Source organism: Candoia aspera, chromosome 2 (genome assembly GCF_035149785.1).
Source record: "Candoia aspera isolate rCanAsp1 chromosome 2, rCanAsp1.hap2, whole genome shotgun sequence".
NCBI lineage: Eukaryota > Metazoa > Chordata > Lepidosauria > Squamata > Boidae > Candoia > Candoia aspera.
In genome coordinates, this window is record NC_086154.1 from 5823749 (window position 1) to 5890038 (window position 66290).

The 66290-nt window shown below is 45.4% G+C and overlaps 2 protein-coding genes and 2 pseudogenes across 2 annotated transcripts; 1 reads left to right on the forward strand and 3 right to left on the reverse strand.

The window, feature by feature from the left end:
* Nucleotides 1-1262: 1262 nt before the first annotated feature.
* Nucleotides 1263-1818, forward strand: LOC134489766 (vomeronasal type-2 receptor 26-like; annotated as a pseudogene).
* A 21071-nt stretch (nt 1819-22889) lies between these two features.
* Nucleotides 22890-23685, reverse strand: LOC134489767 (zinc finger protein 239-like; annotated as a pseudogene).
* Nucleotides 23686-34437: 10752 nt separating this feature from the next.
* On the reverse strand, nt 34438-57460 carry LOC134489768 (zinc finger protein 420-like). Its single transcript, XM_063292632.1, has 8 exons — nt 56930-57460; nt 55240-55366; nt 52366-53540; nt 46659-46907; nt 46034-46160; nt 45789-45871; nt 44877-45003; nt 34438-35921 (listed from the first exon to the last, which is right to left on the reverse strand). Exons 1-8 carry the CDS (start codon nt 57407-57409, stop codon nt 34438-34440), a joined length of 3852 nt encoding a protein of 1283 aa, XP_063148702.1. The 5' UTR covers nt 57410-57460.
* Nucleotides 45827-47103, reverse strand: LOC134492016 (zinc finger and SCAN domain-containing protein 16-like). The gene is made up of 2 exons (XM_063296143.1): nt 46659-47103; nt 45827-45871 (listed from the first exon to the last, which is right to left on the reverse strand). The coding sequence occupies exons 1-2, from the start codon at nt 47091-47093 to the stop codon at nt 45845-45847; spliced, it is 462 nt and encodes a 153-aa protein (XP_063152213.1). The 5' UTR covers nt 47094-47103; the 3' UTR covers nt 45827-45844.
* Nucleotides 57461-66290: the final 8830 nt, after the last annotated feature.

Genomic DNA, 66290 nt, shown 5'->3' on the forward strand with positions numbered 1-66290 from the left:
TGTTTTTGCTATAGAGAATTGAGCCCTGACACACTTTCCTTGATGTTCTCTCTTTCTGTGTATAGACTTTCCCTCCTTCCCGGTGTGTGGAAAGTTGCCGGCCTGGATCCATCAAGGTGGCCCGTGAAAGCGAACCCATTTGTTGCTACAGTTGTGTTCCTTGTGCGGAAGGGACCATCTCTACTCAAGAAGGTGAGAAGGGGACTTGAGGGAAAAATGGACTTAATCAGACAGTTTTCAGTGAACAGGCTTTTGTAAAAGTCTTGGCCCCTTATTGGTTGATTCCATAGTGAATAATAAGAAATGACTTGAGAGGGTGGACAGGAGTGAGACAATAAGAAGCAAGGCATTGCCTGAAGTCTGTAGCATTTCTCCCCTCCTTTACTTTTACTTTCCAGAAAACTAAGGAGGTTACCTTCTGAGATGCTTCCCATGTTCCCTAGCCTTTTGTGGGCTGAGTTATCTTTTGCATTATGGTTGTCTAGACTCTGGCTCTTCTCCTGTCTCCCAAGGTCGATCCCAGATACCATTACAGCTATAAAGGCCCTTGCCCAATGATTTGCAGTCTTCTTTGCCCATCCCTGAGCCAGCAGAAAACAGCGAAATACGCCTTTTCCTTTACCAATCCCGCCCCTGCCTCTGTGTTTATTTCCAGTCACTGCAGTCCGCTGGTTCCCTCATGGAAATGAAAAAACTCCATAGAAATGAAAATACATGGGGGGAAAAAACTCTAAGTCCAACAGCTTGAGGCTGCTTCTCCACAGTGTTGGAATAAGAGGGGAAATATCACTTTAATTCCAACACAGTGTGGATGTTTCATTCATGAGCTGGGGAATGAAAGGAAGGCAATGCTATGCAGAAAAGGGGGGAAATTGCATAATCAAGGAATGATTATGCCCTGGTTAGGGGAAGTTTCCCAGTCCCCATCCATATTGCTGACTGCCACAGTCTTACATACACAAAAATATTTAGGATATTGGTTATGGCTTTTCTGGCTCTTGAAAATCATCTTCAGCCAAACAATCATGAATGAATTTAAAAGAATAGGCTGTAAGAGGGATATTATGTTTCCTCCTTTCAGATGCAGAAAAATGTACCAAGTGTCCAGAAGATAAGCATCCAAATGAAGACCGAGATCAATGTGTCCCTAAAGTTATAAACTTCCTGTGCTATCAAGAACATTTGGGGATCATCTTAGCTTCTGTTTCCCTCTTCTTGTCCTTAACCACAGGCTTTGTGTTAGGAATCTTCATTAAATTCCTAGAAACTCCCATAGTCAAAGCCAACAACCGGGACCTCTCCTACATCCTCCTTGTCTCCCTCCTGCTTTCCTTCTTGACCCCCTTCCTGTTCATTGGCCAGCCCAGCAAAGCCACCTGCCTTCTTCGACAAGCAGCTTTCAGCATCATCTTCTCGGTTGCTGTCTCTTCTGTCTTGGCCAAAACAATCACGGTGGTGCTGGCCTTCCTGGCCACAAAGCCAGGGAACCGGGTGAAGAGATGGCTGGGGAAGAGTTTCACCAACACTCTGATTCTAGTCTGCTCTAGTGTCCAAATTGTTCTGTGCTCCACTTGGTTAGGACGATTTCCCCCATTTCCTGACTCTGATAAGAACTCTCAGCCAGGAGAAATCCTCCTGCAGTGCAATGAAGGCTCTGTCACCATCTTTTATGGCGCTCTCGGCTACATGGGCTTCCTGGCTGCCATCTGCTTTATGGTGGCTTTCCTGGCCAGGAAGCTTCCTGGATCCTTCAATGAAGCCAAGTTGATTACCTTCAGCATGCTGGTCTTCTGCAGTGTTTGGGTGTCCTTTGTGCCTACCTACCTGAGCACCAAGGGAAAATACATGGTGGCTGTGCAGGTCTTTTCCATCTTGGCCTCCAGTGCTGGGCTGCTGGGCTGCATCTTCCTTCCCAAGTGTTATGTTATTCTGCTAAGGCCTGACCTGAATACAAAGGAGCATTTAATGATAAAAATAAAATAGAAAAGTGATCCTTAGATAAGAATATTTCAGGAGTGTTATTTAAAATCAGTCATTCATATTTAATAATTGATCATTTATTATCAATCAGTGTCTCACCATCACCACCCCACCCACATGTGTTTAGATCCTATTTAAGTAATCCTTCATGGGATATAATTTTATTTTAGTGTTTTACATTTCTAAAATATACACACTGCTTCTTATACATGTTAGTTTTCCATAATAAATAGAATGAATTAACATATTAAACAAATGAGTCATATTCATTAATTAGCATAAAGAAGAATTGGAGCCCTGAGGGCTATCACAGACCCAGAGCCTTCATAGCAAATCAAATTTTTCTAGCACCTTCTTCTATATCAATTTACTGATAAAGGACCACATCAAATCTCATCCCAACTATTGGCTGACGGCATTGAAAGTTACCAAATAATCTAGAAGAACCAGCAGGGATACATTATCCCCATACCCCACCTAATTCATGGTGTAGATTGTCTAACAGGATAAACAATGTGATCTTCATCTCATTGCCAGTTTTGAAGCCAGATTGATATGGATTTAGACAATCTGCATTTTTCCTTCATGGCCACCTACCTGAGCACCAAAGGGAAGTCCATGGTGGCTGTGCAGGTCTTCTCCATCTCGGCCTCCAGTGCTGGGCTGGTGGGCTGCATCTTCCTCCCCAAGTGCTATATTATTCTCTTAAGACCTGATTTGAATACAAAAGAGGAACTAACATGAAAATAGGAAGTATGCTGTTTGATTTGTGAAGTTTTCTTTTAAACTCTGATGTCCAATAGAACAGTAATAAACAGAAAAGGGAACACTGTTTCTTATTCACATGAATGAAAGCATTCCTGAATGATGAGAGTGAATGCCTAAAGAATGTGTTATAGCAACAGGCCTTTTCAGCATAAATATACTGTATATAAAATACTATATTTTTTTCTCATCTTGCTTTATCTCTTTCACACATGCACAGATACATCTTGCTTGCTTGCTTTCTCTTTATCTCTTTATCTATGCTTGAGTTTCGCTTGATAAAATTAGCTGTGATCTAGAGTGATTCTAACTGATTTCGCGCCAAATACCATGTAGTTGAGGGACATCTGAGAAAAGTATTCAACACATATTTTTGGAAAAATCCATTTTAGTCTTTCACATTTCTGCTTTTCCTCCACTTTTTTTAGTTCCTTTGTAATGGAATTGGGTTCAGATCTTTATGAGAACTGATGCTAAATTCAGCTGTGAATAGCATTATATAGGGAATTTGGTCACCACACTATTCTGAAGACTAGTAACTGAAAATGAAGAGACCAGGATCAAGCAACCATTTTGCCCCTGAAAGCCCCACTTTGCTGAGTGTGGTGGCCAGGGCTCTGATGCATTGACATATGCAGGCATGCAGATTCATGGAGGCAAATATGCGAACGCTCACACATCCCTGCATTTGCATTTCCTTCCTCTGCCCCCTTTTAAAACTTCTCACACCTCCCTCCACCAGCTAGTGGGTGGGCACAGTTTGAATGGAGAAGACAGCAAGGTCTCCTCTTTCACACTTAGACCGCATTCTCTCCCTGCTTGCTAAAGGTTTGATTGGCAGGTGATTGGCAGGCAGGCCTTTTCTTCACCAACCCACAACTGATAGCCCACCAAATGGCGGGCTTGTGCCCTGTTGTGAGCTTGATTGTGGTAGAGAAACAAGGCACATAAGGAGAGACTTTTCTGGGACTTCTCAGCCATTTTTTATCAGGCAGTAGAAGCAGTAGAAGCAGCCTCGTGTGGCTAGAGTGGTAGGTGGCAGAATTGCAACCGAAACTCTCCCCACGACCCGAGTTTGATCCCAGAAGAAGCTGGATTCTCGGGTAGCTGGCTCAGGTCGACTCAGCCTTCCATCCTTCCAAGGTCGATAAAATGAGTACCCAGCTTGCTGGGGAAGATGATGATGGGGGAAGGCAATGGCAAACCACCCTGCTATAGTTTGCCAAGAAAACGTCGCGAAAGTGGCATCCCCCCAAAGGGTCAGACATGACTCGGTGCTTGCACAGGGGACCTTTCACCTTTCATCACAGAAGCAATGTAGGTAATTCCGAGGACAGCAAGGGCCTGATTATCTCTGGCAGGCCACACAGATTTCCAAGGGTTATCTATGGCCTACAAGCCACTACAAATATGAAGCAGGTTGCATGGATCTGTTTTCATAAATAAATAAAATTGTAAATGCTCTATCACTGGAGGATTTCATGCAAAAGTTGGACAACCCTTTTTATGGGGATTCCTGTCCTGGGAAGAAGACCTCCAAGGTCCCTATGATATGATTCTAATGATTGATCAGACAATTATAACACACAAGATATTTTTCTCAACGAGGTGATTTTCCCGGTCTTTAGTCATAGTGTACCATGGATGGAAATATGGTAATTTCTGATTGAGACTGACTCTTTTAGCTAGATAATTATGCAAGCAGCATTCAGCTAATGCATACAGAGACTCCATTCTCCCTCCTTTCTGGCATTTGCCTTCCAAGGAGAATTCTGTGATTAACAATCTCTTTACCTGGACTGTACTTCTTTGGCTAATATGACAGTGTGCCTATCCTAAACTGTAGCTAGGTGTGTAGCTGTGAGTAAATTCCCTGAAGAGATAATCAAAGGCTTCAGGTAAAATTTGACTGGCAACCATTCATGGCTAGCACAAACCTTGATCTTCTCTTCAGTGACTTCAGATCCTCTTTTCCCCCTTGATATCTGCACCAGGTACGCAGAACCCATACTATGTTATTCTCCTTCTTGCATAGCCAACTTCTCTTTGATGATCTTGAATCACCCCGGAACCTACTTCTGTTCCGCAATTTGAGAATGCCTAAATCCTTTTCCTTGTTCTTCTCCTCCCTGTGACAGACTCTGTGTAATGATTGCCCCAGCCCAAATACTCAGACTCACAAGAGGCTGCTATATGAAATCTGATTTATTAAGGAACTAAAGGCAAATACAGAGAAAGCTGAGAATGAGCAAAAAGCGCGCCAAATACAAACTTAAAGCCTTGGTGCAAACGTATCCCGCCTCCCTCGTAACAGCCCCGCCCGTCACAGGTGCTAGCAATCGTCAGAGCTGCTAGCCTGGGAAAGTAACCTTGAACGCAGTAGATAATGCAAATACATTCCAGAGCAAAGCCAAAAGATAAATACTCCCATCCTCCCGAGAAAGATGAAACACGCATCCAGCTAATGACATGCGAAACGTTACGATGTATCAAAGACATTGAAACGGCGAACATGACATACCGCCCCCCTAAAAATACCCTTAGGGACCCGGCTTAGTGGGATAAGCAGAGTGGAAACGGGCAACTAGGACAGGGGAAGCCACATCTGGTGCAGCTACCCACTCTGGATGAGGGAAATGTTTCCAACGAACTAAGTATTGCAGAGAATTGCGAAGGCGTCTAGAGTCCAAAATTTCTTTAACTTCAAAGTGTTGCTGACCGTCAATCATGATGGGGGTTGGAGGTGGAGGTTGGCGATGCCAGTGGTCAGAACGAATAGTCGGTTTGAGCAAACTGCAATGAAAAACAGGGTGTAAGCGTTTGAGGTTATGAGGCAAGTCAAGTTTAAAAGTCACAGGGTTAATTTGAGCGGTAATTGGGAAAGGACCCACAAATTTAGGAGCCAGTTTCTTGGAAGGTTGTGAGGACTTTATGAACTTAGTGGAAAGGTAAACCGAGTCCCCCACTTGAAATGCCGGCTGAGGGGCATGCTTCCGATCAGCATACTGTTTATAATCCAATTGTGCATCAGCTAGTGCCTTTTGAATCATCAGCCAGGAGTCTGCCAGGACCCTTTTGCTGAAGTGGCTTACAACAATGCGGTTCATCAAAGCACCGGCCAAACCCCATTTCGTGTGGCCCAAGGCAAAGACTTTGTACCTATCCCGGATCTACCGCAACCTCCAGGCGGATCAGCCACTCCAGGTGATTGGGCAATGCAACTGGCAGACTCCTGGTCTACCCAGTTGTCCTGCTGGTAATTCACAAAAGCTCGAAGGTACTGCTCCAGAGTAGAATTTAAAGCCTCTGTGGCCCCGTCCGTCTGGGGATGCCACGCTGTGGACAGGGCTTGCTTCGTTCCTAACAATTTGAGGAACGCCCGCCAAAATTGTGAGGTAAATTGTGTGCCCCTGTCCGAAATCAAGCGGGAGGGACATCCGTGTAGCCTGTACATGTGTACCAGAAATAGGCGGGCCAATTGACGTGCCGACGGAATGGACACGCAAGGGATGAAGTGGGCTTGTTTTGAGAAATAGTCTTTGACCACCCAAATGACAGTTTTGCGTTGACTGGGTGGTAATTCAACAATAAAGTCCATGGAAATTTCATCCCAGGGGCAAGAAGGGGCAGCCACCGGCTGCAGCAGCCCCTGAGGCTTCCCCACCTTGCGCTTAGACATCGCACAAACAGTGCAGGAGGCAATATAGTCTTTGACATCTTTGCGTAATGTGGGCCACCAGAACTGCCTCCTAACAAGGTGCAAGGTTTTAACAAACCCGAAGTGACCCGCCAGTTTGTCATCGTGTGAACGTAGTAACACCTCTTTTCTTAGGCTTTCAGGGACGTAGAGGCGGTTAGATTTCCAAGCGAAGCCTTGGGCAAAAGTAACATTGTCTTTATTTGCAAGCAACCAAGTATCAGTTTTCAGCTCTTTTAGAAACTTTTGTTGCAACTGGGAAGGAATTGACAAAGCGCTCGGCTGGGCTGCGTCTGCAGCGGGTGGCTGCTGCGCGCGCGTTTGGCTACGCGTCACAGCCTGCATACCCAATTGGGGCGCCGTCCACAGGGTGCTAACCACTTCTGGCACTGCCCCAGAGTCCTGAGGTTGCCTTGACAACGCATCAGCCAGGAAATTCCTTTTCCCCGGAATAAACTTCAATTGAAAATTGAACCGATTAAAAAATTGAGCCCAACGGACTTGTTTTGGGCTCGGTTTTCAGGGGGTGCTAAGAGCCTCCAAGTTTTTATGGTCGGTCCACACCTCAAAGGGATGATTCGCCCCCTCTAACAGATGCCACCAGGCTTCTAACGCGGCTTTTACTGCGAATGCCTCTTTCTCCCATACATGCCAACGTCGCTCAGTCTCGGAGAACTTGCGGGACAGGTAGGCACATGGCTTGAGGCATCCTGTCCCGTCTTGTTGCATCAACAATGCCCCAATGGAGTAATCGGAGGCATCAGCCTGCACCACAAAAGGTTTTGAGGGATCAGGATGTTGCAAAATGGGCTCTTTGATAAAAGCTGCCTTAAGCCACTCAAACGCCGTTTGACACGCAGGCGTCCAGCGCAACAGCGCCCCTGGATTCTTTACTCTCCGAGTATCGACCAAACCCTTGGTTCGGAGCAAGTCGGTTAGTGGCAAGGCCATTTCAGCGAATCCCCTTATGAATAATCTGTAGTAGTTACTGAACCCCAGGAAACTTTGAAGTTGCCTGCGGGTGCGGGGACTTTCCCAGTCCATGATAGCCTGCACCTTGGCAGGGTCCATTTCAATGCCTTTATCTGAAATTCTATACCCCAAATAGTCAATTTGTGTCTGGTGAAATGCACATTTAGACAGTTTGGCATACAATTCTGCTGATCTGAGTTTACTCAGCATCCTTTTTACCAGAGACACATGCTCTTCCATGGTTTCAGTATAAATCAATACATCATCCAAATACACCAATACCCCCTTAAACAGATGCTCATGCAGTACTTCATTGATCAATTGCATAAATACCCCAGGGGCCCCGGCCAAACCAAAAGGTAACACCTTATACTGGAATGCTCCCAACGGGCAATTGAAGGCAGTTTTCCACTCATCGCCTTCCTTGATTCGTACACGATAGTAGGCTTCTCTTAAATCGAGTTTAGAGAAGATCTTTCCCTTAGCCAGATGTGACAACATGTCCTTGATCAATGGCAGGGGATATTTATTGGAAATTGAGATGGCATTTAATCTGCGGAAATCGGTACAAAGTCTCAATGTCCCATCCTTTTTTGGGCGAAAGAGAACCGGCGCCCCCACCGGTGAATTCGCTGGCTCAATGAATCCGCGCGCCAAATTTTTGTCCACAAAGTCTCTCAACAGAGTCAGTTCCTTTTGTGTCATGGAATAAATCTTTGGCTTGGGCAATTGGGTGTTGGGCACCAGTTCAATGGCACAGTCCGTTTTTCGATGAGGGGGCAATTGGTCGGCTTCCTTTTCGCCAAACACATCAGCAAACATCCGGTACTCCGACGGCAAGCCTTCCAGAGGAAGGGCCGGGAGATGTGGAGTCGCAGCTGCCGCAACCCCCACCATCTCCTCTGGGGTACCCTTCCCCTCTGTCGCTTGGTAGAACCCATCCCTAAACGTGATAGTCCAGTAAACCCAGTTTATTTGGGGATTTTGCTGAACCAACCAGGGCACCCCCAACACCACCAAGGGACCCCCTACTGGAGCCACGACAAAAGACAAACCTTCCCGGTGGCTGCCCAGCTGCAAGGCTACCCGCCCTGTGAAATGGGTGACCGGTTTGCCCCCTGCCATGGACCCATCCAGCTGTGTAAAGGCGATGGGTCGCTGTAAAGGGAAAGTAGGTAGCTCCAGAGCCGCTACCACATCGGGGTGCATTAGACACCGGGAACACCCCGAATCAATCATGGCCCATACTTCTACAGTCTTGGATCGGGAGCCCAACTTCAACTTCACCGTGAGAATGCGGTAACTGCCACTCACCGATGAAGGCTCGCGCCCTTCTTCCACCACCTGCCCTGCGGCGCCCTTTAAAGCAGGTGGCTGGCGTTTCCCGCCGGCTGCAGTAGTTCGGGCTCACCCTCATCCTCGTAGAACATCACATCGTCTCCCTCGGTTTCAGCCACCGCGGCTTTCTGCTTCCTCGGCAGGGCAGGGGACTTCGTCGGCGGCTTGCTGAGCCGTTCCTCTCCCTTTGCCTTCGGGCACGCTGCCACTCGATGCCCCTCCTTACCACATCTCAGACACAGGCCTTTTGCATACCGCTTCTCTCGCTCCTCATCCCAGGGTTGTTGTCCTGGTCACCCCCCGGTGTTCGGTGGGCGGCTGGGCTTCACCTCCCGCCCCGATTTGGCAGTCTTTCGATGGGCGAAGATCTCATGGGCATGCTCAGCCCTCCCTGCCAGCTGGATCCATTCGTACAGCGTATACGAGTCGTCCCTCCCCAAGGACCAGCACAGCACCTCTGTGTTCAGGCCATCCTTGAATAACTCGATGATGGTGGCTTGGGACCAGTCATCCACCTTCCCAGCAAGCGCTTTAAACTCTAGCGCATAATCAGCCATGGATCTTGACCCCTGCTTAAGTTCTTTCAGAGCTCGCTTTGCCCTCTCTTTCGCCAGGGGATCCTCAAAGTGTTGTCTCAATGCCCAGAGAAACTCGTTGAATTTCTCCAGTTCAGGCGCTTCCGACTGGCACATCTGGACATACCAGTCTGCTGCCCTCCCTTTCAGTTTGGTGGCAATGGTGATGATCTTTGCCTTTTCCGATTGAAAAAGCGACCCCCATTCTTCCATGTAGGCTTTAGCATTCGTCAGGAAAAATGAGAGTTTGGTCGGGTCCCCATCAAACTTGACAGGGAAGTCTCTCATCCCGCCCCCCCGCCGGGCTGCGCCCCGCCACCGGGGCTACAGGGGTTTGTGCTTCCCGGGCTCGCGGCGGCGCGGGGCCCTGGGGCGGCCGCACCGGCGATGCTGCCATTTCCATCTAGACCGTCTGGTCCCCCTCGCGCATCCGCGCCGGCCGTCGCCGCTCCGGGGACTGCCCATGGGACGAAGGGGTTGAATGCCGTTGGCTTGATCCTTCCCGGGTTTCTCTCAACGAGGTCACATCTAGACTCAGCTGCTTCAGTATAGTTTCTAACGAGTCCATTTTTGACTCCAGCACTCGGATACGATCCGGGGTGGGGGAGCCCTCCGTTGGCTGCACCTGAACCACGGTGGGGGATAATGGGTATCTCTGCCTCCAGGATGGGCCCCCCGCCACCGTGACATCCCCTTGGGTCTCATCCCAGGTGACCAGCTCACCCGGAGAAGTTACGGTAGTCTCCGGGGCAGTTTTCATGCCCCCGGCTTCACCCTCCGACTCGGAGCTCGCCTCTTCTAGGATGGCTGACAGCTCCCCCCCTTGGGACGGTCGGTCGGGTTGCCTCACGGTCGAGTCCGGTTCCCCTTCTTCCATCATCACGATGTCGGGTTCGGTCATCGCTGGCGCTCTCCCTCACAGGGTTAGACAACTTGTCTTTTTCTGGACAGGGGCCAGCGGAATTGGGATCTTAGATTCTCAGCTTTATGTAATGATTGCCCCAGCCCAAATACTCAGACTCACAAGAGGCTGCTATATGAAATCTGATTTATTAAGGAACTAAAGGCAAATACAGAGAAAGCTGAGAATGAGCAAAAAGCGCGCCAAATACAAACTTAAAGCCTTGGTGCAAATGTATCCCGCCTCCCTCGTAACAGCCCCGCCCGTCACAGGTGCTAGCAATCGTCAGAGCTGCTAGCCTGGGAAAGTAACCTTGAACGCAGTAGATAATGCAAATACATTCCAGAGCAAAGCCAAAAGATAAATACTCCCATCCTCCCGAGAAAGATGAAACACGCATCCAGCTAATGACATGCGAAACGTTACGATGTATCAAAGACATTGAAACGGCGAACATGACACTCTGTGCATTGAAAAACCTCATCTAGTTTTCCTCCCAGTTCTTGCTCAGCCACAGACACCACTGCAAGTACGTGGCAGGAGGTAGACAATTTTTACCTTCTCCATTCTGTCAGATGCATCCTACCATGAGCAGAGTTAGAGAGCATATGCTCTGTGCATGTGTCTGGGAATAAAGGCAGAAGAAAGTGACTTCAGATCAGCAATCTCTTAAACAAAGTGTAGGCAGAGTGGTAGACAAAGAGGAGACACTGATTCAATCCTTAACATTCTATCTACATCCTACTTTCCTCTTGGTCAAGAAGTCAAGAGGTGTTGAAGAGTCAGTGCCATTGATATCCTATCTCTAAAGCACAGAAACTGAATCTATTATCATGTGCAGTGAGACTTTGGAATGATTCTGATTATACATTTCTTATCAGAACTAAGAAAATTTGGTTGAATTATGCATGGGGTTGTGTTTCTGGTTGTGTTTCTGCACTAATGAAGGGGATAGTTTTCCTCTGATTCATCCTTTTTGCTCCTATACACCCCCCCCCAAATCTTCTCCAGAAGGTTTGGAGACCCCTACTTTGTAGGATTGAAACCATCTAAATGTTCATGGACAAGAAATTCCATAGCCTGGGGATCCACTTCTGAGACAGATGCCTCTCCTTATAAACTGATCTTGAAGATAGGCCTAGGAACCCAGTTCTGGCAGTTTCATTTGGATGCTAAAAATCAGGACAGTCTGGTAGCACCTTTTCCAAATAACACATTTTATTAAAAGGAATAAGCTTTTGTGAGCTGTAATTCACTTCATCAGATGCACAGAGTAGCCAGACTTAAATTGGGATGAAGTGGTGGTGATGGGGGAGTTGGGAGGGAGAGGGAGGGGAAGATAGGTTAGTTAAGTAGATGTAAATTAGATGTGAGACAGATTACCTCGTCAATTAGCAACTCTAATGTCATGAGTAAGGATGGCGAGCAGAATTTCTTGGTTTTCTGAAGACATTTCCAAATGTCTCTCCTTAAATTCTTGTTCCTCCCTCTTTCGATGGGAGTAAGAGTTTGTTAGGATTGATGTCCTAACAGCCAGGAACCATGCTGAGACAAGGAACAGGTCTCTGGTGTTTTATTACTGCTACATAACAGAGAATCCTAACAAACTGAAGAAGCGTGGGAAAAACCCAGACATATAAACCCCAAAGGCTAAGGCGGGCCCGATCTGTGTCTCTTTGAATGGCCACCTAATTCCTCAGTGCTACCCATGCGCTTGACAGCCTGGATGGGAGCCCCTTCCTGCTCGCCATCCTTACTCATGACATCTAATGTGTCAAAAACCAATTTGGATGCTAGCGCTTCTTCTAATAATATGATCCCAAACAATTTTAGGGCTTTATGGATCAAAATCAGAACTTCCCCCAGGCGGATCCTTGCTGCCTATAGAAGCCTCTTTGCATTATCAGGAACCAGCTGGTCCTTAACAGGAAACTGCATTGCTAGACAGATTTTGCACATTCCTGCTATTAAGGATTACACGGCGTGGCCTGTTTTTATCATGAGTTGTTCTTTTGTATTTAGGCCAGACCTCAGTACAATAATGTAGCATTTAGGAAGAAGGATACAGGCCAACAACCCAGCACTGGAGGCCAAGATGGAGAAGATCTGCATGGCCACCATGTATTTCCCTTTGGTGCTCAGGTAGGTGGGCACAAAGGACACCCGAACGCTGCAAAAGACCAGCATGCTGAAGGTGATCAACTTGGCTTCATTGAAGGACCCAGGCAGCTTTCTAGCTAGGAAAGCCACTGCAAAGCAGATGGCAGCCAGAATGCCCATGTACCCAAGGGCACCATAAAACATGACAATAGATCCTTCATTACATTGCAGGATGATCTCTCCAGGTTGAGAGTTCATATCAGAGTCCGGAAAGGGGGGGCGAAGAGCCCAGCCAGATTGTACAGATGACTACTTGGACAGTGGAGCAAGAAAGGACAATGGTGTCCTCTTCCCCAGACATCTTCCCCAGCCATCTCCTCACCCAGTTCCCTGGCTTTGTGGCCAGGAAGGCCAGCAGCACTGTGATAGTTTTGGCCAAGACAGAAGAGACAGCAACCGAGAAGTCAAAACCTGCACAACTGATTGTTGTCCTCTTGTATGCAGTGTGTTTTGCATAGTATTCCTGTTCCTACCTGTGGGATTTTGTAGATGCCCAGAAGGGTGGCAATCTGGTTGGAGATTTCAGAGTTGGCCTGTTCCAAAACAGCGAGCAGGGGATTTGGTCTCCCGCAACTGTAGTTGGGAAAACTGCTTTTTCCACCAGCAAGCAGATCTATCACGCTGTCAGAAGTGATTCTTTTATCACAGTAGTTCTCATAGAGATTGTAGCCCAGGGTCACGTTTGGTGAGAACCCAGAATTATGACCACTCTCCTGAATGGCAAACCAGAAGGACAGGACATGCCAGTATCTCATTTGTGACTCACTGCCAAAAATATAGGTATACAGAGAGAGCGGTATATTAGGATAGGTAGATGTTCACATTGTCATTCCAGTCCTAGTAAACTTCAGAGCTTGTTCCATGCTCTAGAGCAATGTTTTGCAACCTTGACAGATAAGAGTCTTCTGGAGAAAATCTATCTATTGTGGTCACTAAGAGTCAACAGTGACTTGATGGCACATCAATCAATCAATCAATCCATCAATCAATCAATCCATCAATCAATCAATCAAGTTGATTCCTTAAAGCAACAGTACTTTGTTTTCAGGCTTCCTCAGAAAAAGATCTGAAAAAAGTCAGGTTCCCTTAATAAAAGGAAATCCAAAGTTATTATTTGGAATCATTTTTAATGACTCTGTAACCCTGTTGCTGATTCATTTTGTTATAATTCAGTTATCTCTGCAAGGGCACCTGGGCAGCCAGTGGACAGAAATTTCTTCCATGGCTGGGGTGGGAGGTGGGGGATAGTCACAAACAGAAAAAGAGGCAGAGATCTGGAACTATAGCTAATATAAATTCTTGCCTGTTGTTCTCTCTCTCTCTCTCTCTCCCTTGTTAACTCCCTTTTGTCTCCTTTTGCCAGTTAACAATTTTTGATGTGTGCCGTTGTTTAATTTTAAAAAATCAAGTAATATATATTTATTCTAGCTGAACCTAGTGGTATGTCTTCTTGCTCTGATCACTGCGTCCGAACTAAACTGGAAATTGCCCGCAATAATTTCCCAACAGTAATTAACAGAGCAATCAGAGAGTGGCAGGGACTCACATATCCCCTTCAGCATTTCCCTTTTCTTTTTCAAACACCATATCACGTGGCAGCCTGTTCCACTGGCTAGATCAAACATTTGGCTTCTTCAGGATCCACCAAGGTGATTTCTCCTTCACTCGAGGTCTTCAGAGAGATGCCAGATGGACATCTGGAAGAGATGATCATGCATTGAGCAGTGGGTAGGACTGAATGACTTCCCTGGTTCCTTCCAGAGCTACAATTGTAGGAATATTTGGATGGAAGGCCACCAGGAACTCCTTTGACTGGGAAGTCAAAACGACCTTCTAGAAGAAAGTGGATATCGCTCCTGTAGTATTGCCAAGAAAACATGAGAGGCCCGTGTTGTCACCTGGAGTCAGGCCAAACTTGAAGGCATCCTTATCTTTAGTGTTACAGTGGAGAGACCTGGTGTAATGTAGTCATTAAAACGCTGGATTAGGACCGGAGAACCCAGAGGCAAGTTCATTCTTAGCAATGGACGTAGCAGGGATACTCCTGAGCAATCAAGCAGTTACAAGTGGAGGAAGGTAAATGCAGCCCCCCTCTCCCCATAGAGTAGGAAGGAGGGTGAATTTACTCCCAGCAATTCCTTGACACTCTCAGGGACGGGGCTCTGAAACTAAGGCAGCCACCCTTTGGAACCCTAAACCAAACCACATTTGCAACCAAAACAGACAAGCCAACTCTAGCAGGGCATTTTGACCCCTAGCAGGTGTGTTTTGAATGCCATCCTCAAGGAAGTTTGGGCAGACTTTTGCCCTTCCAGCTGGCGTTTCTTTTGAGGGGCTAGAAGGAGCCCAGGTGAGATCTTTCACAGCCAGCCTGCTCTGATGGGTTGGCGCAGTTTTATAGGTCTGAACAAAAAGTCTTATAGAGGAGTTTTATTCCCTCTCTTCAGCTTCTCTCTCTCTCTCTCTCTCTCCACTGTACTTGTGAATGCTTACATCTAAGGAGGCTGCTGGTTTGGAGACGTCATCACCATCCACCAAATTGCTCCCTTCGTGGTGCAGAATAGAGGAGGGATCACCTGGGGTCCTACTTTAAATCTCTGTTCTGCTGCTGCCATTATGTACATAGAAGGATTAAAGCTAGAAAACCAAAGGTTGCCCCCTTTGCGACTGTCCATGCTAATTCCCCACAGGATAGTTTCCAGCAGCTCTAAAAAGTCTTGGGCCTTTAATACATACACACAAATATAGAGATAATATAAATGCATGCTTGTTGTTCATGTTTCTCTCTCCCTCCCTGCCTTTTTGCTTACCTTTTATCCCATTTTCCCAGGTGAATATTTGTGATGTTTGCTGATCATTAGTAAATAAGCAAGCTGCATTTTTTTTCTCGCTGAATTGAGTGGTGTTTGTGCTTGTTCTGATCTAGATGTAGGGGTAAACTGGAAGTGTGCAGGAACAAACGAAACTGGAAATTACCCACCGTAATTTTCCAACAGTTGGTTCCTCTCACCACAGCTGAAATTCACCGGGTGACTTTGGACCAGTCCCCGTCTTTCAGCCCAGCCTACTCTGCAGGGCTGTCATTGTATAGAAAAATGGGAGGAAACCATGCTATAAACATCACCTTAAGCTCCAGTGGAAAGGAGGAGAGAAATCAACAATCAAATGAATAATATAAGTCAGCGTGTGTTTAATACCTTTATGTTGCTTTTTAAAGCAGTTCTTCCTTAGCATTCAGTCTAATGATTTTAATAGTCATAACTTGGTTCCCTGAAATGGATGGAATCTAAATTAATGGTACAATTGTCTTGCTGATTTTAGTGGGCTTCTCATCAGTCACATAATCTGCAGCTGCCCTGTGATAAAGAACAGAAGCACTTTTGAAATGCAGCATTAAAAGAAAAACAGTGCTGGGTAAGAATCAAATCTCATGGTGGCTGAAGCTGAAGTTGCTGAAGTTTGCACTGCTGGTGCATCTCTGTTCAGGGAATATTTCTAGTGAATTTCCACCCAGTAGTGGGACAAGGCTTGTCATGCATGAATTCTTGATATATTACGACTTACTAAAACAATCAACCTAGTCTTATACTGCCTTCCACTTGCAAAGAGTCCTGAAGCAGCTTGGAAATGAAGAGCAGAACTAAACCAGCAGATCGAAATGCCTGTTCCCACCAAGCTCCCTCTTGATTGCTTGTACAGAACATTTATGATAAGGCTCTCATTCTGTTCAGCTCCAACCTGGGAAATATTTTCACATCCTTCCAATAATTTTACATTTAGCTCCTGCCCTTTTTCTTTTTGGCAGTGGGAGCTGAAGGCCCAGTGGAAGAAGAAGTGGCGAAGATGACAAAGTAGGGAGGCAAAAAGTTTTACCCTTGATCCTACTAGAGAGGATGGCAACTTTAAGATGGGTGGATGTCAACTCCCAGAATACCAATGCTGGCTAGGGAATTCTGGGAGTTGACGCCCACCCATCTTAAAATTGCCAAGGTTAAAAACATTATACTGGTGGCAAATGTTTGGGCTCCAAAAATAAGCTGTATGGGGATTGTAGTACCAGTCTCAAGGTAGCCTGTAATCTGGCCCAGGAAGTTAAGGACTATTTGCTAAAGCTTGTATTGTTGAGTAAGACTCTTTCTGCTGAGTACTATGCCAAGTAAGAAGCCCCCCGCCAAAAAAACCCACACAGCCTTGGAAAGTAGCACAAGGTTTCGATCCAGCTGAAAGGCAGTTTCTTGAAATACTGAATGGACAGCAAGCTTACTTCACACACTCATACAGATGCAACCCCTGCCTTAAACTCTTCCCACAGGTTCCCAGGGCCTGGGAAGAAGAGATAGAGATTTCTGCCAACATTTTCAAGCAAACTCCAATTATTCCCTTGTGCTCCATTCTGGTATTTTTAAATGGCTGGAAGTCCAAGGCAATGTTGGAAAGGAGGCTAAACCCACAACAACACAACAGCCCTTGGGTTTTGGCAAGAATAAGAAAACTCTCTGATTGTGATAATTACAGGAGGAGGGAATTCTCTTAGCAACTTGAAGGTCGTATGGTTCGATGTGCAGGTGCACCATTGGAGAAAAACATGTTTGTGCAAATGCTTAGAGCTCCTTGGTGCAAAAAAAAAAAGAGAACAAGCCATACTACTTGAAACACACAAAAGGACACACACACACATTTTCCAGATTCCAGAGTTTCCCTGCAATCACAGCTGTCAAAACTCAGTGGCCTGGATTCCCCCCATTCTAGGTGCAAAATTCACTGCGGGGCAGTTTCAGGCCTCAGGTCAGCTTCATGTAAACTCCCCCAAAGCCAGGCCATAAAGAAACCAGAAAATCTAGGTGTGCCAGAGAGGGGCAAAATGACTGGATTTGGAAGGTCCCACAACACAGTGGTCAGGGTGAGGAATGCTGGGTGTCATGGGGAGTTTTTCTTCACTTGTGTCTTAGTTTGGTAACCATGTTACCAAGCTCCGCCCTTTTTAACGTGTGCCAGCAATCCATGCTTTGATCATGCCACTGGGGCCCCATCTTGACTTTTTTGTCACCGCCTGTGGAAGCTCCTGCCTTCAACCATGTTTAATTGTACCAGTGTTGTGTTTTCCCATCAGCCACCTGCCATCAGTGGGAGTTGCAGGTCTGTGCAAACTGCTCTACTCTCCCTTTCAGTGGCCTGTGGAGGATGGGGTTAACTCTGGGCCTGCTGGTCACTCCAGGCAGGGAGGGCACAACCCCTTCCCTCAGGCCCCTGGCCACCCTGCCTTGTCATCCTTCCTTCCATTTTCATCTGGGAAGGCCGGCTTGCATGACTTCAGAGTTTCAAAAGAGGGGGCTTCTCCTAGGAGGGTGTGGCAAAGCAGGAGAACATGGCTCCGTCTTGCAACATTAGTCCCCGGCAGGGCCCCAATCCTGTGGCTGGGTCCTCAGGCTGGGCCCAGGGCTACCTGGCTGTTCGGCAGGCCTGCAGAAGTGTAGCTGTGTTTGGAGGCCACACAAGAACTGCCCTCTTCCCTTCCTCCCATTCCTGATGCTCGTGCAGGATTGCACAGCCATTTGTGCATCTGCTGCATGGAATTTAGCAGGGGCTGGTGCAAAGGCTTCTAGAGCTCCTAATGCTAATTTTCCAGGGGTTGTAAATCTACCTTGGGAGGTGCAGATCTGAAATACGTTCTGCATGTGCCCACGCAAGACTGCTAGAACCACTTCTCCTTGGGTGACATGTTCCCATGACTGGCACCAGAAACAGGTTGGCTGAAGTCTATCCAGCGTCTTTTCTAGTCACTTGACAGGACGTGACCTTGCCAGCTGTTCTGGGTATCTTGCTAGTTGGAAATGTGAAATAGCACTACTCCACTCTGGCTGGCACAACTCAATAGAAGAGAACATTTGTAGCTCAGGGTTGAACTGTGGAGTCCTTGGTGCCCTCTGAGCTTGGTTGTTGGCTTGTAGACTTTTCATTACCCAGGGTTAGGATGGAGACTGAGAATGAAGACCCAGTGTTAGGATGGAGTTGGAGAATGAAGAGGACAGCCTGGCAAAACGGTTAAGCAAAGCCCTGGATGAACCGCTAAGCCAAGCTGAAGAAAAAATGGAGGCAGACTTACAAGTGAAGAAAAGCCTGGAGTGGAAAGAAGCTGAACAGCTGATGCGGCCAGACAGTGAACCAGGTTCACCACCGCCAATCAGCGCGAGAGAGAGATGTGCAGCAAGGAGGGCCGAGCAACGTGAAGCCCGATTGGCTCCCAATCGGCAACAGGGCGATCTTGCAGCCTATAAAAGGCACAGCGAGAGACTGAAGGGCACCGGAGACAACAGCTCCTATATTCAGTTTCAAGAATTCACCTCAGCACTTCCTGAGCAGTCACTGGATTCAGACAAAGCCCTTAAAATTGACAGGCCTGATCTTCCTGCAACAACAATCAATCTCATGCCTGCTTCTTACAGCGAATCAACGACTATCCCCGCAATTACTTAAAATAGCTCCCTCAGTCTCGCTGCCACTTCTCTACCCTCAGAATCCTTATCTGAGGCGGAACTTCAGCGCTGTCAGTCTCTGCCATAACAGATCAACTGTCAACTCCTGAAATCCTATACCATTATAATCAGAACGTTGACCTCAGTTTCTGTTATTTTATTTCGTTTCCTCAGAATATCCATTGCTACCGTCTTTCAGTTATCTGCCTCAACTCTTCCGTCACCATCGCTCCCTAACGTTCTTTGTTGGTTTAAACAGATTCCTCCACCTCAGATTCCTACAGTGTTTCAACTCATTCAGATCTGCCTGTTTGCCTCAGAATTAATGACTTCTACCAACTTCAATTAATTGGTAATTCAGTATTGCACAATCAGATTGTTTTGTTTCTTAAATTGTATTTTACCTGTTTGCCTACAACTATCTCTCTGTTTTTATTTAATTATTTTAAATTAATTTACCTCAGAATTAATTACCTGATTCTTATTAATCCATTCTTGTTCTATTTTTAATTCATAACGATCTTCAGCTTACTAAAATTAAATAATAATTTTCAGATTAATCATTACAGACCTTCCAGATATTGTAAATTCTGTTTAATAAAGAACTATTATATTTATATTCTGTGTCAGTCGCTTAAACAGGACGGGGTGACAAGGTAACATCATCAGCGCTAGTGAGATATAAACAGGGAGCAAACCCCACACTCACTCGCACTGATGATGTTACCTTGTCAGGTAATGAAAAGTCTGCAAGCAAACAACCAAGCTCAGAGGGCACCAAGTTTCAGAATGCTGGAAAGTGGTTGGCCCGAGAGATCAGAAAAATCACACAACAGGCATTTCTATAAAAATAAATTTATTTACAGAAAGCACAAAATCATATTTTACAAGCTGTGCATTCACATGCGCTCAGAGAGGACTGGGAAGAGAGGCTGTGTGTAGAAAGGAAACAAACTAACAAGCCCAGGCAAGCTGCCCTCCAGGCAATTTCCTTATTTGGTCATGCCTCTTCACACCCAAAACTGAGGACAATTAAGTTCGACCTCTTCACCCTGCCGATACTTAAGGAAGTACTCAATTACCATGGTAACCTTAATGACTTTACAGCCAAAAGCAGAAAAAAACAAGTACCAACACCAAGGACTCCATAGTACAACTCAGCCTGGGCCTTCTGCTTTATGGTCTTCTTTCACTTTCTTGCAGTGATGCAGACCATAAATTCAGCAGTGAAGCCAGAATCACAGACACTACTCTTTTACTTGGCAGCCAGCAGCAATGGTGTATTCCTTTCTATTATCACTGACACATAGCACCCAGAGAATGAATAATATTGTCTGAACAAATGGCTAGTAAATATACAACTATCTTCCAATGCTTTTGATAAAGGTACCATTCCAGTTCATTTAATCCCATCCTATTTCATTCCACCCTTCACTCCATCCCACAACCAATCTTCCCTTTCTGGAAAAAAGGAGATGGAAATCTTCACAAATAAAAACACCACTGTTTGGAGGAGTCTCAGGCAACCCTTTCACGTGCATAACACACTCCCCACTCCACACTCTGTATCAGATTCTTTTGCATGGCCTGAATATAAATCACAGAATTAGTGGATTTAAAATGGTCCTTTCTGATCTGATTTCTAAAACTTCTAGTTTAATGTGCTTCATTTCTGCTTTGACAATTTCGTATTTTCCTGGGCTCAAGCTCACATTTCATCTTCCACTTTCAAGTATCTTTTTTTAAGTGAGAAAAAAGTACTGCTAATTTGAAGCAATTTGTCTCAATTTAGAGATGCAAGATCAAGAAGAGTTTCATGTACACTTGGAGTCACAAAGGAGTAAGAGAATAAAAGAATAAGTATAAAAGAATAAGCACAAAATAATGAGTGCTCCTAACAAAAAGAAATAAACTCTCAGAGATTTTACTCCTCATTTTAAACAAGGAGAAAATATTCATGTCACTTTTAAGAGCAGCAGCAAAGTGGAAATATTAAGAGGACTTAATAAAATATATTCCCACCTTTGGTAAAAAGGTGTTTGGCTAAGATTGCTACAGCATTGACATTCTGACATATCTGGTGAGGCAGCAGTAATTTATGCTGAAGTTAAAGATTCAGTACATCAAAGAGTTAGGCTCAGCCCAGATGATTATAGAGACTTTTAAATTATTATATCCAGAACTTGAAAGATCATAAAAATATCTGAAAGAAGCTGTTAGCTTCTACATTGAGAAAATGGCTAAAGGCAGCTAAAAATGGGAAAAGTTGATAATATTACGTTTATTTTCAGTTACCTAGGAAAAGAAAGATGAAGATGAAAATGAAAATGAAAATGAAAATGAAAACTGCAAAATCCATAGACCCATTCATATTAAACCAGGAATAATCTTCTGTAAGGGAGCTCTATATATACAAGACAAACATTCTAGAGAATCATAAAGGGGCCATAAAGGGACCACCAACTCCAAGTCCAGCTTTAGGCAGGAATCCACATTCGTTATGCTTCAAAATATGGATGTCTTGCTTCTGTTTGAACATACACATTTTCCTTGGTAAATAAACTCACTTTTTTCCCCCTAACAGCTGCATTCTGCCATTATTCTGTGTCTTTTGTTCTAGAACAGCAAAGAGTGCATCTTGACTTTCCATGTGACTCTTCTACAAAAACTTGAAAAATATTATATCCCTCCTCATTCATCTTTTCACAGGGCTAAACACACACCTTTGCTTCAATCTCCCTTCATGGGATCTAGTTTTTAGGTCCTTGATTATCTTATCTCCTCCAGTTTGTTTGAATCATTCTAAAAATATAGCCCTTAGATCTGGGCACAATACTCAAGTTAAGATCTAACTAATATAGTGGACCAATTATTTCTTCTTGATTCAGAAATAATATTTCTTTGATGTAGAATAAAAGTGCAATTTCCTTTTGCGCAGCCTCATCCAATAGCAGATTCGTAGTCAGTTACAATCAATGGCTACTTTTAGATCTTTTCTTAAATGTTATTATTGAGCTCGCTTCTCAACCACCCTACCAATTTAATATGGAATATGTTTCTATTTTCTAGAGTGGCTAGCCCATGCACTTTTGGGTCATCTGCAAATGTTGCTAAGCATTCCAGCTTCATCCAAGCCTTTGATGAAAAGGTTGATGTCTCCTAGGCCCAGAATCAAACCCACTGGCAAACTCATTGGATGGTGAGCATTCTTTCAAGCCACGTAATCCAGCTCACGCTTGATAGCTTGCTCAGCAGAATGTCAGGAGGTATTTTGTCAAATGCTTTGCAGAAATTCCACCATCCACAGCATTCCACCATCTACTAAGGATAGATAAACATAAAATGTAAAATAATGCTTGTCTAACAGGAGTTGTTCTTGACAAATCCAGGTTGATTTTTTTTAAACTAATCACTGAGTTGTTGTCGATTAACCACTTTCTGATTTGCTCCAAAATTTACCAAGGCATCAATGTCAAAGTAGTCAACACTTCCCTGGCCCCTTCTCTTTTCAAGGTAGAGACATTGCCTCCTTTCCAGTAACCTGACACTATTTTTTCTCCAGCATTTCTCAGACATGAAGAGTAAGTACCGACATCGTTCTAGAGAAAAACTGCACAACACCAATTCATTTGGATACCATTGTGTAAGTTCAGTGACATGAAAAAGATGCCTGCTCATGCTGACGCTCTTTCCATGCTTCTTAGATTTTCTCTTGTGAGATAGATTTTCTTATGCACGTTGGGACCGAGCATTTAAACAGACTATCCCTTATCCAGATCCCTTTTATGTGAGTAAGGCCACTGCTCTAACTGAGCTATTTCCACAGACTGTGCATTTATACAGTTCCTCCCCTGCAGGGACCATTTTAAGAGCAATAAGGTTACTGCAATTGGGGAAGTTCTTTCTACATTCCACACACTGATACGTGTTCTCTGCTAGGTGGATCTTTTGATGGGAAGTAAGGCTACTGCTTCTGCTAAAGCTCTTTCCACACTCTATACATTCATACGGCTTCTCCCCCGTATGGATCATTTTATGCGCAACAAGGCTACTGCAAGTGAGAAAGCTCTTTCCACATTCCACACATTGATATGGTTTTTCTCCCGCGTGGAGCCTTTGATGGGAAATAAGACGTTCTGACTAAAGTTCTTTCCACACTCGGTGCATTTGTATGGCTTCTCCCCTGTATGGATCGTTTTATGTACAATAAGGCTACTGCAGGTGCGAAAGCCCTTTCCACACACCACACATTTACAGGGCTTTTCTCCTGTGTGGATCCTTTGATGGGAAGTAAGGCCGCTGTTCAGACGGAAGTTCTTTCCACACTCCAAGCATCCATATGGTTTCTCCCCACTGTAGACCCTCTTGTGGGAAGTAAGGGCTGTGTTTGTATTGAAACTCTTTTCACACTCTGGGCATTTATAGGGTTTCTCTCCTGTGTGGATTCTTTTATGTTTGAAAAAGCTACTACTCCGACCAAAACTTTTTCCACATTCCGGGCATTTATAGGGTTTCTCTCCCGTGTGGGTCCTCTTATGGGAAGTCAGGTGACTACTCTGGCTAAAGTTCTTTCCACACTCAATGCATTTATAGGGTTTCTCCCGTGTGGATCCTTTTGTGTTTCATAAAACTACTGCTCCGACTGAAGCTTTTTTCACACTCCACACATTTATATGGTTTTTCTCCTGTCTGGGTCCTTTTGTGGGAAGTCAGATGATTGCTAAAACTGAAGCTCTTTCCACACTCAACACTTTTATGGTCTCTCTCCTGTATGGACTTGTGTGGGAAATAAGGGAGCTGCTCACTGTGAATCTCTTCCCACATTCCAGGCATTTATACAGTTTCTCCCCTGTGTGGATCATTTTATGTTTCGTAAGAGAACTGCTCCTACTGAAGTTTTTCCCACACTCCAGGCATTTATATGCTCTCTCCTGTGTGAATCCTTTTATGGGAAGGCTACTGTTGTGACTAAAGCTCTTTCCACACGCCAAAGATTTATAGGTTTCTCCCCTGTGTGAATTGTTGCATGTTTCATGAGACTACTGCTCTTATTAAACCTCTTTCCACACTCCATGCATTTATATTTGTTTTCCCTTGTGTGGATTTGTTTATGCTTATTAAAGTTACTGCTCTGACTGAAGCTTTTTCCACACTCCAGGCATTCATATGGCTTTTCCTCTGTGTGGTTCCTTTTATGGGAATTGAAGCTACTGTTCTGCCTAAAGGTCTTTCCACACTCCATGCATTTATATGGTTTCTCTCCTGTGTGGATCCTTTTATGAGAAGTGAGGTAACTGCTCTCACTGAATTTCTTTCCACACTCTGTGCATTTGTATGGTTTATCCCATGTGGATCCTTTTATGGGAATGAAGATGACTGCTGCGCCTGAAATTCCTTCCACAGTCCATGCGTCTGTGTGGTTTCTCCCTTGTGTGGATTTTTTGATGTAAAATAAACAACAATCTCTTACTGAAACCCTTTCCACACTCAAAGCAGTTATATAATTTCTCCTCTCTGCGATTCTCTTTTTGAGAAGTAAGGTGATGGCTCCGACTAAAATTCTTCCCACCTCTAATAAGCGTATGTAATTTCTGTTTCATGTATAGGCTTTGAAGTAATGAAAGAGTGAAGTTATGACCACTACTTTCTCCATGCTGTCTGAATTCATGATTTTTTGTGTGTGTAGGTTCTGCATTGTTTAATTACATTGAATATATCTGTTTCTCCATATTCTGGATAATGCGGCCGCGCGGGCTATTTTTGGTGCCCCTAGAAGGGCGCATATAACAACTTTGCTTCGCGAGCTGCACTGGTTACCAGTTTGCTTCCGGGTCCAATTCAAGGTGTTGGTTATCACCTTTAAAGCCCTACATGGCACGGGACCAGGTTACCTGAGGGACCGCCTCTTCCCCGCTTCATCAGCCCGTCCCACCCGGACAGGCAGAGAGGGCATGCTGCGGACCCCATCTCCAAGAGAATTCCACCTGGTGGGGTCCAGGAGGTGGGCCTTCTCTGCAGTGGCGCCCGCCCTCTGGAACATCTTGCCCCCGGAGGTGAGATTAGCCCCATTGCTCCTGGCCTTCCAGAGGGAATTGAAGACCTGGCAGGGAGGAGAATAGTCATACTTGGGGTTGGGAGGAAGTGCCCCTCCTACGAAAGGACTGAATGAGCCCATAGCCATCGGGATTTTATTATATTTCGTAGTTTTTAAAATGGTTTTAGTCTCTATTTTATATTGGAATTTTATTGTATAGTTATTGTTTTATGCTGTAAACCACCCAGAGTCCCTCCGTTCAGAGGAGATGGGCGGTGACAAATTTGATAGATAGATAGATAGATGATAGATAGATAGATAGATAGATAGATAGATAAAATTTCCTCTTTCTTTTTCCTTTCTGATCTGGTTGGGTGAAGAAGTCCTGGATTTCAGCACAGAGAGAAGTAGATTTTTTCTTTCCTTTCTTTGATTGGCTCCTCTCTTGGTTTTTTTTTGTTCCCCTTGATTTCCACCCATCTCTTCTACTACATGCTTGGTTCTCTGTAATGGCTCCTTGCAATTCTCATTCTCCTCTTCATTACCAGCTCAGAAAAAAAAAGGGAAAGAAAAATTCACATCAGATATTTTAAGCAGAAACACAGGCCGTTACTAGGTTCAAGACAAAAATAAGATGCACCTGTTATTTCCGCAGAATCTCCCATATGTCCTATTTGTATACTTTGATTTAAAAAGTGAGCTTACTTTTGATTTGTTGTACTGACTCATAAATTATGTCCTCTGGACTATTTCCCACTTCATTTTATAACTACTGATTTTTCATTATGATAAAACTCTAGGATAGGTTTCCACAAGATTAAATATTCAGAAGCCATGGGACAGCAAGGGTAGGCAAAGGAGAGATCAATCTATAGGAACTACCAGAATGGTATATACAACCCACCTTCCTTTCTCAGAGCAAAGATTCAGATGTTACATTACTTTATTCTTACCCCTATTTTTATATCTATTTATTAATGGTATTTATATTTTTATATATTGTATTTGTATTCTATATTTACTGTTTTAATTGACTACCTTTGTTGTAAACTGCCCAGAGTCCCTCTGGTGGGAGGAAATGGGCGGTGACAAATTCGATAAATAAATAAATACAATTATGTTGTGTCCCTGTGAACGGGTTTTACATGACTTCCACCCATCCCTTCCTGGACAGGTGTGGAATTTCTCTCTTTTTACAAGTAACTGTGCACTTGATTAATAAATCCCTTCACATCTATAAAGCAGAAATAAATTTTGGAGATACCCTTTGCCGTGTATGGTTGCACCAGGCCTAAGTTCATTAGAGTGTGACTTTCAAATGACTGGGAAACTCACATTTGCTAATAGGAAAGAAAGGAAGGCCTGCAGAGAGAATTCCCCCTTTTTCCTTGAGGTTGCCATGGAAGAATTATGCATGCAGGATTTGCCGAGTGGACGAATAGATCATTTATATTTTAAATATGGTTCAGGACAAAACTGACAGGTTAAGATCTAACAAAACACCTCTGCTCAGGCCCCGCTCTGAAGTGATTACTAAGGAACAAGGTATTCCATAGAGACGTCACATCACAGAGAAGATGCTTCAGGGTAGAAGCTTCCTGTGGAACCTGATTAGCTTTTGTTTCTACTTGCTTAAATGTATGGGACGATAATACCCATACAGAACAATTCATGAGACAAAGTTCCTTAGAGAACTGAAAGAATTTTACTTCTTTTTTAGTGAGAGCTTAACAAAAAGGGTCATAAATATTCCAAGAAAGTAAAATAAGGAAATTATGCACAGTGGAGAAATTAGCAAGCTTTGATACCACATAGCAACAGAGAAATTCTAAGCCTTGTTTTAGTATAATATAATAAATCCCACACCAATATACGTGTAGTCTTAGCAACTTCAGAGCACACCTTGGGAGGGGGAGGGAAGAGGTTGAAAAAGATGGCTACGTTCTCTCTGTGGTCATCCCTTCCTTGTTTTGGATGGTAATGTTGACATGTGAACTCAGAGCATTCATGTCTACCGTAAGAGTACTCCCTGTCCTCTCTGCATGCAGAGATAACTGAAAAATACCTTCGGGCTGTTACAATAGGAGATCCACCCAAAATTGTTTTCACCTTAGGAACTCTTGGCGTGGGCCAAATTGATGTCTTTGGGGTGTCTGCCTGGGTTTGCTCTCTTTGTTCCCTGCCAAAGCACGGGCTTTGCCCATGAACAGTTTGATTATCAGCAACCTGCACAGGAGTTGGGGGTAAATAGCAGAGACAGCCTGCCTTCACCTTTCCTTTCCTGGAAAGCTGGCTGGTGCAATGTCTTTTTGAAATTGATCTGTTGAAAAAATTCAAGGAAAGAGAAGAAAATTCTTGTTTTAACAGGAGCGTGTCAATCTCTCACAGGGATCAGCACTCAAAGGCCAGGGGAAAGAGCAACTGGGGCTCGATGCTTGGCTTGGGGCCCCGGGAGCTGTGCAGCCGCCTGCACCAGCTGTGCCGCCAGTGGCTGCAGCCGGAGCGGAGCAGCAAGGCGGAGATGCTCGACCGGGTGGTGCTGGAGCAGTTCCTGGCCCTGCTGCCCGCGGAGATGGCGCGCTGGGTGGATGCCGTCGTCTCCTGCTGCCTTGTTATTAGCAATGCTTCTTAAGGCCCACTCAACCTCACTCTTCAGGATGTCTGGCTCTAGCTCACTGACCACACCGTCAAAGCTATCCCCGATATTGTTATCCTTCCTATACAGGTCTTCTGTATATTCTTGCCACCTTTTCTTGATCTCTTCTTCTTCTGTTAGGTCCTTGCCATCTTTGTTTTTGATCATACCCATTTTTGTCTGGAATTTACCTCCCATGTTTCTAATTTTCTGGAAGAGGTCTCTTGTCCTTCCTATTCTATTGTCTTCTTCCACTTCCCCGCATTGCTTGTTTAAAAATAATTCCTTACGAGGGGCTTTTAGCAGAAGTTAATTCCTTGCTTTAGAGCACTGATGTCCAACGCAGACATGCACAATGCAGTTTCCAACAGAGCGGACAGCAGAGAATAACTTTTTCAGGATTTTTAGGCATCATAATTTGCCACTTGCGGTGAATGACCGTTTCAATAAACCGTTGGCAGACAGGGCTATTCTTGAGGTATGTATTGTATTCACAGTAGCAAGTACTGCTTCAACCCTGATTATTACCATCTTTTTTGGCTGTTACATCTTGAGCTCTTGAGAGAGGCAGAATGAATGCTGGTGGGGTGGGACGGAGGAGAAGCAGTAAATATATAATTTTTTGCACTGTGCATGGCTCATTGAGCAAATCATGGCTGTTTCTTACCTTGAGTGTTTGTAGAGAGGCTCATATTTATTTATTTTTATTTTTATCCCATCTTTATTATTTCTATAAATAACTCAAGGCGGCGAACATACCTAAATCTCCTTCCTCCTCCTATTTTCCCCACAACAACAACCCTGTGAGGTGGGTTGGGCTGAGAGAGAGGAACTGGCCCAAGGTCATATGTGTTGCTGACACTTGAAATGCACCTTTTCAGTGTTTGTTGAATAACATAAATATTCCTATAGAGTCCTAGTGGCAAGTGGAAGGCTCCCACATTGTAAGCGATGATTAATTTTCAGTAACCTGCTTCAATATTCTTTTCAGAGAGCTGGTGAGGTTGTTGTGATACACTTGATTGCCAGTGTGAGACAGCTAAATGAAAATCATATTGTATTGATTTAATTTTCCTTTAATGAAGGCCACATTTCTCTTCCCTTGTGAGGTTTTGCAGCGTGGGTGGCTTTAAGTGTTGATATTGACCCTGCTCAGGCAATAATAAAATACAGGCAATTTGTGGCTGTGCAAAACCCTCAGAGATAATGTTCATGCAAAACACTGTAGAAATCCCAGTATAATGCTGGAAACATTTCTGAGCCAGTAGCCAAATATTCTGCTTTCACAGCGTATCCTTTGTTAATGTTTTCTACTACAGATTAACGTTACTATGGTAACTAATCATTTTGGCCGGGTGAAGAGGTTGAATTTAATTGTCCTCTTTTCAGATGTTAATTTTTGCACCTGGGGGGAAGAACTTGCCTGGACTTGTTTTAGTTTTCAGTTTCCCTTCTGTGTAGGCATGTAGAGAGTTAAGCAGCTCTCACTGAGAGCCTGTAAATATATTTGTAAATAAAATTATTTTTTATAGAAATGCCTGGTGTGTGACTTTTCTGATCTCTCCTGGGCCAAAGGCTTTCCAGGCAATCTGCCAACATCCTTCTCCTTCCAATTGGGACATTCTGGGTGATGAACCACAATAGTTCCACTTTCTAAGCATTTTGCAAAACTCTTCCTAATCCTTTAGCTAAAAGATGGGCACAGAAATGACAAATGTTTCCAGGAAATGTGACTATCTTTCACCATGCCTAGATTGTAGATAGTAGCTTCATTTTTGGGGCACTTTGCCTGACACTGTTTAAGACAAATGTGTTATGCATGTTCACCACCTTGAGTTGACCAAACATATTAAAAAGTTGAGGTAAAAATACAAATAATAATAATAATACATTGTGGCTATTAAAAGCTATTCAAACACATATTTCTGGATTCTTCATTTTCTCATGGGAATCTCGTTTGTATTTTCATATGAAAATTAAAACAGACTCACTAGTTTACAATTAAACTTCTCCATTTACATGAACCTTCTCTGCCAATATTTGTATTCAGTAACAAAAGTGAAATCACGATTAAAGAATGTCGAAAAAACCTTTGGGAGCAGAGTACAGGAAGAAAGCAAAGGAACGAAATAAGGCAGCACATCGGTCATCTTCTTTCATGACATCTTAGTTGACTGACTGCACTAAAGGTATGTCGAAAACACTGCAATTTCTAGAACATCATTGTCTCTTTTTTGACGATAATCAATAAAAGAAACCAAAACTGAGTTATGGATGTCAAACCATTTTATGATGGCATGACCGACTAGGCCTCCTTTTATTATCTATTAGGAGTTAATAAGTTGTGGATAAACAATATACACATCGAAAATCTTCCTTGAAATATTATTTAGTAGTAATTAAGCTCTCTAAAAATTTTACTATGACATATTATAATATTCATAGTAATGCTGAAGTTAAATTGTGTTAATTAATTAATTTTATTTTAATTTTATTTCCAAAGGCACAACATACCTTTTCACATGCTTTGTTTTGCTTAATTGTCAATATATTTTTTTAAAATGAAATTTTTTACTTCCTTTTATCAAAAATAATGAGTTTTATTTTTTTCCTTCTGGTGAAACCGAAGGCAGCCTAAGGTCATGTGAACCAAACATTTCGTCAGCACTGAACCTTATCCAGGACCAGGACTCTATTCTCGGAACTTCAGCAGGAACTCAGGAGATTCAGAGCAGTGAGTTTCATTTTGATTTTCAAGACCCTGGAACGTGGCCAAGTAACATTTCAGATTCTCAGAGATGTTTTATCACAAAAATGAGAGCAGAAAATCAACACAATCTTGATTTAAGTAGAAGTCAGAGAAATGGCCGAAATCTCACAAAAGACTGATTTTTTAAACAACTACCAAATGGACATCACATGAAGAGGTCATGGCTAGGTCACAGCGAAATAAAAAATGCATTAATCTGTGTTCCATGTAGGTTATTGTCACACCTCTCGAGTGAGTCAAAGTCAACTTTGTCATTTTTGGCTAAAGAGGGCATCACGCATTGGAAAAAGCTCAGTGAAAGGATTACAGATCACGAGAACTCGCAAAGCCACAAACATTGTTTTTGCTGTTGGAAAGCTCTTGAGTCTTCACTAGGAAAGGGGGGAATAGACAAAGAGCTTGAAGATCAGATAGCAAAAGAAGAAAGTCAATGGAAAGAAGTGCTACGTTGTGTTGTTGAAGCTGTAATGTTTGTGGCAAAACAAGGAAGCCCATTAAGGAGGTCACAAGAACAATATGACTTTGGTGATCCCAGGAGTGGCAAATTTCTAAATACAATTGAACTGATATCCCACTACAATTTTCATTTAGGCAAGCATATTGAACGGCATAAGAAAGGGCAATTGAGCTACTTCTCATGGAAAGTACAAAATGAATTCCTAGACATTATAGCAGGGAAAATAAGACAAGATATACTGAACGATGTGACAGAAGCCAAATATTTCGCATTAATTTTCGACTCAACCCCTGATATCAGCCATAACGAACAAATGACAGAAATGATTCATTATGTGAAAATGACAGTGGACCAGAAATTTTGGAAAGCGTCATTGATTTTTTTATTGTCAGTGACAAAACAGGGTTTGGCCTCCCTGAAGAGATTTTGAAAAAGGTAGAAAGTGATGGCTTGAACGTGAAGAACTGCAGAGGGCAGTTGTACGACAATGGGGCCAATATGGCTGGTATCTATAAAGGGGTACAATCGAGAATACCCTCAGTCAGAAACATTCATGATCTTTGAAGACTTTTGGAATCAACTTGGGACTATGCCCCATCCAATGCTTTTGCAGAAGCTGAAAAGATTGCTGAGATGAACGATTTACCTGCTGATTTCCAAGAAAAACGGAAAAGGAAAAAGAAGACGATGTTTGACGAAGGCTGTGAAGATGAAAATTCCAACTTATCAGAGGAGGATCTGCTTAGAATTGCTTTATTAGAAATCATTGACAATATAGTGAATGAGCTAAAATCCCGGTTCCGGGCACTAGAAGAAATTAATGACAAGTTTGGCTTTCTAAATGGGGATAAAATACACAAGATGGACATGAAAGATTTAAAGACTGAAGCCCGTAAGTTAGCAGAGACGTACAAAAACGACATAAATGAAGTCAGATTCCTTGAAGTGGAAAGTTTTAAACACCACGCCTTAGCAGTTGATAACACTATGAAAACGGCACCTGCAGCAACACTCTTGAGCCTCATTTACAAACACAGACTTGAAGAAGGATATCCAAACTTGACCACAGCCTTAAGGACATTTCTAACCCTTCCTGTTACCATTGCTTCAGGTGAAAGAAGTTTTAGTAAATTGAAAATTATTAAAAATTGCTCAAGAAGCAACGTGGGGCAAGATCGACATTCAAATTTGAGTATTATTTCAATTGAACACAAGAGAGCATTGTCTATTTGCTATGATGACATCATCAAAATCTTTGCTGCAAAAAAAGCTCACAAGTTGAATCTTTGAAAGACTTGTATGATTCATTCATTAGACTAATTTTCATAATAAGGAGACGATGTTGAAGATGATAAATTATAAAGAATGTCCTTTAATGTAATTATGTAATTACTTATAAATAATGTTGCAAGATATTGTGTTTTATTTTGTCAATCATTTCCTAACCCTAAAAATCTGTCATATACAAAGTTAAATTAATTTTAACTAAGATTAAAAACTGTGGATTGAACATTTTTAAGCCAATCATGAGTGTAATATATTTCTGTAGCTTAAGTTGTTAAATTTAAGTAAATTACAAACTGATTTAAAATCAGTTTTATTAATTTAATGCATAAGGTAAAGGTAAAGGTTTCCCTTGACGTAAAGTCCAGTCGTGTCCGACTCTAGGGGGCGGTGCTCATCTCCGTTTCAAAGCCTTGGAGCCGGCGTTGTCATAGACACTTCCGGGTCATGTGGCCAGTATGACTCACGGAACGCCGTTACCTTCCCGCCGAAGCGGTACCAATTAATCTACTCACATTTGCATGTTTTCGAACTGCTTGGTGTGCAGAAGCTGGGACGAGCAACGGGAGCTCACCCCGCCGCGCGGTTTCGAACCGCCGACCTTCCGATCGACAGCTCAGCGGTTTAACCCGCAGCGCCACCGCGTCCCTCCTAATTTAATGCATAATTATACATTAAAGAGCCAGTTTGGTCTAGTGGTTAAGGTTCCAAGTTAGAAACCAGGAGATGGTGAGTTCTAGTTCTGCCTTAGGCCTGAAAGCCGGCTGGGTGACCTTGGGCCAGTCCCTCCCTCTCAGCTCAACTCACCTCACAGGGTTGTTGTGGGGAAAATAGGAGGAGGAAGGAGTATTTGGTATGTTCACTGCCTTGAGTTATTTATAAAAACAAAGGCGGGATAGTAAATAAATAAATAAATAAATAATAGAATAATAAAACTTGCTAACACCTCCCTCACCAACCCATGGCAGGGGGAGCGCAGAATCCATGTTTGTCCCGGGTGACACAGACCCTAGTTGCGGGCCTGGAGAGGAGGAGCGGTCCAAGCAGCCTGGGGAGGGGCCCAGTGAAAACCTGGAGGGTGGAGGGATGACCCGATGCTGCCCATCCCTCTTTTGGGGATGGGGCCAAAGGCAGCGGCAGTGGCAGCAGCTACCATCCAGCGTCCAAGAGAGAATGGGCTGGCATCCACACAACTCCATCTTTTTACTGTTCAGGAAAAAGAAAAGCAACTGAGAAAAACTTCAGAATTCCGCCTTTGTTGTTAGCACAAAGAGCGTTCTGATCTCATTCATCAAAGCTGAAGATTTGGGGGCCCAAGGGAGGGATTTTCTGTGTTGCTTTGCCATGATTTAATTAACCGTTCTTATTAATTAACAGAAGTTCTCTGCACCAAGTTACAAGCTGTGCCTCGCACGCTTGCATTCCCACATGTTAAGCCACACACAAGCAAATCACCCACAGTACAGTATTCGCAGACTGGTTGTCACGAATTTTGCTTTTTAAAAAACACACATAAAAATCATGCCATCGGGATAAAACCGCATGTCCATTTTCTGTGCATTCTCTTGGAGTTTAATCTGTTTTCTAGTACTTTTTCATGTTTATAATTCACTTCCGTTCCTAGTCCAGCGCCTTGACCACTAGACTAGACTGGCCCCCAGCTTGCTCTAGTAAATACTGTAAAGCCCTGGACTAGGAGCAGGCAAACCAGAGTTGTAGTCCTGCCTTAGGTACAGCAGCCAGCTGGGTGACTTTGGGTCAGTCATTCTCTGTCTCCCCTAGGAAACTGTTTTTTAATGTGGCAGAAGACAGAAATTACGAAATGCATGACTTGAAAGTACACATACTATATACATACTATAGTTATCTTAACATCACTTAGATCAGACGGTGAATGAAAGCAAATTTAGATTTGGTCCTGGGTCCACAGTCAAAGGCAAAGTGCAGAACTCAGCCTGGAGAAAGTTGCTCACACCTGATTCAGTCTATATCACCCACTCCAATTTTTTGGGTGTAAAATAAAGTCCCTGCTAATACTGCTGCTCCATTCTGCTCCCTAGATTCTCTCCTGTGTATTAAGTAATCCAATACCACCCAGAGTCCCTCTGGTGGGAGGAGAAGGGCGGTGACAAATTTGATAGATTAAAAATATAAACAAATAAATAAAATATTCCTGAAGAATATTCCACATTCCATGTTTTAAACACCATCTCCAATCTTTCATTGAAGCTCTTTCCATATTCGAAATATTTATACAACTCCTCCTACACGGAGCCTTTTGTGTTTTGATTTTTCCATAGCCCATCTGTTTCCGTGGTTTCTCTGTATGAATTTGTTAATAGACAGTAAGATCTTTTCATGCTCAAAGCATTTATATTCTTTCCCCATGTGGATACTTATATAAGAAGTAAGTGCCCTGCTCCCTCCTCATTCCCTGCAGTCTTAGTTTTTTTCCTCATGTGAATAATCTTATGTCTAACAAGGCTACTACCATGTTTGAAACTTTTATCACATTCCATGCATTTATGTGGCTTCTCCTTTGTATGTATCAGTTTGTGGGCCATAATATTACTGCATGTGCGGAAGCTCTTTCCACACTCCGTGCACTTATATGGTTTCTCTCCAGTATGGATCCTTTTATGGGAAGTAAGGGCACAGTTCTGACTGAAACTCATTCCACATGCCATGCACTTGTAAGGTTTCTCTCCTGTGTGGGTCCTTTGATGGGAAGTAAGATGACTACTCCAACTGAAGCTCTTTCCACACACCAAACATTTATAGGCTTTTTTCCCTGTGTGAATAATTTTATGTCTCATTAGGGTACCTCCACAACTGAAACATTTCCCACATTCTGAGCATTTATATGGCATCTCTCCTGTATGGATCATTTTATGTGCCCGAAGGTTACTGCCCCTGCGAAAGCTCTTTCCACATTCTACACATTGATATGGTTTCTCTCCTGTGTGCATCCTTTTATGGCAAGTGAGGGCACTGTTTTGATTAAAACAAACTCCACATTCCACGCATTTATAAGGTTTCTCCCCTGTGTGGATCCTTTGATGGCAAGTAAGGTGACTGCTCTGACTGAAGCTCTTTCCACACTCCAGGCACTTATATGACCGATCTCCTCTGTGCACCCTTGTATTGGAAGCAAGGGCAGGGCTCATATTAAAACTCTTCCCGCCCTCCGTCGATTTATATGGTTTTTCCCCACAGTGGATCCTTTGATGGGAAGCAAGCGCAGGGCTTGTACTGAAGTTTGTTCCACACTCCAGACATTTGTATAACTTCTTCCCAGTGTGGATTTTCTCACAAGAAATAAGGTTACTGCAGCTACCAAAACCATGCGACTTCTCCCTTGCGTGAGTTCTTTGATGTAAAATAAGCGGCATTCTCTTACTGAAAGCTTTTCCACACTTGTTGCATTTGCATAATTTCTCCTCTCTGTGAATCCCTTCGTGGGAATTACGGTGATTTTTCAAATTGAAATTCTTCCTACATTTTATAAATGTTTTCTGGTTTTTACGTAGGTTCTGATGTAGTGAAAAAGAGAAGTTATGACTGATATTTTTCCTATGCTTCCTACCTTCAAAATGTTTCCCTTTAATCTCAGTTCTACAGTGCTTACTCAATCTGGATTTCTCTTTCTGTGTTTTGTCACATCCTGGATATTTTCCCTTTCTTTTTCCTTTTTGATCTTGTTGGGTTGGGAAGTCATGGATTTCCACATTGAGAGTAGTAGTGGATTTCTCTGATGGGCTTCTCTCTGGCCTCTTTGACAGCCCACACTGTCCAAACATGACTTCTTCCACTTGATGTGTTGATGTTTGCAGGGGCACTACTCCTGCGTCTTTAGAAATCACATTCTCCTGCTCATCACCTGCATGAGGAAAAAAAAAAAAGGAGAAAATCCCATTAGAATCATTAAGCAGAACTCGAGGTCATCATTAGCTTTAATGAATTAATTAGCTCATTGACAGCATTTGTTATACCAGTATCTCAAAGATTTCCGTTTCTTCTTTCTGTATTTTGACAAAATGATGTCCTTTTGTACTATTTCATCACTTGATTTTATTTTTTTATACAATTCCATTAAAGGTTTTTAAAAAGGAAGGTAAAAACTAATACAAACTAATATGAAGTAAGAAAAAGAAAGAAATCAAAGCTAAAAGTGCAAGAAAGGAAAAAAAGTAAAAGAAGAATAGAAAAGAAAAAAAGATACAAAGAAGTAGCTTCTGGTCTTCTTTACAGCAGTTTTAAGTACAATTATAAATTTACCTCTAACTCTATGGTTACAACATAACTCTCTTCTTTCTTTACTCTATCCTGTCTAATCATCAAAACTATAAATCATAAGTTCATTTTTTTCTGTTGTACATAAAAAGTCTGTAAGGGGTTTCCAGTCAGGAATAAACATAAGTCAATCTGGCCATCTCAGCAAGTTCCCTCATCTTCACCAACCACTCCTCCATTGCAGGTAGTGCCGAATCTTTCCATCTTTGTGCATACAGTAATCTCGCTGCAGTTATCATGTACAAAAAGAAAAATCCATGACTTTTTTCCAACTGTTTGTCCATCAATCCCAAAGGAAAACCTCTGGTCTCACTTGTATATTAATCTTTAAAATCCTCTAAATCAGTATGTCATGAGTGCCGTTGAGCTAAAGTCATCAGCGCAATGGCACTCATGACAATGACAAGGAAATAAGTGAAGGGGCACAAGTTAAGTAGCCATCAACCCACAACGACTAACGGCTAACAAACAATAGCTAAACGGATCACGGAGCCACCCAAGCCATCAGCGGCAATACAACGGGGATCGCCCAGCTGAAAGCAATCAGCAGAAGAATGGAAACCTGAGGATGGGCGATCCCGGAAACCCTCAACCAATGGCAGGGCAACACATGGGACAAAGGGGGGTGACGTGTCCGAGAGCGAGGGGGCGCTGACCGGCGCGGGGTATTTAAACCCCGCACCGGCACGCTCCTGTCACTCTCAGCTTTTTTCTACCAACGTTGTACCTACCCTGAAATAAACCAGAACCTGCTTTGCAAACCAGCGTCTGAACGTTATTCAGAGGTAGGCAGCGCATGACATAAAGCTGAGAGTCATAAACTCAGCCTCGCCGAGCCCCACCGGACGACAACGAGCCGCGGGAGGAGTAGACGGCGAGAAGACCAGCAAGATGAGGCCGGAACGGCGCGGGCAAGGAGGGCGAGCCGCGCGGCAAGAGACAGAGGAGGACCGACCGAGGCCAGAGGCACCGCGGACTCCCGGAGCCATGGACGCCCACCCCACCCGACCCGAGCCTCAGCTCCAACCCCAAGGGGAGATGGCGACGGAGGCAACCCGACCGCGGGAGGGAGCAGCACGACTTCCGAAACCAGCGGAGGACCCCGCGCCCCACATCGCACCCCAGCAACGGGCGTGGAGCGACAGCCCCACGGTGCTCAACACGGAGGAGGACGACGGAGACACCCATCAGACGGAGGAGGATGCGGACCCGCGGCGGAGGGACGATGAACCCCACCGGCAACCCACCCCCGAGGACGCGCCAACGGAACCGGCCCCAGCGGCGGCGCGGGCTGTGGACGAGGAGGCACGAGCTGAACTCGCGGCCATGCGGGCTCAGCTGACGGAACTCCGGACCATGCTCCAGGCGCTTATGCCCCCCGCGCCACCCAACGACGTCCCCGCACAAGCCCACACCCCGAGCGAAGCACCGAACCCACACGGGCCAGCGGAGAGCCAGCAGACGGCACTGGCGGCCGACACCACACCCCGGGAAGCGAGAGGCGGGGCCGCACAAAACGCCCGGGCCCCAAAGGACTTCCCCATCTTCTTCGATGGGACCCCCTCAAAACTCTCGTTTTTCGTTACCAACGCTAGGGAGTTCATGGGGAGGCACGGACACTCCTATGATTCCGAGGCCGACAAGATCGCCGCCGTGGCGATCAAACTCCAAGACAGGGCGGCGGACTGGTACGTCCAACTGTACGAGTCCAGCTCCCCCGCCCTCGCCACCTTCCCTGCTTTCATCAAAGAGATGAAAAACTATTTCGAAGACCCCCTAGCTAAAGTACGGGCGAAAAGCGCACTCCAGAGACTTAAACAGGGCACACGCACGGTCCCTGACTACGCCCTGGAGTTCAAAGCCCTCGCGGGAAAGGTCTGTGACTGGTCTGAGACCACCCTGCTGGAAATCTTCAAAAGGGGGCTCAACCGCGACGTTCTCCAATGGGCCCTCTACCGCGACGACCCAGAAACGCTACACGGGTGGATCCACCTCGCGGGGAAAGCCGAACACGCGCACCGCACCTTCCTTATGACAACCACGGAAGACACAAACTATGTCGGGAAAAAGGTACCCGCACCACACGGGGGGATGGCCGGCCCCATATACCCAAAAAAGAAGTTCAACCGGGAGCCCTGCGGGAGGTGTGGCAAAATAGGGCACAAGACGGCGGATTGCTTCGCCAACCGACCGCCGACCAGCGCGCCCAAGCCCGCCCCGAAAATTAGCCCCAAACCACCCAACCCGGGGCCGCCCCCTCACCGCCGAATGACCGTGGCCACAGCGACACCGGAAGAGGGCTGGGACGCTTACTGGGGGGAAGAGGACAATACCGACCCCGACCAGCCGGCGGGAAATGCTCCCCGCTTGCTCTGAGACGCGTGGCGAGGCAGGCGGTGGGACAGCAACGCGGACCACCTCAACGAAACGACAAAAGCTCCGTAATATTGGCAGCAATCCAACTCTCTGCCGGCAACGGAGCCACCACGGCCGCGGCACTAGTGGACTCGGGGTGCTCAAAAAACCTCATCCACCCCGACCTAGTCGCCAAACTCGACCTCCGCTGCTTCCCCCTCCCCACGCCGCTGGCATTCCACCAGCTGGACGGCTCTACAGCGGGAGGGAAACCAGCCACGCTACAAACCGAGCCGGTCACCCTGCAAATGGGCACTCACACCGAGCGCACATCGTTCGTAGTCACGCCCATCGGACGGCCCATTGCAGTCCTGGGGATGCCATGGCTCGCGAAAAACAACCCGCGGATCAACTGGGCGACCCGCACCTTCACATTCGGTGACGGCGAGTATCGAGCACCAGTACCAGCTGGCAAAAGCAACCCCACGGTAGGACGAGCGGAGGCGACCACACAAGACAACGCCGCTACCACAGCAGACCTACCAGAACAATACGCCGACTTCTCCGAGGTCTTCGGAGAGGCAGAGGCAGACCAACTACCCCCCCACCGCAAGACGGATTGCCGGATCGACCTACTGCCCGACGTCCCCCTACCTAGACCAAAGATCTATTCGATGACCCCGAAGGAGATGGCAACCCTCCGGGAGTTCATCGATAAAAACCTAGATAGGGGATTCATAGAGCCAGCATGCTCACCGGTCGGAGCCCCCGTCTTATTCCGGGAGAAGAAAGACGGGACCCTACGGCTCTGCACCGACTACCGGGGCCTAAACGCGGCTTCCCTGTCCAACAAATACCCCTTACCCCTGGTAAAGGACATGCTCGCCCACCTGTCCACGGGCAAAGTCTTTTCCAAATTGGACCTTCGCGAGGCGTACTATCGCATCCGAATCAGGGAGGGGGACGAATGGAAGACGGCGTTTAACTGCCCCCTAGGTGCCTTCCAGTACAAGGTACTGCCCTTCGGACTCGCGGGGGCCCCTGGGGTGTTCATGCAGCTCATCAATGAGGTACTGCATGAACATCTGTTTAAAGGGGTCCTGGTCTACATCGACGACGTCCTCATTTACACAAAAACACACGAGGAACACGTAACCTTAGTCAGGCAAGTCCTCGACAAGCTCAGACGGGCGCAGCTCTATGCAAAGCCTACAAAGTGCGAGTTTCACAAAGAGCGCCTAGACTATTTGGGGTATCGAATCTCCGGGGACGGCATCGAAATGGACCCCGCAAAAGTCGAAGCGGTGCTAAACTGGGAGCGGCCCCGCAACAGACGGCAACTACAGAGCTTCCTGGGATTCGCGAATTTCTACAGGTCCTTCGCCCGGGGGTTCGCTGAGATAGCCCTCCCCTTAACGGACCTCCTCAAAACCAAAGGGGTGGGGGACACCCGACGCGCCAAGAACCCAGGCACAGTGCTGAATTGGACTCCCGCGTGCCAGACCGCATTCGACAAGCTGAAAGCGCTGTTCACGACGGAGCCAATCCTCGCACACCCGGACCCAGAACGGCCGTTCGTGGTCCAAGCCGACGCCTCAGACTTCTCCCTGGGAGCCATCCTGCTACAAAAAGACTCCACGGGGCTCCTGAAACCATGCGCCTACCTGTCAAGGAAGTTCTCCGAGACAGAGAGGCGATGGCACGTCTGGGAGAAAGAAGCCTTCGCGGTGAAATCGGCACTAGAGACATGGCGTCACCTACTCGAGGGAGCCACCCAACCATTCGAGGTCTGGACGGACCACCGGAACCTCGAGGCCCTACGAACGCCCAGACGCCTTAGCCCAAAACAGGTCCGATGGGCCCAATTCTTCAGCCGCTTTGATTTCCAGCTGAAGTTCATGCCGGGCAAGAAGAACTTCCTGGCCGACGCCCTCTCCCGGCTGCCCCAAGACGAAGAGCCCGCCCCAGACACCATTGGGACGGTCCTATCCGCCTCGCAACTGGGAATGGCCGTGACCACCCGAAGCGGCGCACGGAGGCAGCTCGACGCTACGGCGCAGCCGATGGCAGGACAACCGGCGACGGAAAGAAGCCAACCGCAACTACCAGGGGGAATGCGCACGGACCTCGCCGCCGCCCTCAAAACCGACCCCTGGTTCCTGGCAAACCCCGACAAGGTAACGATGGCGCAAGACCTGGCATGGGGGGAAGGCAGAATCTACGTCCCGGACTCGCAACGCCAGGCGATCTTGCATAGGTCACACGACGCCAAGCAAGCGGGACACTTTGGGTTCCTCAAGACCCTACACCTAACACGGCGCCAATTCTGGTGGCCCGCGCTCAGGCGAGACGTAAAAACCTACGTGGCGTCCTGCCCAACGTGCGCTAGGGCCAAACGGGCACCAGGCAAACCCGCGGGGCTATTGCAACAGGTGGCAGAACCCTCCCGCCCATGGGAGGAAATCTCTATGGATTTTATAGTGGACCTCCCACCCAGCCAGAAGAAAACGGCCATTTGGGTGGTGAAGGACTACTTCTCAAAGCAGGCCCACTTCATCCCCTGCACGTCGGTCCCATCCTCACAACAACTAGCCAAACTCTTCCTCATCCACGTGTACAGGCTACACGGATGTCCCGCACGTGTGGTGACCGACAGGGGCACACAGTTCACCTCCAAATTCTGGCGGGCCTTCCTGAAGCTGACGGGGACCCAACAGGCCCTATCTACGGCTTGGCATCCGCAGACGGACGGAGCCACTGAGGTTCTTAATGCCACCTTAGAGCAATTTATACGATCATATACGAACTACCACCAAGACGACTGGGCTGAACTGCTCCCGTTCGCTGAAGTCGCATACAACAACGCCGTCCACACGAGCACGGGGAAAACCCCGTTCGAAGTAGTCTCGGGGCGCGACTTCGTCCCCATACCGGAGCTACCTCAACCCCCGGAACCACAGGTGGACGCCAGCGACTGGGGACGGAAGATCGCGGAAGCATGGCCAGTAATCACGGCGGCGCTGAAGGAGGCACAGGCTGCTTACAAAGAGCAGGCCGACAAGCACCGGCGCCAACAACCGACGTTCCAGGCGGGGGATATGGCCTATCTCTCCACCAAGTTCCTAAAGTCAACCCAACCCTCGAAAAAACTGGGGCCTAAGTACATCGGGCCGTTCCGAGTCACGCAAATAGTGAACCCGGTAGCAATACGCCTGGACCTGCCACACAACCTCCGGAGACTCCACCCGGTGTTCCATACCAGCCTCCTAAAACCGGCAACCACCTCCCGATGGCACCCAAGCACGCCACAGCCCGCACCGCTAATGATCGACGGGCAACACCACTTCGAGATCAGGGACATCCTCGACTCCCGCAAGCAACGAGGAACTCTACACTATCTGGTCAGGTGGAAACACTTCCCCCACCCGGAATGGGTGGCGGCGCACAACGTTAACGCGCCTGACCTGACCAGAGCATTTCACCGGGCATACCCCGACAAACCGCAATCAAGGTCAGCAAAACCAACCCCCCCCGCGCAGGCCCCCCCCCGCCTCCCGTGCCCCAAGGGAAAGGGCCCCCCCCAAGCCCGCGACTTGGGTGGACCTTCCCCCCCCCGGGACTCACTCCCCCCGCCCCGGGCCCACGGGGTGGTGACAAACGATCGCCAGCACCCTCCCCCCGCCCCCCGGCCGCGGGGGAGTGGCAAGCAAGTCAACAGGGCAACCTGGGGGCAACGCCCAGGAGACACAACAAAGGCGACGCACTCTAAATAAGAAAAGAAGGGCCCTACCTGGAGCTGAGCAGCACCCGACCAGCCACGCCTCTCGCCTCGCTGAACTGAGCCAAACAAACAGGGTGTGGTTGGAGCATGCGCACGCCAGGTCAGAACCCGAGCATGCGCACCATGGACACACCCTGGGAAGGCACGTGGTAGAGGGAGGAGCAAAGGGAGGGGCGACAACTACTCCGGCGGGAACTTTAAAAAAAAAAAAAAAAAAAATGTGGCATTTTGACAGCTCCACGGGGAAAACCAAGAAAACCGGGGGAGAACACTATTCGAAAAGGGGGGCAGTATGTCATGAGTGCCGTTGAGCTAAAGTCATCAGCGCAATGGCACTCATGACAATGACAAGGAAATAAGTGAAGGGGCACAAGTTAAGTAGCCATCAACCCACAACGACTAACGGCTAACAAACAATAGCTAAACGGATCACGGAGCCACCCAAGCCATCAGCGGCAATACAACGGGGATCGCCCAGCTGAAAGCAATCAGCAGAAGAATGGAAACCTGAGGATGGGCGATCCCGGAAACCCTCAACCAATGGCAGGGCAACACATGGGACAAAGGGGGGTGACGTGTCCGAGAGCGAGGGGGCGCTGACCGGCGCGGGGTATTTAAACCCCGCACCGGCGCGCTCCTGTCACTCTCAGCTTTTTTCTACCAACGTTGTACCTACCCTGAAATAAACCAGAACCTGCTTTGCAAACCAGCGTCTGAACGTTATTCAGAGGTAGGCAGCGCATGACACAGTACATCACTTGATTTTATGGGATATTTGTGTGTGGGGGTGTTTCCTTCTGTTGTTAAATTCCATAATACTAAGTAATTAAAAGCAAGGTGGCAGCAAGGTTAGATAAACAGAAGAAGATCAAAATGTAATGTGTGGATCTGTTACATTACTGGATTACTATAGCAGGTAATACCCATTTTGGTAGTACCTGTCCTGATTACCAGGAAATACACTGAGACAATGACTTGGTCTCTAATATTTATTAGTAGTACTTAACAAGAATCCTAACAAACTGAGGAAGCGTGGGAAAACCCCGCCATATAAACCCCAAGGGTTAAGGCGGTCCCGATCTGTGTCTCTTTGAATGGCTGAACAGTTCCTCAGTGCTACGCATGCGCTTGACAGTCTGGGTGGGAGCCCCCTGCTCGCCATCCTTACTCATGACAGTACCTGATACCACACTGAGATGCAACAGGCCAGAGTTAATCCAGAGACCATTTTCATGCAACTGGGAATCTGCACCTTTGAATGTCTGCCTTGGCAGATCCCTCCTCAGCCATACCCACGTTAAAATACGAAGAAAATTCTGGGAATGTGATTTCTTAAGTACAAGCTGAAATTGCAACTTTCTTTATCTCAGAAAAGAATCCAGCGGTGGTTCTGTTAATGAATGACTGAAGCTTTATAATAGGAGTAGAGATTGTTAATCCTTTTAATTATAAGAAGTTGGTGGAATAGGGTGGATGGGCTAATTGGACAGAGGGGGAAAAAGTGTGCAAAAGATCAGTCCCACTTTCCCCTGTGTTGCCATTGAAGAATCATGCACCTGCTTTAGTCAGTTTGCATGTACAAAATGCAACTGTGCTAGAATGGGCACTTTATATTTTAAGAGCAATGGACACTGTAGTCAGGCGTCGTGGCAGTTAGAAGAACATTATGCTGGTCGCAACGAATAGCCCTATCTGTGTGGTCGCTAGGAGCTGAAAACTACTTGAAGGCACATAATCCATCAATCGATCAAGGAACAGCCCTACCCTGATGCCAACAGTGTGGTGATAGTTCTTCGTTACATTCAGAATGGAAAGGAAGAAAAATCAGAATACCAGCTCCTCAACGTGGAAGGCAGGATGCTGACAGGTAGCAAAGAAAACACAGAGCTACTCAAGAGACGGGGAATACGTAGCATTAAGGAAAGAGGACTGAGGCAGATTCCAATTAAATGGTAGAAAAAAATCAGTAAGGGTAGTTTGACGATAGAACTAGTGATCCTACAACGTGTGGGCTCCCTTTTGTTGCATATATCCAAGTTGGAGCTAGAAAAGCATGTCTTTGGGATGCTTTAGTTCCGGCACGAAGCAGGAGATTGAACTAGATGGCCAAATGCCCTTTTCAGCCCCACAGCGTTCTATGGAAGAGCTACAAGCAGGAATGCAGAGAGAGGAAAAAACCCCTCTTCCAACGTTCCTTATTTTCTCTGAAGATGAAGAAAGACATCAAGAATTGGCAACAAACAGAAGGTTTATTCTCTCTCTCGTTCTCTGAGCTCCTAAGAGTTTCACAGAAGCAGCCCTGGCTGGTCACTGATGCAAAGAAGCCCAAGGAGATATTCCCTGAGTAGTTCTGATTACAAAATCCCTTCCGCAATTAACTGAACCCAGTGCAGAGAAGGTCCTTACCCAAAGCAGTCATAGTCGTATAAATCTCCAGTGTGACTTCTCTGCAGAAGTCTCTTTGGCCAGAATCCAGCAGGGTCCACTCCTCCTTGGTGAAATTCATGGCGACCTCCGCAAAGGGCGTGGAGCCCTGAAAGAGGAAGAATGTGTTCCTTAAGAGATGGCCCCAGAACAGACTTGTTAATTCTCTTCCTTATTTCAGAGATATCCAAGGCAAAGCTTTGGATGGAGTTATGGGGAATTTTCTCATAAGAATATATATGCTGAGTTTTGTATCTGGACAGTCACTGGACAGTGACTTATAACTTTCAAACATTGATGACGGAACACTCAGTATATAAAACATGGAACTTCTTCTGGGGAACCTTCTGCTGGTCCAAAATGATGCCCAGGGGAGCAGCATCCTCAGCCCCCACTTGCCTTGTGAATAAATTACATTTTACTTCCAACAGCTGCATAATTAGGATTTTTGTTTTACATAACAAATCCGTTCTCATTATTTTTAAATCTGTGGGTAGAGTTTTAATCCAATCATCATGTTAGGCTTCACTGATGTTATATTTTTAACTGATTGTAAGCAGTCAGATATAATGCAAATACATTTGTTATTTTCACCCTCTCCGTGATATGGAAGAATTTATTATTAACATAATTACTGTAAATATCATAGGCACCCTTTCCACAAATTAATAATGTTCTCCAATACAATCCTCTCAGGTTGGCCTACAGCTTTCTTCTCTTATTATTGAATCCACAACAATATGGTAAGTAGATCAAGTTGATTGTGCCTTAAAGGGCGCAAAATTGAACCTCAGCCTCAACACCCTCTCTTGCTAAGGAGCATGCAGGGCACTGAACCCCTTAGAAAAAATCGGGGCCTCCAAATGGTCTCCTGCTCTGATGAAGCTCCCCTACCTGAGCTGGAGGCACAGCTGCTGCTTCTGCTCCACCCCAAAGAGAAGATGTTTCACTTATTTCCATTGAAATCTTTCCATTCCCTGTGAACAAGAGAAAGACAATAGACTTATTTAAAGCCTTGAAGATAAGTTTTGGGAGGCACTATACACACATGCCATCTGACCCAGAGCCAGAATTTGGTGTAAAAGAAGCTCATGAAAGTTGCTCTGGCTCCACTGCTCCCAGAAGAACCCTTCACTTACATGGTGAGGTAGACAGAGTTGGAGCCACCTGGAAGTTCTTCCCAAAGAGCTGCCCCTGGGAGGAACTGGAGAGATCTCCCCTTCCTTCAGGGTGCTCTGAGACCACCTTCATCAATGACTTTTGTACCTGAAACACAAACCAGAAGTTCTGTCTTAACAGGAACCATGCTGAGACGAGGAATAAAACACTAGTTTTATTACTGCTACGTTAGACAGAAAATCCTAACAAACTGAAGAAGCGTGAGAAAACCCATACAGATAAACCCCAAAAGTCAAGGCGGGTCTGATCTGTGTCTCTTTGAATGGCTGCTTAACTCCTCACTACTAGGCATGCGTTTTCCCCCCTGGATCGGGGCCCCCTCCTGCTCACCATCAGTGCTCTTGACAAGTTCTGGATAACAGACGTTAAGACAAGGGAAATTGGGAATGAGGGAATTCTTCACCTCCTGCCCTGGAGACTCCAATGTCCATTGATAAAGGCAGAAGCAGTTTGATATTGCCCTTCTTCCTCTGAAATTGTTGAAAGGGAAAACATTTTGCCTAAAGAGGAAAAACTAGCAAGAAAATAAGGATATTCCTTCTCATGTTATCACTCCACATAGCTCCCAGGATGGGATTCTCTCACCTGTTTCAGTCCCAGCTCCTTGTCTGCTGCCTGACTCAGCAGGAAGCCTTCGGCCAGGGCCACCGCCTGAGAACAGGTCTCCGCTCCACATTCCCTGACCCAGCTCTCCATCTCTCGGGGTAGGACGGCCAGGAACTGCTCCAGGACCACCAGGTCCAACACCTGAGCTTTGGTGCTCCTTTCTGGCTTCAGCCATTGACAGCAATGTTTGTAGAGTTGGCTGCAAAGCTCCCGGGGCTCCTTGGCCTCCTGGTAGCAGAAAGTCCAGAAGTGCCAGCGCTGAGCATTTGAGCTGAAGGTTCCCTCAGGGAGGACTTTTGGACTGCTTCTTCCCCCGAAGTCCCCTCTGCTCCCAGGCCAAATGGCAGGAGGGACATTTGCTACTCCCATCCCTGAAGACCTTTGGTCCTCCATTTCATTCTTCTGCACAAACATAGTTTAGAATAGGGCAAAGACTCCTCTGGCTTCAGAAAGCTATTTTCATTCACAAGGTCCAATTTGCATTAAGAGCCTCTGGATAAATCTCACAAGGCCACTGAGTTACTTATCTGATGCACAGCCAAAATGCTCGAGTTCCCTGAGCAGGGAAAACAATTGGAATAACAGAATTGCAATCCAAAGCCAAGACATAATGCTCCTGTCAAATAAGCTTTCTTCCACTGGATCATTTAATAAAAAATCCTTCCAGCGCGAAAGTCTGAGAAAAAGGTCTGCGACCAGCCGTCTTTTCAAATAGGATGCAGCTTTCCCATTCCTTCTCGAGCCTGATAGCCTGAGTCAAGTCTCTCTAGGCAACAATCACTTCCTGTCCTCTGCCAGAAATGATCCCCAGAACAGCAACAGCTCCAGCGCATGCTCTGTTGCATTACAGAAGCTGCCAAGCTGCCAAACAGTCTGGTAGCATCTTTTCTGACTAATTAAAAGGCATAAGCTTTCACAAGCTGCCGCTCACCAAAATCAGTTCATCTGAAAAAAAGGCATTCCAGACTGCTCCTGATTGTTTGCCACCATACACGAACACAGCTCTCCTCCTACAGTAGAAAGCTGCCTGGATCCTAATGCTTGCAGGGAGGCTCGTGTGGGCTCTGCTGCGATTCCTGGGCATCCTTCAGGAAATGGGGGGGGGGGCAGGGGGGCATTATGGATCTGGGTGGAAAGTGTACGGGAACAGGAATGGGGAGAAGCCCCACCCCACCTCAGGTCAGAACTGGAGCTGGAAAACCAGCAATCCCACACAGCATATCTGGGTCTTCAGGTGGCAACTTTCCAGAAATACCAGGCTCTGCTTCCTTATGCACTTACAAACCAGGCAAATGTCTTTGCTGTCCATTTTCAGGGCCAGCTTCTCCCCAAAGGATACACAGTGAAGGAGGGGGTGCTGTGTTTGGACTTCCCAAGGATGCTCTGCTTGGAGGGCTCCAAGCCAGCACACAACGGGGCCAGAGAGTTGCAGTGCCCCAACCTCCCCCATTTGCTTCCACCTTGCACCAAGGCAAGTGAGCTGTATTTCACCTGGCTGGGCTGCCACAACACCTTAAGGCACAGACAATCAAACAACCTATGGAATTGGCTGTCATGGTTGTGCTTTTGAAAAAAAGAACTTTCCGGGACTTTACGTCTAGAATGGATGGCACAGCAGTTTCGTGATTATATAATGTTTACATGCTGCGTTTTGTTTCTTAATGTCTTCCTTAGCTGCTTAAATGCTTTTTAAGCTTCCAGCTAAGGCTGTACGTTTCTTCAGATTTGTAAAACTTAAATATTGATCGATGCCTCACTTGTTTCATTCTGGAAACATTTATAAGAAATGCTCGGAGAAATGCTTGGCCTGGAGAAGGCTGCAGGGAGACAGGAGAGCTGCTCTCTAGCATTAGAAGGGCTGTCATGAAGAAATGGGCAGAATCGTTCCAGTGGACAAGACAAAAATGATGGGTTTAAATTTCAAGGCAGTAGAGTTCAGTTCGTTCCACTGAAACAGCAAGAACAACGGAACAGACTGCTTAGGAGTGGTAAATACAAACATAGGCTGGATACCCTTCTGTCACAGATGATGTAGTAGTGGATTTTGCATTGGGCCAGTGGTTGGATTAAATGACCTCTACCTTCTTTTAGCCTGCTAGTTTTCCGGATAATCTGCTTTTTCAAAGCAGTCCGCATGCATTCCCTTCTAGACCACAACAAAATATTGGGCTTTTTTCCTAATCCCATGGGGTGTATGGATTTTCATATGTGAAAGAATGCTGACAAACATGGCGCTTCACGTGACAGCGTATCTATTTCTAATGCATGTATAAATAGCTAACGTCCCATTCCATCTAATTCCTTCCTGTCTTTCACGCTGTCCCCCAGCCAACCACCGCTCTCCAGTTATAAGAGCAAACGGGAATCTCCCCAAATAAAAAAGCTCTGTCTCTGGAGAACCATATTTTAGGGAGAGGAGAGCCAGTCATTCCTGCCCTCTGAACAATACATTCCTCACTGTGGCGTAGCATTGGAGAAAGTTCTCCACAAGGCTCTTCAGCAACAGGGGTCAGCCACACCCTTCCCTTCAAGCAAACATTTATTACAGCAAAACCAAAGGTAAAAGTGGGCAGAGATGCAAGCCCTCTGTACAGTTTTGCATATTATGATGTGCTATAGAAGCAAGTATTTGGAGAGCTGGTTTGGTGTAGTGTTTAGGTGCTGGGCTAGAAACCAGGTGACCTTGAGTTCTAGTCCTGCATTAGGAATTAAAGGTAGCTGGATGATTTTGGGCCGGTCACTCTCAGCCTAAACTCCCTCATAGAGTTGTTTTTCTGGGGAACGTACGAGGCAAGAGTATTAAGTATGTATCCCGCCTTGAGCTGACCAAAAATAAAGGCAGGATAAAAACCTAATAAATAAATAAATTTGATTGGGTACAGCAGCATGGTTTTAACAGAGTAATGGGGTGCTACTACAAAGGCAATAATGTATTAAGAGAACAATGGTGCTATTCTTTAAATTAGTTTCAAATGTGCTATTTTCTTCTAACATCTTCTAAATGTTACCTTCTAATGGCCTTGCTTCCCAGAGCTGTTTTCACCTCTTCGTATCCCTTTTCAGATTCATCCATATTCTAGTGTCTGCTTTATAGCTGAGCTGACAGCTTTATCCTTTCTCTGGGAAAGGTAATTTAAGGAGTGGTAACTGATTTGTCCTAATTGATGCCATTTTGCCCCTACAGCAGTATATACTAAGCTAGTGTTTTCAAACTCTGGTAACGTCCAGGTTTGTAAAGTTCAACTCCCAGAATTCTCAGCAGAAGGAAATTTTGAGAATCCAAACATTAAGTTGGTCACATTGAGAAACTGCACAAGAACTCAAAAACAACATCTTCAGTGCAAAGAGGGAGTGCTGTTTGATGGTTCATCTGGTGTTAATCCTAGTGTTGATTTTTGCATATCTGGGTGTTGATTGCTGGCAAGGGAGTGTACTGGCCTTTTGGCTTTTCTATTGTCTGTTTTGAATGGTATGTAAATGTTGTTTACCTCTATGTGTCTGTTGATGGCTGCTTTGTCTTCCAGGAATTCTCTGGCGTTTTTGGATTTGGCTTGGTTTAGGATGCTCCCAGTTTCCCAGCTGAAAGTATGGTTGAGTCTGTCCATGTGTTGTGAGATTGAGGAGACCTCATGGTATCTTCTGACTGCTAGTTGGTGTTCATGGATGCGCTGTGCTAGTCTTCTGCCTGTCTGTCCTACATAGTGGCTCTTAATACCAGATGAACCATCAAACAGCACAATACACCCTAATCAAGGAACTATTAACTCAGGCAATCAACCAAGCAGCAAACAACAGCCCAATCAAAGAACTCCCAAGGAGAGAACAACACCCCCACCAACACAAGCAGGGCAAGCCACGGTATATAAACTGAGAGCAAGGCCCACTCCCTCTTTGCACTGAAGATGTTGCCTCGTCTGGCAATGAAGCGTCTGCAAGAAAACAACAAGGCTCAGAGAACACCAAGGACTCCACAGTTCAACCCTGAGCTACAAATATTTGCTTTGATTGGTACAGAGAAGGTTAAAATAACGGAGAATATAGGCCATCCTGAAGGTCTTGAGCTCATAAAAGAAGAGAATTGCCTTGGGGAAAAAACGAAACAAATTTAATTCTAGCTAGAGCAGCAGAAGATGTAGGAATGAAAAGACACCCCAATTTGGAGCACACAATCTGCATTTAAAGATGCAAGAGGAGTAACAAGCAAATTCAGCTGCAGTTGGAGCTACAAAGGATGCAGCATAATAAAGAACTGTACTCTTAAAATGGCTCCTTGTTGTCAGGGCTATGCTGAGGGAAATTTCAACCACTGCTGCTCTGTTTTAATACTGTCTGCATTTTATTGTTAGTTCCTCCCTTGTGCATGACCCTCCATGGCAGATTAAAATATTGCTCATACTCAAATGTTCATGTTTTCCAAACAGATATTTCATGAACTGATATCCTTCAAAATTTCTTACCCAACTGCAGTTATTCATGTGATGAGAGGAAATAAACAAACATTTGACTCAGAAGTAATAATACTACCACTATTTAACTACTCTAATTTCATTTTGTTTATGTGAGGTCAAATGAATGAAATTAAATTTTTGATTGGTCCTGGCTTATTTTACTTTTGAATTATGGCACATACAATGCATGCTCAAAATCCAAATGCAACCTCAGCCTAGAAAAACTGCATATAGAATTTGATTCAAACAGTTTCCCCTCTATAAGTTCTGTGAGGGAAGTGAGGTGCCTGCTCATACTGACATTCTTTCCACACAGTCTTGACTGTGACAGATTTTGATATGCATTAAATGGTCGGATATAACGACCAGGACTGTGAATTGCATCCAGAAGTAAACTCACAACCAGTGCAGCCCTGAAGTCCTGGTGTAACAAGATCGAACCATGAAATGCCAATTACTACTCAAGCTGCTGCATTCTGGACCAGCTCTAGCTTTTGAAGTGTAGCTGTAGCTTCTGGTCTCCAAGGGCAGTCCCACTGATAGTGAATTGTGTTAGCCCAAACATACAATCTCAAAAGCATGTGTGATTTTTAGCAAAGTCTCCTGGTCCAGGAATTGGCACACAATATGGAACTGTGCAAAGGCCCTCTTGATCATGGTCTACACCTATGATTCCAGCAGAAGCCATGAGTCCAAAGGGACCCCCAAGCTGCAGAACTACTTTGCATGGAGCATAACCCCATCCAGGACCAAATATGGAATTCTACTGTGGTCCACTGGCTTCTGAACCCACTGCCACTCCATTTGCTAGGTCTGAGTCTAACCATGTTTCTCCCCATCCAGACTGTTACACCCTCCAGCCACTGAGACAAAATCTCAACAGATGTCCTCTTCAGCCCAGCATGCAGATATATAACTGAGTATCACGAGCATCCCAATGGCTTCATTTAGATGCTAAACAAGAGAGAGGAGAGAGGATCAAGCCCCGCGGCATCCCACAACAGAGAGTCCTTACTTGCATTCATTCGTTCCATAAAACAGCACACTGACACTCTTTTCATATGCCATTTTTCTCCTGTGTGTTTTCTTGTATAAAAAGTAAGACCACTGTTGCTGTTAAGACTATTTCCACCATCAATACATTTATATGGTTCTTTCCCATTATGGAGATTTTTATAAGAATGGCAGTGTCCGTTCTGAAACCTTTTCCACAATATGGGCATTTATATGGTTTATGCAATATGGGTCTTTTTATGGGAGATAAAAGCACTGTTCTGACGATACTTCTTTCCACACTCTATGCAACTGTACGGTTTCTCCCCCGTGTGAATCCTTTTATGAGATGTAAAAGTAGTGTCATGACGAAAGCTCTTTCCACACTCTGTGCAACTGTATGGTTTCTCTCCTGTGTGGATTCTTTTATGTATTACAAGGTGACTGTTCTGACTAAAATTCTTTCCACACACCACACATTTATATGGCTTTTCTCCTGTGTGGACTCTTTCATGGCAAGTAAGAGCACCGTTGTGACTAAAGCTCTTTCCACATGCTGTGCATTCATATGGTTTCTCTCCTGTGTGCATTCTTTCATGTTTCATAAAACTACCTCTCTGGCTAAAGCTCTTTCCACACTCTGTGCACTTATAGGGTTTCTCCCCTGTGTGGATTCTTTTGTGTATGATAAGGTGACTGCTCTGACTGAAACTTTTTCCACACTCCAGACATTTATATGGTTTCTCTCCTCTATGCACCCTTTCATGGGAAGTAAAGCTACTGCTCTCGCTGAAGCTCTTTCCGCACTCCAGACAATTGTACTGTTTTTCTCCTGTGTGAATTCTTTCATGCTTCATAAGGTTATTTCTCTGAGTGAAGTTCTTTCCACACTCTGTGCATTTATATGGTTTCTCTCCTCTATGCATCCTTTCATGTTTCATAAAACTACCCCTGTCACTAAAGTTTTTACCACACTCTGTACACTTACAGGGTTTCTCCCTTGCATGGATGCTTTTATGTTTTGCTAGGTGACCGCTCTGACTGAATTGCTTTCCACACACCACACAGATATATGGTTTCTCCCCTGTATGGATCCTTTTATGGCGATTAAGATGAGCACTGCTATTGAAGCTCTTTCCACAGTCCAGGCATTTATAGGGTTTCTCCCCAGTATGGATCCTTCTATGGGAAGTGAGGTGACTGCTGCGCCTGAAGCTCTTCTCACAATCAAGGCATTTATACAGCTTCTCTCTTACATGATTTTTTTGGTGTAAAATATGGAGCAATTTCTTAGAAAAACCTTTTCTGCACTCAGAGCATTCATATGGTTTCTTCCCTGTGTGGATCCTATTATGGGAAGTAAAATGACTGGTATACTTCAAAGCCTTTCCACATTCCTTGTCTTTATACAGCTTCTCCCCTTTAAGGGAAGTAAGGTAACCACGCAAACTGAAATACGTTTCACATTTTATAAATGTATATGATTTCTCTTTCATGTATTTTTGATGTAAGGCAAGAGGAAAGTTATGATTGATACTTTTCCCATGCTCTTTGTATTCATGCAGTTTCTCTTCAGAGAAGGTTCTGCAAGATTTACTTAAACTGGGTTCATTTTTGTCTGTTTTGCCACATCCAGAAGAACCCAGAGAGGGTTTTCTCCCTCCATTCCTTGTGTGACTTCTCTTGTTTCTTTTTTGTGCTCCTTCATTTCCAGTCATCTCTTTTTCCACTTTATTCCTGTGCTCCGATTTTTGATCATAATAAAGAATTGACTGATTGACTCCATCCCAGGTGGTTTGTACTATACTGGACTCTGCATACTTCTCCTGCCCATGGGTTTCTTCTGAAAATGAAAAAGGAAAAAAAAAGGGTGAATACTGTTAGAAATGTCAAGCCCAAATGGAGGCTGTCACTGGGTTCATCACAAAAAAAAGCTATATGCATTATTAAGGTATCTCCAAGACTTCTATTGGTTCCTTCTTGTATATTTGGAAGAAACTAGGCTGAGTTGCATATAGTTCTCCTGGACCAGATCCAGACTGATTTTGTAAACTATTTGTGTTTCTCTTTATGACAAAACTCTAGTACTACTTGTTATAAAACTAAATAATTAGAAGCTAGGGGTAACAAGAACAACATGCATGCAGGAACTGTGAACCTGTTGAATATATGCCTTTACATTTATTGGAGTAGGTTCAATTTCAGGCATATCCTGTGCCTTGTAGAGATGCACCAGGCCTACATTCATCAGGGTATCACTCTCAGTAGGGAGATAACCATCTGAAGGAAATGAGCAGGGGGTTGGACTATATAATCACTGAAGTATTATCCAACTTCAGGGTCCTATGATGCCCGCTGTGCTCCAAGCTGCAAAGCAGCAGCAATTTTTGGTTAACTATCCATGGAGACTCTGCTAACTGCTGATTACCTCCTTGCCCAATACTGTATGCGTTCATTCATTTGCTAGTTCTCCCCCTCTCTAAATAGGAATTAAAAATGGTTGCCTATTGCTTCTTTCTGGAATGTCTTTTTTGCTTTTCATTTCCCATTTAAGTACTAACTGGATCCATGCCTACTTAGCTTGCAAAATCACTCAAGGTTTAAAGACAGACTAATAATTCAGCTGCTGGACAGCATAAACCAGAATGGAAGAGAACTATTTTATTTCTAAATAGTAGCATGTAGTCCTAGAGCACATGTCAAGGAAAAGTCATAATGGACCTTGGTGGCATAACTAAATGAATGCATCTTGTTCTAAGCTCCATAGGGAGTTTATTTACCAAACAGCTAAAGAAGGGGACTTTGTCCAAATAGTCTCTCTGGGATACCACCACTGGGTCTTTGGCTGCCTTAGGAAATTAGGTTCCTGTAGCGCGCAGAAGCCAAAGGACACATACTATTTCACCTAAAGCCATTCAGGTATTCTGATGCTGGACAAATAAGAGGCAAACTAAGGAGCTTCCTCAAATCCCAGATGAGAAATTATCCCTTCACATTCCTATCAAACTCACCCCTTCCTGAAGAGTTTGGATAAACATCTAACCTTCTAGCCGGGAAATATTCTGACCACAAAAGACTTTCTAAAATCAACTGAACCGAGAACAAAGAGGGATCCTTACCCAGAGTGGCCACATTCTGAAAATTTTCCAACATGATTTCTGTATGCAAGAGTCTTTGGTTGGAATTCAGCAGCGCCCACTCCTCCTCTGTGAAATACACAGCTACCTCCTCAAAGGAGACAGAGCTCTAAAAAAGGAAGAAAATGTTCCTTAGCAGAACTCCCAGGACAGACTTGCATATTCTCCCCCATATTTCATAGATCCCAAAAGCAGAACTTTCCAAATGAATAATTTTCTTACATAAAATAGTACCAGGTTTTTGTATCTGCCTCTCTAAATAGTCACTAGGTTTGGGAAATATTGACAACTGCCCAAAACATGGCATACTTACATGCAGATTGGAATACAGCAATTGAAGAGCCTTCCCTTGGTCCAGAATGAAGCAACAAGATTCCTTGGGGGAGCATATTCCCCACCCTTACCTGCCTGGAGGAGCAAATTACTCAGCTACATGTTTGGAATTTATTTCTTGGAGATGAACTTGGAAGACCTTGGAAGAGATTTGATTGATATTTTTCTCTCTGAAAACTTTCATTTTTGTTTTATATCCTTTCAAAATCATTTTTAGAGTAGCAGCTATTTAATCTATCACTGAAGTGATTTTTTTCCATTGGATATCAGCACCCCTATAGAAAGCAAATCCACTTGGAAGGATTAGGTATAAATAAAAATAAATTAAAAATGTGTGATTAACTTTTGCTGGGTGCTTTGATAATTGTCTGAGAGATTTTTAAATTGTCTAAAATTAACTAGAGGAAGGCAGGAAGGCAGGAAGGCAGGAAGGCAGGAAGGCAGGAAGGCAGGAAGGCAGGAAGGAAGACATCAACTGTTTCTATAAATAAATTAGACTTCTTAATACCAGTCCCTTTGCCTATAAGTTGCCTTTCCACAACAGTTGAAAGTTAGAATAATCTGAGCAAGTGTGGCTGTGTACTGAATCTCAATCTCAACATCCTCTCTTGCTAGGAAAGAGACTGTCTGCTGGATGTAATACCAACACATGGGATCCTCAAATAATCCCCTCTTGTAGTGAAACTCCTTACCTGAGCTGGAAGCAGAGTTGCTGTTCTTGCTCCATGATAAAGAGAAGACATTTCAGTTATTTTTTTCCGTGATTTCTTTTTGCTCCCTATCATGAAAAAAAAAATGGGGAAAGGAAATATTTTAAAGCCTTGCAGACACCATTTTTGCACTCAGGCTAAGGATCTGGTGTAAAAGAAGCTCATGAATAAAAGAACGTCAAGATCCACTGCTCTCAGAAGATACTTCACTTACTGGGTGAGATGACCTGAGTTGAGTCCAACTGAGAGATCCTCCCGAACAGCTGTTCCTGAAAGGAATTGGATAGATCTCCTCTTCCCCTCAAATGTGTTGAGACCATCAACACCTCCTGTACCTGGAATACCAGCCAGGAACAAAGAATGGAAGTTAAGACAAGGGCTTAAGGGAAGGAGGGAATCTTTCTCCTTTGTTTCCAACTATGGAACTTGTTATGTTCTTCCATGGGGATGGAACTACACTTGGGTTTCCCCTGCATCCTATGGAAATATCTGAAAGGAGAAACAAAACTATTTGCCAAAATTTATTATCCTATTGTTGTAAGTTCCAGAAACAATAGGAGAGAAATATTTAGGAAATCAAGAATATTGTTTTATCACCTCATGCAGCTACCAAGATGAAATTTTCTCACCTGCTTCTTTTCCACCTCCTCATCCTCCACTTGGCTCAGCAGGAAGCCTTCAGCCAGGGCCACCGCCTGAGAACAGGTCTCTGCTCCACATTCTCTCACCCAGCTCTCCATCTCTGGGGGCAGGACGGTCAGGAACTGTTCCAGGACCACCAGGTCCACCACTTGAGCTTTGGTGCTCCTTTCTGGCTTCAGCCACTGATGGCAAAGCTGGTGGAGTTGGCTGCAAACTTCTCTGGGTCCCTTGGACTTCTGGTAGCAGAAATTCCTGAAGTGCCGGCGCTGAGCATCTGAGCTGATGGTCTCCTCATGGAGGATCTTCTGGGTAGTTCTTCCCCATAAGTCCCTTCTGCTCACAGTCAGAATGGCAGCAGGGGCTTTACCTGTTCCCAGTCCTGTTGACCTTTGCATGTCGGTTTTCTCTTTGTGCTCAGTGCAGTTTGATAAAGGGCAAATGATTGGGCTCTGCAAAGCTACTTTCATTCATAGAGTTGAAATTTCATCAAAAGGCTTCAGATAAACCCTTCAAAGCCACTGAACCATCTTCAATTACAAGTTGTTTGCAGGTGGAGGCAAGCAAAGTAAAGTGCATTCAGCTAAGAAAACCTCCAGCACATCCAGGACACAGGCCTAATGCTTTTGTTCTGAATCCTTTGTCCGGTGATTGAAATAGTTTTTTCCAGGGTGTTGCCCAGGAGCCTTTGGGAATGGGAATGCAACCGGCAGCCTTTGGGAATGGGACGCACGGCTCCTTGTCTTCTCTCTCCTGACAACCTTCTGGCTTATTCAGAGAGGCAAATCATACACGGTGCTTGACTTATGCTTTCCTAAGCTTTCTTCACCACAGACCTGGCCTCTCCCAGGACTCCCAGCGGAGAAAGGATCACCCCACCCCTGGATTATCGATCCCAACATGTGGAAAACGCTTCTTCCCAAAGAGGCAACATTCGGGAGGGGGCAGTCCTCACTTCCTGCCCGCTGCTAATAAAGACCCCTGGCTGCAACCAAAAAGCAGCTTTTTTTTAAACCAGGTTTCTCAGCGCATGCTCCGTTCCATTCAGAAGGCGGGAGGAGGCTGGATCCCTTGGCTGCAGAGAGCACCATGCGATTCCTGAGGATTCTGCAAGGGACATATCAGGGAGGGGGGGAATCTCTGACGGAGGAGCGGATCTGACAGAAAATGAGCTGGGAGGGAAGAGGGATGTTTTTATGCTCAGCCTGTTCAGCCATCCTCTGGGGATGATGGGATTCAAAAAATGCTGCTGCTGTTGCTTCTCCACCCAGGCCTGCAAGCATGGCTACTGTGGCTCCTTGAATTACAACCAAATCACTCTCATTAATGCAAAGTGAGATCCCAGGGGGGAGGGGCAAGGAAGCCAGTTCAAAGGTCTGCTTTTCTAATCTGGTGCCCCAGAGATAAGCTGGGAACGGGCCTCCCTGAGGTTCCCTGGGGGATTTTGGCCAGTCCCTCTCTCAGTACTGCCCGCCTTAAAAAGTCAAATCTTTACTTGAGTCATAGACCAGCATAATTGAGATGATGCAAAATGGGAGGAGGGAGCTTTATTAACAGCATGAGAACCTAAGCAGTGCCTTTGTAGCCAGCAGTCTGTTCTCACAGTGGCCCCCCAACTGCTCAAGGAAGCCCACTGGTCTCCCAGCAGATGGCCTTCAGAGACAGTCCCACTGCTATCAAGGCTAATAGTCATGGATCCCTATGATGTTGGCCCTTCACTCAATCTAAATGGAGTCTCTTGCAAATCCTCATGTCTGTGCATACCTAGGTGTGTGTGTGAATAATTGACGAAAAATATAGTGCAGTTCAAAATAATTTTATTGCACTCTATTCTGTTCCAGTTTGCACACTGTCTATGCCCCCCATCAATCATCCTTTTTCTAGTAAGAGGAAACAGAAATTTCCCATCCCCCAAAAAAACCACAATTGTGTTTTTTTAATTAATTGAATTTATATTGCACAGGAGTCTCAAGGCTCTTGGTGGCCATTTAACTATTTTCTGGTACACAACAAGTTCATGGCTGAGTGTGGACAGTACAGACCAGACCCATTGTTCTCATCCTTAACCACATCCAAATATGGCAATTCCAACCCCCAGGATTCCCAGTAATGCTTCACCTTAGTACAGGGTGGAAAAAAAATGCTTTGTGGGGAGTTGCTTCTAAAACAAAATGTCACATCTTCCCAGTCACTGCTCCCAGGTCATATATGGGCTTGGTTTGCAGAGAGCATTAGGCCAAAATGGCCTGGCTTTTCTGTAGCCAAATGTATTATCTGAATGCATACAAAACTGAGGGAGCCAGCCAAGAGGGAACTGCATCCTCTATTTCAGCCTTTCTCAACCTTTTAACCCTGAAGGAACCCTTGAAATATTTTTCAGGCCTCGGGTTCATATATAGGCCAGATGTCACAAAAATTATTCATTTCATGTGTAAAAGGTAAAGGTTTCCCTTGACGTAAAGTCCAGTCGAATCCGACTCTAGGGGGCGGTGCTCATCTCCGTTTCTAAGCCTTGGAGCCGGCGTTGTCATAGACACTTCCGGGTCATGTGGCCAGCATGACGACTCGGAACGCCGTTACCTTCCCGCCGAAGCGGTACCTATTGATCTACTCACATTTGCATGTTTTCGAACTGCTAGGTGAGCAGGAGCTGGGATTAACAACGGGAGCTCACCCCGCCGCGCGGTTTCGAACCGCCGACCTTCCGATCGACAGCTCAGCGGTTTAACCCGCAGCGCCACCGCGTCCCTATTTCATGTGTAGGCCTGTGTATATGCATTAACAGTGTTCTTAAACTAATAAAAAGAATGAAACTTACCTCTTTAATGTGACGTTGCCTGAATTGGAAATAATTTTTTATATAGATTGTGATCTCCCAGGGAACCCCTAGTGGCCTCTTGCAGAACCCTGGCTGAGAAACCCTGCTCTATTTCAACACAAGACTCTGCTGTGTTTATCCAGTGCCCAAAATCCTGCTCAGTGTGCAGGGGATGGCCACCTGCTAAGCAGAATCACGTTTTCTTCAGGGATTAAATTAACGTATCTACGACACCCTCTTCCAACATGGGGGTTGGACTAGAAGACCTCCAAGGTCCTTCCAACCCTCAGATTCTGTAACTTCATCTCCAGAATATTCAGTGATGGAGGCCAGTCTGAGAGACAGCCACTGCTGACTCCACAAGCTCCCATTAGCTGAGGGACCAGCTCCTTCCATCAGATCACCACCAAATAACTGGTTTTCTCTGTTCCTGGGCTAATATCTCTGAAAACGGAAATGGTGGCTCACCTAGAGCCTGCTCCGCCTGCTCCTACAACATCCCAAGTTTCCACGTGTGCAATTTTTCTGTGCCCTTTTCCTTCTGTTCCCCAGGAAAGAGGTGTGATCATTCTAATTTTACAGATTTTTTTTTCTTAAAGTAGCAGACTATAGTTATCTCTGAATGCCAATTTATTTATATATTTGTGTCAGAAGCATCACAGTTAGAATAAGGCATACTGTAAAACACAGAATTTAAAATATTTATTTATTTATCATATTTTTATCACCACCCATCTTCCCCCACATGGGAAAATATATAATATAAAGGTTAAAATATATAAAAGCTAAACAGATCTTGCCCAGAAACTGGCAACGTTAATTGCGTTCTGTCGCGCTGTCATGAGATCCTCAAATGTGCATTGATCAGGGCACAAAGGACAAGTGCACATATGTGTTGTTGTCTGCATATCTCCACAGTCACAAAGGGCAGAGGCCACTGGATAGCCCCATTTGTTCAGAGTATCTCTGGATCTTGTTATGCCCACGTGCAGTCTGTTCAGCAATTTGAATGCAATCATAGGCTGCTAGCTAGTGGCTCAGGAAACCCATCAAACGCTGTAATAAAAAATGGCTGGGAAATTCACACACTGCACTAATCTCTGGTTTATTTAACTATGGGATATAGAATAGACCACAAGGGCTATAAAGCATGGTTTGCAAGGTAAAATATGGCTTGCTGGTTTAGCAAGTTGTGTGAACATAGCCTGCTGTGGCTGAGTCGGTAAATCATGGCTTAAGTAACATATGAATACAGTCAGGAGTGAAACGTTCTGTGGGAGACAGGCGCAAACTCCATTCGGAGGACACATTCTTGTTCAGGGCCTGAAGGCACAGTATTTGGCCTTAAGAGTGAAGAAAAACCTCAGATCAAAAGGGGGAAATTAACAGCTTCAAGATCCAACCCGCCAAGTCTGAGAGCAGCGAAGCCCTGGAGGCGGCCTGAGGAAAGTCAGCCCCCCGCTGGGGCCCGAAGGGCGCTGGGACCCCCGGAGGGAAGCCAGAACGACCCTCCCGAGGAGACAGAAACTCAGTTCCCGGCAGGAAGCAAGTCTGTGGGCGGAAAAGCGGCCGGCTGAGGGGGAAAAAGCCGCCTCAGAAAGTGCCCGAAGGCGGAGAAACGGAGGGGGAAAAAGCCGCCTCAGAAAGTGCCCGAGGGCGGAGAAGCGGAGAGGGGAAAAGCCGCCTCAGAAAAAGCCGCCTCAGAAAGTGCCCGAGGGCGGAGAAGCGGAGGGGGGAAAAGCCGCCTTAGAAAAAGCCGCCTCAGAAAGTGCCCGAGGGCGGAGAAGCGGAGAGGGGAAAAGCCGCCTCAGAAAAAGCCGCCTCAGAAAGTGCCCGAGGGCGGAGAAGCGGAGGGGGGAAAAGCCGCCTCAGAAAGTGCCCGAGGGCGGAGAAGCGGAGGGGGGAAAAGCCGCCTTAGAAAAAGCCGCCTCAGAAAGTGCCCGAGGGCGGAGAAGCGGAGGGGGGAAAAGCCGCCTCAGAAAAAGGGGAAAAGCCGCCTCAAAGTGCTCGAGGGCGGAGAAGCGGAGGGGGGAAAAGCCGCCTCAGAAAGTGCCCGAGGGCGGAGAAGCGGAGGGGGGAAAAGCCGTCTCAGAAAGTGCCCGAGGGCGGAGAAGCGGAGGGGGGAAAAGCCGCCTCAGAAAAAGGGAAAAAGCCGCCTCAAAGTGCTCGAGGGCGGAGAAACGGAGGGGGGAAAAGCCGCCTCAGAAAGTGCCCGAGGGCGGAGAAGCGGAGGGGGGAAAAGCCGCCTCAGAAAGTGCCCGAGGGCGGAGAAGCGGAGGGGGGAAAAGCCGCCTCAGAAAAAGGGAAAAAGCCGCCTCAGAAAGTGCCCGAGGGCGGAGAAGCGGAGGGGGGAAAAGCCGCCTTAGAAAAAGCCGCCTCAGAAAGTGCCCGAGGGCGGAGAAGCGGAGGGGGGAAAAGCCGCCTTAGAAAGTGCCCGAGGGCGGAGAAGCGGAGGGGGGAAAAGCCGCCTCAGAAAAAGGGGAAAAGCCGCTTCAAAGTGCTCGAGGGCGGAGAAACGGAGGGGGAAAAGCCGCCTCAGAAAAAGGGAAAAAGCCGCCTCAGAAAGTGCTCGAGGGCGGAGAAGCGGAGGGTGGACGAGGCTCTCCTGAGGGAGGGAAATGGGCGCCTTTGAAAAGGAGCAGGAGGAAGGAGAGAGGGCAGCTGAATAAAGCTGATTTAATCGGGGAAAGGGATTGAAAAGAGCATCGCTCTCGGGCACGAGTCAGAGGCTCCCCACGTTACGTGAAGTGGGCGAAGAGGAAGCTAAAATAATCGGGCACAAAGGCCAGCCTGAATGCCCTGGATCCTAACGGAGCCGAAGAATTGCCCTGAGGAGAAAAGATGGGCATTCGGAGCAACCCTCGGAAGGGGCAGGAAGAGGCTCCATGGGCTGCCACCCCACAGCCAAAGGAGGCGACCTTCTGCTGGTTAATCACCACCCGGAGGGAGCTCTCAGGATCCATTTCTGCCAGACCGACTGATGGGTTCATGGGGCAGCCATCTCTAAATCCTTCTCTTACTCCCTTCACTCTTTTGAACCCCAATTTCTCCAACTCAGCTCTTATAGTTGTGTTTTACTCATAGTAAAGCTTCCTCAGAGGGATAGTTGGGTGTTCTGGCACAGCCAATGGCCTTAATTACCTCATGCGATTTATACAAGGAGTTTGTTGTCATCAGTCAAGCAAGCTCTTTCAGACCTTGGGTTCTCTCCACTGTCAGCATGACCTCACCTTCCCGGCTCCTTTTGAAACCAGCTATTCATTTGGCATTTCTCTTTCCGTGGACAGCTTGTATCTTCGGAGTTCTTGTGCTCCTTTCTTCTCCTGCATTGTTAATTTTTGCAGTTTGGATTGTTAATGCCATTTTTGCTCTGCTACAGTGTTTAATTTTATTTTTTCCTTTTCTCATGGGACTTTTTGCTTGAGGGGGGACACCTGCTCTTATGACAGTGGCAGGCAAGAAATGAAAGAAAATCCTTGAAGGGACAGAAAAACAGTTCTGTAAGACTATCACCACCAGGGAACAGCTCTTCACTCCATGTTCCCTGACCCAGTTCTCCATCTCTGGGGCAAGATGGCCAGGAACTACTCAAAGATCACCAGGTCCACCACCTGAACTTTTGCACTCCTTTCTGGCTTCAGCCACTCCCGGCACAGCTGCTGCAGGCGGCTGCAGACGCCCCGCGGCCCCTGGCACTCCCGGTAGCGGAGCCGGCGGAAGCGCTGCGCCCCCCCGCCCAGGGGCTCCTCGGGGGGGGGGTCTTCTGGCTGGTTCTTCCCCAGAAGTGCCTCTGTTCACAGTCAGAATAGCAGCAGGTGCTTTGCCTGCTCCCATACCTGTTGGCCTTTTCAGTCCATTTTCTCACTGAGTGTCAGTGTATTTTGAAAAAGGACAAATGAGCTGCTCTCTCCACAGTGCTGCTGTCATTTCTAAATGGAGAACATCACGGAGATAAATCTCACAAGGGCACTGACCTGTCTTCAGGTAAGTTATTTTCATCTCCACACCTGATTTAAGTTAAGTTGTTTTCATCTCCCAACATGTTGAAAAAGAAAAAGCAACAAATTTTCAGGCAACTGTGATCCAAGGTAGAGAGACAATCATATTGTTCAATAACCTTTTCCTTTTTGGCTAATTTAATAAAAATCCTTCTTGAGTACAAGTATGAGAAGAGGATCTGAATCTAGTGACCTCCTGAAACAGGATCCAGCCTCCCTCATTTTCTCTCCTCGGGGTAAGTCACTGGCCTGCAGGCTCCCTTGTTTTCTGTGGAGAACTTGGGACAAGGCTCTTTCCCAGCTGATTCAGCCAAGGTGTTCTTTCAACTATGCCCTGGACAGAGAGGGGCTGTTCTCCATAAAAATGCAGTGCCCAGACCCAGCCTCTTTCCAGAAGAGGCAGAGGGAGAAGAGGCAGAGAAGGGCCTTCTGCAGGTGAAGCCAAAGTGGAGCTGAACCCGTCAGTCTGCATCGCTCGGTGCCTCCTTCCTGTTTTCTTGCTTTGGGGGTAACCAGCCCCTCCCCAGCTTCCCCAGAAAATCCACCTGGGAGGATTTGGGGTTTTGATTCTTCACTATTGCTCATGAGAAAAGCAGCTGACAGAAGATGCCAGTGCCTAAAAGAAACGGGGCTGGATCCTCAGCTGTGGGTTTGACTCTTCTACTGCTACCTTTTTGCAGTGAAAAGACACGGGTAATAGGAAGTCTAATGCTCTCTGCCCGAGTCTATCATCCTCCCCCAGTTGAACCAAGAACAATGCGATTGGCTCGGTTGTGCTGTGCGTGTTGTGCGAATCTAGACAGAGAGGTAATTGAGTAGGCCTGCCTTAGGTTGTGCAAATGCAACCTTTTCTGAGCTTCCTGCAGGAAAGGGCTGTCCTTCAGTTGTTCCCCACAGACAGTAAACCTCTTACTGAGCGCCAGTATCTCTGGAGAGGAAAATATCAGACTGTATTGTTTTGCCTAAATGGCAGTTAGATACTGCCTAATTAGTGGCACCAATAGCTCTGTGAAAGATTGTGAAAAAGGGTGGCTGGGAAGGAGGTAGGACAATTCACAATTTACATTAAGACTTCATTTTTTAAACTATGGCTAAGTTACATTACCATAAACACAGGTTACAAACTAAATTATGCATTGTTTCATTCCAGTTTGCCAAATTTAGCCTTAGTATCTGTCGAAGACACAAACTATGTTCAATAAACCCCATGTCTAGGTTAACAAAGTGAAACTACAGTATGATTGTCTGAGATGCTCTGCTAAACAAATAAAATTCCTCTTTTTCATGAAGCTTTTCCAAGCATTTTAGACTTCTTAAGGGAACTCTGCTATAAATTCTCTTTATGTAATCCATATAGGACTTTTTTTATTAAAATATTGAAACACAAAGGAAGTAGAAAAAAAATGTTGAAATACAGAAAAGGAAGAAAAAAGCAAGATAAAACAAAAGGTTGCTACATTTAAATGTTTTTAAAAAAACATAATGAAGAAAAGTAAATGACCTTTTAGTGATTCATCCTCCCCTCCCATTCCCTTCCCCAATTACTAGCCACTTTTTAGATATTTGAACTTTGCATCAAACATTATAATTTGCCATGCTCTGTGATATATTGTATATAAGGGAGCCATTCCTAGTTAACTTTCCATTGTGGATATATACTGTCAATTTTGCCATTGCAGCATGTTCTCCACTTTTAGTCACCCAGCCTGATATCATAGGCAAGGTAACTCTTTCCCAAGATTGTGCTAGGTTTGTTCTTGATGTGATCATCGTGTATCTTAGTAAATTATTTTTTTCATTTACGTTTTCTGGAATTATGACTAACAGAAATATCTGTGGTTTCAGTTCAAATTATATTTCCAAAATGTGTTGTTAAATGCTTTATTTATTAATCAAATTTCTCATTTATCCATCTTGGCAGCCATAGATGGAGTTCTGTACCAGCTGTGTAACATCTTGTACCAATTTTCACATACACTGTAGCTTGGGATAAATTTTATTTTTTTTTCCATCGCCCTTCCCATTGGTCCACTGTAATTACTTCTCTCAAATTTTGCATTCATTTCATCATAGTTTTTAATTTGCTCCATCTCCATGTCATATATCAGGAAGAATTTGTAAATGTGTCCTAATAATTGGTCCTGGTTTTCTATAAGCATTTCAAATTCTGTCCTCTTTATCAAAGTCCCTCCCATTTTGAGATCACTTTTTACTTTTCTGGTTATTTGCAAATACATGAACCATAGTAAATTCCTTCCTCTGCAGTTCCTGTTGTCTTTAATCGGCTTTATGAATCAGGATGTATCATACTGGCATATGTAATTAAATCATTTTTACTGTCATTGTCCTTGAAGTAAAAAGTGTTTTACAGTGAGGCTATTGGTGACATTGCTAGATTTATTCTTGCTTTTAAAAGATTCTAGCTTTTTAACACACTTTGTCCTATTATACAGTATGTCCTTTCAAATGCTTTTCTTCTGTTTCTTTGTACCATAGATACATGCTGGGTTAGCATGGGGCGGAAATGTTATGGTT

What these genes read in the sequence shown, in the direction of transcription:
- LOC134489768 (XM_063292632.1), bottom strand. Translation starts at nt 57,409, where the DNA reads ATGAAAGTAGCTTTGCAGAGCCCAATCATTTGCCCTTTATCAAACTGC. An exon ending in CCCATAAAAAGACCCATATT is followed by an intron (nt 46,908 to 52,365) that starts GCATAAACCATA and finishes TTCTGCTACCAG; the next exon opens with GAGGCCAAGGAGCCCCGGGA. An exon ending in AGGAGCTGGGACTGAAACAG is followed by an intron (nt 46,161 to 46,658) that starts GTGAGAGAATCC and finishes TTTGTGTTTCAG; the next exon opens with GTACAAAAGTCATTGATGAA.
- LOC134492016 (XM_063296143.1), bottom strand. Translation starts at nt 47,093, where the DNA reads ATGTTTGTGCAGAAGAATGAAATGGAGGACCAAAGGTCTTCAGGGATG. An exon ending in AGGAGCTGGGACTGAAACAG is followed by an intron (nt 45,872 to 46,658) that starts GTGAGAGAATCC and finishes TCTTGTTCACAG; the next exon opens with GGAATGGAAAGATTTCAATG.